At 38.8% G+C, this 72089-nt stretch overlaps 4 protein-coding genes across 4 annotated transcripts; all 4 read right to left on the reverse strand.

The window, feature by feature from the left end:
* Nucleotides 1-15089: 15089 nt before the first annotated feature.
* LOC144432041 (uncharacterized) lies at nt 15090-15785 on the reverse strand. The gene has a single exon (XM_078120053.1). It carries the CDS (start codon nt 15783-15785, stop codon nt 15090-15092), a length of 696 nt encoding a protein of 231 aa, XP_077976179.1.
* A 15752-nt stretch (nt 15786-31537) lies between these two features.
* On the reverse strand, nt 31538-32233 carry LOC144432042 (uncharacterized). Its single transcript, XM_078120054.1, has one exon. The coding sequence runs from the start codon at nt 32231-32233 to the stop codon at nt 31538-31540; it is 696 nt and encodes a 231-aa protein (XP_077976180.1).
* A 15771-nt stretch (nt 32234-48004) lies between these two features.
* Nucleotides 48005-48700, reverse strand: LOC144432043 (uncharacterized). The gene has a single exon (XM_078120055.1). The coding sequence runs from the start codon at nt 48698-48700 to the stop codon at nt 48005-48007; it is 696 nt and encodes a 231-aa protein (XP_077976181.1).
* A 15655-nt stretch (nt 48701-64355) lies between these two features.
* On the reverse strand, nt 64356-65051 carry LOC144432044 (uncharacterized). Its single transcript, XM_078120056.1, has one exon. The coding sequence runs from the start codon at nt 65049-65051 to the stop codon at nt 64356-64358; it is 696 nt and encodes a 231-aa protein (XP_077976182.1).
* Between the last annotated feature and the right edge of the window lie 7038 nt (nt 65052-72089).

The raw sequence follows: 72089 nt of genomic DNA on the forward strand, positions 1-72089 counted from the left end.
CTCTAATAGAGGGGTATTTTTGGATATGGTGGAATACACCGCACCCCTAGATACAGTATTGAGAGATCATCTTGATGCCTCAACTGTTTCGAAAGGGACATCTAAGGATATCCAAAATGATCTGCTCGACTCAATGTATAAAATTTATATACAACATTTGGCTCTGGAAATTGAGAATTGCCAGTTCCTTTCGATTCAGTCTGACGAGACAACTGACATCACGCGCGTTTCCCAACTGGCTGTGATTTTTCGGTTTGTGAAAGATGGTAAACCTACCGAGAGATTTCACAGCTTTGTACCAATCGTTGATCGCACGGCTTGCGGGATATCGGCTGTACTGAAAGAAGTGTTACAGCCTTACAACGCGAAGTCAAAATTGATAGCTCAAACTTATGACGGCGCGGCAGTCATGAGTGGGTCGAAACATGGTGTTCAAGTTTATATAAAAGAAGATTTTCCTCATGCGCATTTTTTACATTGTCATGCACACCAATTTAACCTCGTTATTAAAAATATGTGTCTTGATACCCCTCTCGTCCGTATATTTTTTGCAAATGTTTCGGGGTTTTCTTCATTTTTTTCCGTTTCGCCGAAGCGCTCTGACTTCCTTCGCCAGATATGTAGCCGCCGTCTCCCAGCTTGTGCACCAACACGTTGGAACTTCCAATCACGCGTAGTGCAGGGCGTGTCCAAAATTAGGTCTGAGCTCATTGAGTGTTTCAATGACATTCAGAGCTCTCCGGTTTGGGACGTACGCTCTGTGAGGGAGGCGGCAGGTCTAAAGCGTCTGCTAGAAGATGGTGAGTTTTCATTTTTTCTCGCTTTTTTTCTCCACAATATTCTATCACGTGAATGTATTATACGGCGCATTGCAGTCAAGGCTAATGGATGGAGCGTCTGTGCAGTCGTGTATTTCAGACTTCCGCGATGCTGTATCTCGTATCCGGGAAACTATAAAATACGACGACACATGGAGTGCTTCTTTACGCCGCGGGCAAACAACGCAGCGTTTGATTTTGTCTGCAAAGAAATGCTGTGACATTCTGGTGAATCAAATAGGCGATCGTCTGCGCACTGAACACCTTGCCGCGTTCTCTTTGATGAACCCCAGTAATTTTTCAAAATTTGCACGTCAATTTCCCATCCATTTGTTGGCTACTGTCTCCAAATTTTACCCCATGATAAACGTGGGTAAATTGGAAAATGAATTGCGATGTATATACACCAATCAAACTTTTTTGAACATCACATCAACTTGCGCGCTCTATGGGTTCCTCATAGATAACACTCTAGTAACTACCTTTGCGGCGTCTGCCAAATTTCTGGACATCATTTTGACGACGCCTATTTCTTCCGCCGACGCAGAGCGAATATTCAGCACGCTGAAGCGTATTAAAACGTATCTCAGAAACACAATGAAGCAAGATAGATTAAATTCCTTGGCTGTTTTATCCATTCACAGAGACGTTATTTCTGGGATGCATGACTTTAATCAGCGCACTATTGAGCATTTTGCTTCCAAGAAACCGCGGCGTGTTGCATATATGTTCAAGCAGTAGAAGTCTAGCAGCATATATATCTATGAGTGAGCGACGCATGTCCTTATCTTTGCAATATCTTTCCTTTCTTCATAGTAACGTTTTAAACCTTATTTTAGGTTTTGTCTGTTTTCCCGAAGTTATTGTTAATATGTCATTATATTTATCTGGGTAAATATTGCCTTTCCTTTTGAAAGAGGTTTCAAAATAAACTATGTCTATATTTATTATTCCCTTGAATTGGACCGGTTTTAAAGACACTTTCTTATCGTTAAAAATTGTCGCTTTTGTCGATTGGTTGTTACCGATGGAATGGTTTTTATACACAATTGGTACCGCTCGAGAAATCTCTTGTTGCAGGAGGTGGATTTGTCTATTGATTCTTTTGTATCACGACGCACTCTGATTGTTGCCAACTTAGGTATGTCTAATGGTATTTTGGGCATGGACTATCTCCTAGAACATGATTGCATTCTTTACTTATCATCTGGACATATGATAATAGGGGGTCATGAAATCAAACTGTTTACTGAAAAGTCTGTACCATGTTGTCGTGTAACTGTTCGAGAAGATATTACGATACCGCAATGTTCTAAGGTTGTTATCCCTGCACAACTTAGTCACCCATGGCCAAAAAGCATTGTGTCTGACGTTGCAGCTCTTGTTGAACCGCTGAAATCTTCTATCCTTGCTGATGGCATTCAACTGATTTCTTCTGTAGTGAATCCTGGAAAGTCCACTGTTCCGGTGCTTGGTATTGCACACCCTCACCTTGTAGCACAGATTCAAGTTAATGAATCCGATAATCGGTTTAGAGCTTCTGAATTACCAGAATATCTACATGACATGGTCAATTCCATTGAGAATCTAACCCCGAGTCAACGTGAACAGTTGGTCAATTTGATTTGTGAATTCCATGATGTATTTGTAGGACCAGATGGTGAACTTGGCCGTACTACAGCAGCAAAGAATAGGATCATTACAACAACACCACAGCCGATTCGACAGGCTCCTCGTCGAATGGGGTGGGCGCATAGTGTGACGACCCTTTTTTTTATCTTTTAAATGATGTCATGTGATAATATTGCTATATTTTGTATTTTTACCACTGAAGACCCTGGGGGCGCTGTGACACTGTCGATCTGTCTTTTGGTATCCTGTTAGCCTTTGCTGTGGTTTGCAGCAGTGCAGTTGTGGTTGTTTTAGTTGGATGTTTAGTGTTTTAGGTTTTTCTTGCGTCTGTTAAGTTAATGTTAGTTCTTGAGAAGGGTACCCAGGGTGTTTATTTTTGATTTTATGGTTTATGACGGGTTTGGATATTCTAATATTGCTCAATAGAATGATTTTATTGTTTGAGTGTAGTGCAATTGCAGTTGTTTTGCTATAGGTTGTACCGGTATGTTAGTCGTTGGTTGTACTACGGATTTGGTTATTGTCTTGTCAGTGCTGTTCAAGTGTTGTGTATTTTTGTTATTTTCTTGTACCCTTTCTGTTTTCTTGATTTCATTAGAGTATTTGGTTGCATTAAGGATTGTAATTAATAAATGGAACAAAATAGTATAAATTGAAGTGAATATTGGGAGGAAACTTGACGTCATATCATATTGGAAGATATTCTGTGCTTGGATAATTATTACATATACTGCCGGTACGCTACAGTAGAAAGATAGCCGAAGAAGCTGTTGATAATATGCTGGCTCAGGGTGTCATAGAACCCAGTGATCCCCCATATTCTTCTCCCATTGTCCTAGTTCCTAAAAAGGATGGTTCTACCTTGCCGCGTATTGAGGATATCATTGAGTCCTTAAACGGTGCGCAATGGTTCTCAACTACTAATCTCGCAAGCGGATATTGGCAGGTCGAGGTTGACCCTGTAGACCGCGAAAAGACAGCATTCAGCATCCCTGGGCGAAGTCATTTTCACTTTGTAGTGATGCCTTTCGGATTAGCGAATGCTCCTGCAACATTCAAACGGATGATGGACAATATTCTTGGTGATCTCCTGTGGAATGGACGTTTCAATTTTCTGGATGATGTTATGGCTCATGGCAGTGATTTCTCGATGGCACTTTCAAATCTTCGGGAAGTTTTTATAAGACTTCGCCGTGCCGGTTAACGCTTGAAACCCTCGAAATGTAAACTTTTCCGTCGAAGCACCTCTTATCTTAGTTATCTTATTTCATCTGAAGGTGTCTGTTGCGATCCTGGAAATGTTGCGGCTATCAAAAAATGAAAAACGCCCAATTCTGTTAGCGATATTTGTAGTTTTCTTGGTACAGCGAACTACTAGCGAAAGTTTGTTCATGCTGCTAGACTTCTACTGCTTGAACATATATGCAACACGCCGCGGTTTCTTGGAAGCAAAATGCTCAATAGGGCGCTGATTAAAGTCATGCATCCCAGAAATAACGTCTCTGTGAATGGATAAAACAGCCAAGGAATTTAATCTATCTTCATTGTGTTTCTGAGATACGTTTTAATACGCTTCAGCGTGCTGAATGTTCGCTCTGCGTCGGCGGAAGAAATAGGCGTCGTCAAAATGATGTCCAGAAATTTGGCAGACGCCGCAAAGGTAGTTACTAGAGTGTTATTTATGAGGAACCCATAGAGCGCGCAAGTTGATGTGATGTTCAAAAAAGTTTGATTGGTGTATATACATCGCAATTCATTTTCCAATTTACCCACGTTTATCATAGGGTAAAATTTGGAGACAGTAGCCAACAAATGGATGGGAAATTGACGTGCAAATTTTGAAAAATTACTGGGGTTAATCTAAGAGAACGCGGCAAGGTGTTCAGTGCGCAGACGATCGCCTATTTGATTCACCAGAATGTCACAGCATTTCTTTGCAGACAAAATCAAACGCTGCGTTGTTTGCCCGCGGCGTAAAGAAGCACTCCATGTGTCGTCGTATTTTATAGTTTCCCGGATACGAGATACAGCATCGCGGAAGTCTGAAATACACGACTGCACAGACGCTCCATCCATTAGCCTTGACTGCAATGCGCCGTATAATACATTCACGTGATAGAATATTGTGGAGAAAAAAAGCGAGAAAAAATGAAAACTCACCATCTTCTAGCAGACGCTTTAGACCTGCCGCCTCCCTCACAGAGCGTTCGTCCCAAACCGGAGAGCTCTGAATGCCATTGAAACACTCAATGAGCTCAGACCTAATTTCGGACACGCCCTGCACTAGGCGTGATTGGAAGTTCCAACGTGTTGGTGCACAAGCTGGGAGACGGCGGCTACATATCTGGCGAAGGAGGTCAGAGCGCTTCGGCGAAACGGAAAAAAATGAAGATAACCCCGAAACATTTGCAAAAAATATACGGACGAGAGGGGTATCAAGACACATATTTTTAATAACGAGGTTAAATTGGTGTGCATAACAATGTAAAAAATGCGCATGAGGAAAATCTTCTTTTATATAAACTTGAACACCATGTTTCGACCCACTTATGACTGCCGCGCCGTCATAAGTTTGAGCTATCAATTTTGACTTCGCGCTGTAAGGCTGTAACACTTCTTTCAGTACAGCCGATATCCCGCAAGCCGTGCGATCAACGATTGGTACAAAGCTGTGAAATCTCTCGGTAGGTTTACCATCTTTCACAAACCGAAAAATCACAGCCAGTTGGGAAACGCACGTGATGTCAGTTGTCTCGTCTATTGTGTAACATATCGCGAACTGCTTGCTGTCGTGTGGGCACTGAAATTTTTCAAACATTATGTGTGGGGTGCACATTTTAAAATAAAAACTGACCACTCAAGCTTGAAATGGGTTCTGAATTTCAAAGAGCCAGAGCGTCTAGTTGCTCGGTGGATTTCCATCCTTGGGTCATATAATTTTGAATTGAACATAGATCTGGTAGTCGTCATGGTAATGCTGATGATTTAAGCCACCGTGTCAGGCGAAAATGCCATCGCCCCCGTTGTGAAACTTGTGGTATTATAAAGTTTAATTGTGTTTCTGAGCCTATTGTGAATATTACTACCGCTGCCTCACAATGCCAGCAAACTGTAGATTTTTGCACTTGGTTAGGAATCTTTACCCCTGAACAGATGCGAGGTTTACAGGAGGCCGATTCACATGTCATTAAGTGGTTGGAGCAATGTAACAATAAACCCTCTCGTGCTGAGTTACTCCCTTTTTCAAATTTTGTCCGTAAACTTTGTGGCCAATGGTCATCCCTTTTCATTGAGGATGGGGTTCTTTACAGGTGCCACAAAAAGGATTCTTTTCAAATGGTTCTACCCTTGAAATTACATAGAGAGGTTTTTAGGCTACTGCATGAACTTCGTTCAGCAGGTCATCTGGGAAAAATAGAACATATTGTAAAATTCGGGGATATGTTTTATTGGCCGGGTATGAAACGTGACATTCCGCAATGGGTAAAATCTTGCAAATCCTGTGCTAGGACTAAAACACACCATGGTAGGCACCGTGCCACATGAAAACTATGCTATGTGGCCAATCAATGAATAGGGTTTCCCTTGATTTTACGGGTCTCTTGAAAGTGACCAGCAATGCCAATGAATATATTTTAACGGTTACTGATTACTTTACTAAATTTACAAAATATTAGAGCTGATACGACTGCTCACATCCTAGTCACAAGATTTGATTTTCCCAGAATCATACTGACAGACAAGGGAAGTCATTTTGAAAGCGAACTGTTCTCTCATATGTGTGTTTTGTTTGAAATAGAGCGTACCCATACTTCAGTGTATCATCCCCAGACTGATGGTCAATGTGAACGTGCTAATGGCTCAGTACAAATTATGCTCAAGTCAGTTGTGAATTCTGATCGTGACGACTGGGATGATTTTTTAGCATACAATTTCAATGTTTGGGAGACCACCTAGCAATTTTATGCCCAAATGTTATCATGATTTCGTGCAATGGTTCTCTGATGTAACTGAAGAGTCATTTGAGTTGGCTCGTCGACAGTTGCAGAAAACCGCCGTTAGATATGAAAAGAATTATGATGCTCATATATGTGTTACAATTTTTCATTCGGGTGATTTGGTGTGGTACCTTTGGCCTGTCAGGGCAAGAAAACTTGACTCTGGCTGGGTTGGCCCTTATCAAGTTGTGGAAACTTTGCCCAATAATGTATATCGTATTAAAAATGTTGAAAATGATAGAGAGAAAATTATCCATGTAGACAATTTGAGACCTTTTCTTGATGACCCTAATTTATTTGGTCAACCCGAGGAAACCAGCAATGATGTTGCTGGAAATAACACCGAGGCGTTGGAGTGCATAGACCCGATGCCCCCCAAATTAAAGAAAGGGTCACTAGTCCAAATATTGATTCTGGTGGTCGTGTTCGCAGGCGGCCCAAATACTTGAAGGATTACGACTATAGATAAATGTTTGATTTTATACAATTTCGTTCATGACTATTTTCTTTGATCATCTTGAACCCTTTGAACCTTGTGGTCCCTCAGGGATTTTTACACTTTTTATATAAACAGTTGTTCCTCCCCGTTCAAACGTGCTAGAATTACCAATCAAGTATCTCTAAATGGATTACTAGACCTCTTTCCGCGTGACGCTGCCAAAGAGCGATATCGCTATTCTTCCTACCGTGGTGGGTTGTTGAATCAGAATTTTCGAAAATTTTTGTTTGAGAATTTTCAATCAAAGTCAGCCATAGTAAACAGAATAGCAATAACAACTACTTTTCTATTTCCGTGAATAGTACTTTACCTCCCCTTTCCAAAGAAACAAGACTGACAATCTGAATATAAACCAGACACGAGATATCGCCTTGAAAGTCAAAACACGGCTGGATTTTCACTACGATATGACGTCATATGTTTTCTGTTATTTATGCCATATAAGCTTTTTATGTATCTTCAGAAACGTTATTTCGATCTCTTCATGTTAGTTCATTCAAGAGAGTGATAACTGGCTTTGTTTCTATTGCAGTGGGGCGGAAATAATAATTTGGTGAAAAATATTTAGAGCAAAATTTTTTTATTCTGCATCACATCACTATAATATATAAAGATGTGATAGAAACGATTTGTTTACTTTACTAAAATGCGTTTAATGTGCCCTTTCAAACAAGTCTTTTTTGAATCGAAATAAGATGGGACATGTTGTTTTCAAAAGATGCAGAGACTGTCGGCTCCCAGTTTTTTTTAAACTGTGACGTCATAAACATATTTTTTTCAGCTTTCAATGTATCTTGAATGACGGAATAAACCCAGGTGGTCGTTACAATATCTCCTTCATTGAGATTCTATACTTGAAAGCAATAATTCCTATGTGTAAAGGTCAATATAGGGTTCTATACATCACGTCTCGCCTATCACCACAATTTGGAAGATCTGATTACGTAGTTATAAATTCTAACTTTATATAAATACTCAAATTCCAAAACCCACGACACCCTTTCTCTATTTCTGTGACGTATTCTCTCTTTCAGATAAGGCAACAACCTATTATTACTAGATCATACATTCGGAAGGCTTAAAGTAATCATTACCAATGAGTTGCGATCAGGCATGCCCAACCAAAACAATTTTTGGCGATGACGCGTCAAGCGTCGAGACGGACCATTTTGACTTGTATTGTGGGCCTTAGGAATGGGGTAGTAATTAATGTAATTAATATTCTAGAGTCAATTCATGACACAGGGTACCCAATAAGGGATTGTCAGATCTTATGTGAGAGATATTTTGAAGAGGGGAATGGGTACACAATCTTTATAAAATTAGGTTGTTTTCTGTTTTTTTTTTATTCGATTTTGAGAATGAAACTTGTGGAGTTTCTTGAGCTTTCTCGGTGTTATTGAAACTTTGGTTAATAGACAAAGCGGCTAGGTCCGTTTGAATGAACCAGTGTTACAAACTTAATAAGACACCTGGAGAGGCAAGCAAAATGACACCACAGGTGGTGTGATAATGGATAACCAGTGTGAAAATCAGTGCAGATTGAGCCGAGAGAGACACTGCTCGACATCAACTATGGGAATAGACCAAAGCCGGAAATCAAGATTCCACCTACCATGCCCATGTACCCAGTGAGTTGTTCTACTCCTTTGACAAAGGGTTCCGCTAGTGCACGTGGGGTTATGTTCAGGCCGGAACGACAACCGGAAAATTTGATGGATCGAAAAACTGGGGTTCATTACTGTACCATTTTAAGGTTACAGCCAAGTCTACTATTTGGGATATGGACACGATGGGGAGCAAATTAGGCATTTGCATGGTAGGCAATGCTCTAGGAGTGTAGGTGATTTAATGAAATTGTCTGTGGACGAACTTGAATGCTTTGAGTTTATCGTATGCCATTTTGAAAAATATTTCGAAGTGGAAGGTGGTATTGAAGCGATTCGAGACGTTTTCAGTCAGCGTGTGTAGTTGGCACGAGAAGCCTATAATTACAGGGGTGGGCAAATTACGGCCCGCGGGACGGATCAGGCCCACCGGAGTGTTTCATCCGGCCCACTTGTGCGTGCTGAAATTATGACCATAATTTTTAGAAATATAAATATCCGTTGAAAATATCGATGATATAAATTGAAACTGATCGTCGGCTAAAGTAAATACAGTAATTCATCGCGTATTATAAGCAACTGAATATGATGTGCAAAAATCATCCATCCGAATCAATTAAGTCTGGGCCTGCAAATGTTTTCATGCGTTTGTGAATGCCCCAACATATGTTCTTTTCTTTTGTCTAGTACAACGATTCCCAAAGTGGGGGCAAAAGAGATAAGAAACGGGGCGACAGGGGGCAAGTGCGCATTCTCGGTGAGTAAAATTAAGTTAAAAACACCGATTGTTTTCCTGACGCGGGTATTTAAGCCGAGAACATCGAAATTATGTCGGTAAACTAAATTATCTCGAAATTTTCAATCGGAAACTTTTGCTTAGTCCAGCGGTTCTCAAACATTTTGTTTGTGCGGCGCCAGTTTACTGCATTAGAGTTATAATGCTTTTACTTTATCGTATTAAATTGTACTCAGAAATTGGGATTTTGCAAACGGCGATATTCTAAAATTATCTTAAACCAAAATTCAGATTGTATTATTTCAGAATAGTGAAATTTTCATTCATTGTAACTCGGCGCAACGGCGATTTACGTTGAAAATAATTGAATTGATATCGCGAGACAATTTTAATGCTTGTATCGGCCATGAACTGAATATTTTACGCAACAGAAAATCATCATCGGTGACAAAGTCGGCAATTTTGATGAATGTCGTAAGCGCGACGACTCGTTTCCCCTGAAAATGTACTGAAAATATAGTAGCGGCAAGTCATCTGGCATTTTTGACGAAGTACTTTCATTTCTAACATCATATTTGATGGTAGAAAAGAGTCAAATCAAATAATGAGATTGTACCTGACTAAAATTCCTCCATCTTATTAACAACATCAGGTACCATGCTATTCCTTAATAATTGATTCGCAATAAATTTGTTTGTAACTTGATGTTTTGTTGTAGTTTTGGGGGGCGATGATAACGTTAAAAGTACAGTATGGGGCGAAAACAGTTTTGAGAATCACTGGTCTAGTACATGATTTACAGTACTTAAATTATTCTGTCTGTACTCATGACATTTTCAATGTTCTTTCAACGCTAATATTTCAATGTTATTTACTATATCCCCTGCTGCAAATACCTGATGCTTTACATCACTTAAACGCGATTAGTGAAACGGGAAGGCGATTGACTAATGACTGATAGACTTGCGAATTGCGAATTTGCAAATAAACCGTTTTTAATAATATTGAGTTTTGATCATCCGGCCCAGTAATCCAGTCTATTATCCGCATCCGGCCCACTCAGGAAAGTAATTGCCCACCCCTGCTATATTAGATTTGGTGCTGCATTGAGACAGCTGGCTAGGCGAACCTATTCATTTTTGGAACCTTTGGATAGGGATGATTTGGAAGAATCGCAATTTTTTTTTATTAGATTAGACGACAAGGTTAGTTTGCACATTGGTCTTTTGCAACCCGCCACGTTGGAAGATGCAATGACGTTTGCTACCAGATATCAATATTATGAAAGGCCATGGGAACCCACAAAAGAGGTAACCAAACCAAGGTCTACCTTAGCAAAGATTTCTAGCAATAAGGCTAAGGTGATATTTGGAGTGCAATTATCAAGGAGATTTTGGACCACCTAGCGCAACTGGGAGCCTTAGTTGCGGATACGTCGAGTTCCCGCGTACCCCTTAAGTTCTAATATCTCTTGTTTCAGATGCGGACAAGTGCGGCATACAATCCGTGATTGTCGCAATTCACAAGCTCTTGCACCACCGTCTACGCCATGCCCCCTCTGTAAGCATCGGGTCATTGGTCATTGGTGATGGGGACACCGAGGTGTGGCCCTGTCAGTCATTCTTTTGTTAATCTGTTGGGTTCTGTTGGGCTGTGGATTGCAGTAATATGGTGGCCCATCGTTGTCACGCGTAAAATTGAAAAAAAAATGAAAAAAAAAATGAAAAACACTGAAAATAAAAGCAAAATAAAAAATAGGGGTGAAAAAACATGAAAAAAAAATTAAAAAAAAAAATGAAAAAAAAAAAAAATAAAAATAAAAACGAAAATAAAATAAAAACGAAAAAAAAAAATGTAAAAAAAAAAAAAATTGAAAAAAAAAAACACGAATAAAAAGAAAATAAAAAGGTTGACAACGATGGTCCGCCTCGTGGCTCATCGTTTCACGCGTTTTTAATTTGAGAAAATTTGCTGCTGCTTGGGACCAACGTTGTCAGGAATAATCCTACGCGCACAAACGGTGTTCCCTGGGTTTCTAACTCACTACTGATTATCTTGAGCAATATCCAATAAATTAAATATGAAAATGTTTTATAAATTTTCCATGCTACAAGTTCAACCAGAAGTAATATATTTATAATAATGTTAAAATAATATAGAATTGAATACGAAAATTCGGAAAATTTGTTTTTACGTGTAGAAGGTAATTGAATTAGAGAATGCTGCTTAACTGCTCAGTTGTCCGGACACTCATGCGATGCCGCTACCGTCTGACCAAAGGGGTTATAGTCGCTTACCGTCTGACCAAATTTATTTTTACATTTTTTTTTTTTTTTTCATTCTTGTTTTATTTTTTTATGTTTTTTCACCACTATTTTTTTATTTTACTTTTATTTTCAGTTTTTTATTTTATTTTTAAATTTTTGTTTCAATTTTACGCGTGACAACGATGGGCCACCATACAGTAATGAGGCTGTGATTGTGTTAATTGGATTTTTTGGTCTGTTCGATTGTTTCTGGTTTTGTGGCTATTGGATTGGGATAGATTTGGATATTGTAATGTTAGTCAATGGGATGATATTACTCTTTGAGTATAGTGTGATAACGGTTGTTTTGTTGTTGTGTTATAGGTTTTACTACGGAATTAGGTATTGTCAGTACTTTTCAATTGTTGTGTATCTAGAGAATCGTGTATTGTCTTAAAATGCCTATATTTCAAAAAAGTCGATTTAAATCTGCTCTCAAGTAAATGATAAGTTTTAGAACTTGATTTCAGGTTGGTCTTCAGCTTTCGGATATTTCGTTGTGTATATTGTTTTTCTTGCTTTGTGTTGCCTGATGTTTGTTGTTTTTTCTGTCCTATTGGAGTATTTGGTTATATTAAGTTTTCAGATTTATAATTAATAAATAGCATTGGTAAATAGCATTAATTAAAGAGAATAGTGAAAAAAATATTGTTATTCAGTGTTGCTGCTAAATTTTGTGTTTTGGTGATGGGGACACCGGGGGCGATGTGGCTCTGTAAGTTTTTTGTTTGTTAATCTGTTGGGCTGTGAATTCCAGTGATGTGGCTGTTGTTGTGTTAGTTAGATTTTTGGTGTTCTGGGATCTTTTGGGTCTGAGCGATTGTTTCTGGTTGTTAAGTGGGTTGCCAAGTTTGTTTATTTTTGGTTTTGTGGCAATTGGATTGGGATGGATTTGGATAGTGTAATAATTGGCAATGGGATGATATTACTGTTTGAGTATAGTGTAATTACGGTTGTTTTGTTATTGTGTTATAGGTTTTACTACGGAATTGGTTATTGTCAGTGCGTTTCAATTGTTGTGTATCCAGAGAATCGTGTATTGCTTTTTAAAACTGTGTTAGGTTGATCAGTTGTGTACCGAATTTTAGTTTTTTCCACGATTTTCGAATTTATTCAGGGTGGGTCTTCAGCTTTCGGATGTTTTATTGTAAATATTGCTTTTCTAGCATTGTGCTGCCTGGGTTTGTTGTTTTCATTGTTTTCCTACTGTTCTGTTAATTTTAATGGAATATTTCGTTGTATTTTGGTTTCAGATTGATGATTATTTTGAGAATATTGACATCAGAGCACATTAGCATATATATTCTGGACTTGGACGATTCATTTAATCGGAAGTTACGCTATAAATTTTTGATAAAAGCATGCCAGGATATTTTTCAGAAATTAAAGGACACGCAAAAATAGAAAGAACACTACAATGGAGAGAGAAAAAGACTTCAGTGTTTGAATGAATACACTGGAGGCTATATTGACTACAATGGAGTCACGAGTAGAAGGGATTTATGAAGCCGTAGATGAACTTGGCATAGATGTCAAACAGTGCAATGATACTCCATCAAGATGTGAGAAATTGGCAAGATGAACTACCCCATGGATTTCAGGAGAATGTGATTGAAACTTTGGTTAAAATGCAAAGCGCCCAGATTAGTTTGAATGAACCCGATAATACAATTAAAAAAGCAAGCGAATTGACACAATAGTGTAGTGATAATGGATGACCAGTGTGTCAAATCAGTGCAGATTAGTCGAAAGAGACACCGCAAGACAACAACTATGGGAATAGACCGAAGCCGGAAATGATGTCTTCACCTACCATGCCTATGTACCCGGTGACTTTTTCTACTTCTTTGACAAAGGGTTCTGCTAGTGCATGTGGGGTTATGTTCAGGCTGGAATAACATCCAAAAAAATTTGATGGATCGAAAAACTGGGGCTCATTTCTGTACCATTTTAAGGCTATAGCCAAGTCTATTATTTTGGATATGGACACGATGGGGAGTGAATTTGGCATTTGCATGGTAGGCAATGCTCAAGGTCATATAAAATTGCCCGTGGACAAACATGAATGTTTCCGAGTCTATCGTACGACGTTTTAGAGAATATTTCGAAGTGGAAGGTGGTATTGAAGCTCTTCGAGCCGTTTTCAGTCAGCGTGTGATGTTGGCAAGAAAAATCAATAATGAATTTGGCGCCGCATTGAGACAGCTGGCTAGGCGAGCTTATTCATGCCACCTTTGGATAGGGATGGCTTGGCATAACCACAATTTTTTCAAGGATTAGACGGCAAGGTTAGTTAGCACACTGATTTTTTGCAACTCGCCTCGTTGGTAGATGCAATGTCGTTGGCTATCAGATATCAACATTATGAAATACCATGGGAATCCACAAAAGAGGTAACCAAACCCAGATCTACCTTAGCAAAGATTTATAGAAATAAGACTGAGGTGATATTTGGAGTGATATTATCAAGGAGATTTTGGACAGCATAGCACAACTGGAGGCCTTAGTTGCGGATACGTCGAGATCCCGCGTATCCCCAAGTTCCAATACCTCTTTATTCAGATGCGTACAGGTGGGGCATAGATGCCGTGGATGTCACAGTTGACAAGTTCTTGCACCATCGTCTACGCCATGTCCTGGCTGTGAGCAAACGGGTCATTGGGCACGAGTTTGTCTAAATAATACGGGTGGATCATATTGTTTTCGTTGCGGACAACAGGAGAATATTAGCCGAAACTGTTCCAGGATCATTCAACAAAAACCAGCAGTTACAACTTTCATTTCGAGCACGGTGCCATTCTCTAAATCTTGCAACTGTTACGACCCTTATTTTTGTCTTTTGTGTTGTGTTCTTAAGTCCCCTTTATTTGTCAGAAATACACGAGTATAGACGTTGTAGCAACACCCTTTATTGACCAACTCAAACCATCGACTGGGCCGGGAACTCCGGCCAAGAACATAACGTGTTAAGTAAATCGCATGAGCAGTCATGCGATTTATGACGTAATAAATACACCACACCACCTCCCTCCTAAAACTAAGAATTGTTAGTAACATGATTTAAAGCTGACAATGATATAAAATGACGTAGTAACCAGAGTTTTACATTAAAACAATTCAAAATTGAAATCTATCTGGTCTCCTTCTCTGCCGAAGCGGATAACGTCGTTCCATGTCTGTTGTCGACTTTGGCATTCAAACGAATATGAGACAAATGTGAATCGTAAACATTTTTAGAAATGATAGACACAGCCGATCCGGTATCTAGTTCCATTCTTAGTGTTTTCTCACTGATAATCGGAAAAAGCCAAATTGCACCATTTTTGTTTCTAAGTACGCTATTTATACGTAAATTACCAACCTCTATAGACGACGAATCCGACGAATTCTCCAAGTTTGGACTATCACTGCTGTCGTTCTCCATAACATTTGCACTTCGTGCTTTATCATTATCGCGTCTGTCATTCCCCGTCCTTTCTCTGGACATCACTGGCTAACGTCGTGTGCAAACCTGTTGAATATGACCTCGGCGGCCGCAGTTAAAACACTGGAAGTTTTTATAACGACAATTTTTGAAATCGTGTGCAGTTTCACCACAGTGCTTACATTTTAAGGTATTAAACCGTTGCTTTCCAGAAAAATAATGCTCCTTCACCATTGGCATAACACTGCCACTTGATATTTCGGCCACATCCCTGTTGGCCAATTCCATTGACGTTGCAATTTGAAATGCCCTTTGAAGATCTAATTTTTCCCCATCTTTTGCCATTAACCTTTTTCTAGTAGCCTCATCAAGTATACCAAAGATTAATCGATCGCGTATGAAATCATCCTTCAATGGACCGAATTTACACCCCTCAGACAATTTTCTTAGCTCTGCTGCATATTCACGAACCCCTTCAGAAAACTTCTGATCTCTTCTGTGAAATGCGAACCTTTCCACAAAAACGGAACGTTTCGGTTTTAAATGATCTTGCAAGGTTTTCTTCATAACATCGTATGTTTTGGAACTAGGCAAGTCGAGTGCCAAAAGATTGTGTAGTATTTGGTAGGTTTTAGTAGGCAAGTTTGCAATTAACGTTGGTACCTTTTTCTCATCGGCAATATCATTTGCAATAAAATACTGTTCTAATTGCTCACAATAAAGTGGCCAATCACTCCCATCATATTGAATCATATTCTTAGCCATTTCTTTGATTTACAGGGAATTTGTTGCGCGGTCCCGCATATAAACAATAACAGTGTCTCACCAACGTCTTTGCACATATAAACAATAACAGGGTCTCACCAACGTCTTTGCAATCGCTCTAAATTTACGATTCATCAACCTGTGTGTATCCTATTCTCGTCGCCAGTTTGTTGTGTTCTTAAGTCCCCTTTATTTGTCAGAAATAGACGAGTATAGACGTTGTAGCAACACCCTTTATTGACCAACTCAAACCATCGACTGGGCCGGGAACTCCGGCCAAGGACATAACGTGTTAAGTAAATCGCATGAGCAGTCATGCGATTTATGACGTAATAAATACACCACATTTTGAATGCTGCTATTTGGTGTTGCTGCTATATTTCGTGTTTTGGTGTTGGGGACACCGGGGGCGCTGTGGCTCTGGCAGTCTTTCTTTTGGAGGGAAGTGGTTTGCAGTGATGCGGCTGTGGTGGAGTTAGTTGGCTTTTTGGTGTTTGTTTATTTTTGGTTTTGCGGCTATTGGATTGCGATAGATTTGGATATTCTAATGCTAGTTAATGGGATGTTATTGTCAGTGCATTTCAATTGTTGTGTATCTGGACAATTGAGATTTTAGTTTTTTTTTTCACGATTTTAGAATTTCTTCTTGATGTCAGGACGTGACTTCAGATTTCGGATGTTTTATTTTAAATATTGTTTTTGTTTGCATTGTGCCGCCTGGGTTTGTTGTTTTAATTGTTTTCCTTCTGTTCTGTTGATTTCAATGGAGTATTTGGTTGTATTTAGATTTCAGATTGATGATTATTTTGAGAATATTGGCATTAAATCATATTAGAATATAAATTCTGGACCTGAACGATTCATTTAATTGGAAGTTACGCTATAAAATCTTGATAAAAGCATGCCAGGATATCTTTCAGAGACTGAATGACACGCAAAAATAGAAAGAACACTAGAATGAAGAGAGAAGAAAACTTCAGTGGTCAAATGAATACACTGGAGGCTAAGAGGTCTACAATGGAGTCATGAGTAGAAGGGATCGAAGAAGCCGTAGATGAACTTGACATTTCATCAAGATGTGAGAAATTAGCAAAAAGAGCTGCAAGTGACACTACATGGATTTCAGGAGAATGTGATTGAAACTTTGGTTAAAATGCAAAGCGCCCAGATCAGTTTGAATAAACCTGATTATACAACTAAAAAAAAGAGCGAAATGACACAACAGCGTAGTGATAATGGATGACCAGAATGACAAATCAGTGCAGATTGAGTTGAAAGAGACAACGCAAGACAACAACTATGGGAATAGACCGAAGCCGGAAATGGAGTCTCCACCTACCATGCCTATGTACCCGGTGAGTTTTCTACTTCTTTGATCTCTATTGTGGGGTTATGTTCAAGCCGGAATGACATCCGGAAAATTTTGATGGATCGGAAAATTGGGTCTTATTTCTGTACCATTTCAAGGCTATAGCCAAGTCTACTATTTGGAATATGAACACGATGGGGAGTTAATTAGGCATTTGAATGGTAGGCAATGCTCGAGGCCATATGAAATTGCCCGTTGACGAACGTGAATGCTTTTGAGTCTATCGTACGTCGTTTTAAAGAATATTTCGAAATGGAAGGTTGTATTGAAGCTCTTCGAGCCGTTTTCAGTGAGCGTGTGATGTTGGCAAAAGAAATATATAATAAATTTGGCGTCGCATTGAGACAGCTGGCTAGGCGAGCATATCCATACTTGAAAGCTTTGAATAAGCATAACTTGGTAAAATCGCAATTTTTGCAAGGATTGGACGGCAAGGTTAGTTTGCACACTGGTATTTTGCACTCGTCACGTTGGATGATACAATGCCGTTGCCCACCGTATATCGATATCATGAAAGGCAATGGGAACCCACAAACGAGGTAACCAAACCAAGAGCTACCATAGCAAATATTTCTAGCGATAAGTCTGAGGTAAAATTTGGAGCTGATATTATCAAAGAGATTTTGGACCGCCTAGCACAGCCTTAGTTGCAGATACGTCGAGATTCCACTTATCCCCTCAGCTCCAATATCTTTTGTTTCATATGCGGACAAGTGGGGAATAGAACCCGTGATTGCCACAGTTGACAAGCTCTTGCACCATCGTTTACGCCAGTGATTCCCAAAGTGGGCGATATCGCCCCACGGTGGACGAAAACGAATCACAGAGGATGGAAAAAGTCAAAGGGGGAGATAGGGGGGCGATTTCGAGAAATCTGTTTTTGTTCGGCGCATCGTGCAAATTAATTACTGTACTCTGCGTGCTTTCGTAGATTTGAATCAAGTGGGCGATTATCACACGCGAAAGGATTGCTGGACTCGTCTTTGCAGTAAGGTGCGGTAGTTTGCGTATCCTAGTGGTTGGGAAAATACGAAGGGGTAAAATTATCTGGCCTGAGACGATCCACTGAAAGAAACTTTCCCCGACCTTTGACCCCGGGAAATTCTTCCAATACTTCACCATTTCAAAATTTTCGGTGCTTATTTTAAGAGTGGTTGCGCGAGTTGTTGCCTGTTAATTGGGGTATTTGTTTCAAACCAGCATTCTAAATCCTACCATTCAACAATCTGTCTTTTTAAAAGTACCGGTAAAAATTTTTAGCCTAGTCCATCGCAGCTATTTCTACACAAATTTTTAATTACTGTAATTGAACCGAAACTACTAGGAATACAAATTGATCATTGACTTATATTTAAATTTACGAAAAACAACTAAACACTAACGAATATAATTCAAACACGCAAAAATGAGGTAATTTTACGACCACACCTGAAAATCTGTCTTAGTGAGAAATGTGTCTGAGCGGATGCTAAAGAGGGTATGGTTACGTTATTTTGAATCTTGCTGATTGGCCAATGTCACGAAGTAAACAAGGAAGTCTATGCCCGGAGAAACATCTAAACGGCGGTTTTGACAATGAATTAATTTTATTCATAACGCTCGAGGAGTAAATTACATTTTTTTACGTAACAGAATTTATCGCGAGACACGTTTAGACTAAATTTTATTATATCCTAAAAATATTATTGAACAACCAGCTAACTACTAGTTCAACGAGCCTACAATTTAATTATAATTAGACAAATGGAAACACGCAGAAAAGTTGATGCTAAGTGCAGGGGTTCAATAGCGAAGTAAATATTCGAATATATTGCAATGCGATAAGGAGATAAAATGCATATGTTTATTCGAGAGATTCATCACTGCTTAATTTTTGTAAGAATGTATCTTCTTAAAGAACATCTTCATCAAAATTTCCCAAACCATGCGAAACTATTCACTTCGATGTTTGGAAGTACATATTTATGCGAACAATTATTGGACACGTAGTGGACATAGCGATCGTTTTGTTGTTATGTTGTTCTTATTCTTGTTTTTGTCGTTCTTTGACACGTTTTAAAGAAATCGCTTTTCTCTTCGATTACTGGACCAATGGCTTTGATATTTTCAGTGGTTAAGGATAAAAAATTTCTCCAGACGGCTGTTCCTTTTTTTAGCTATGACGTCATCAAAGTTATGTGATTCTACGTGTCCATATATTTGAGCATATCTCTCTTGTTTCCGAAAAAGAACATTACAAAGAACGAGAGAACTATGCTCAAATATATGGACACGTGGCTCCACATAATTTTGATGACGTCATAGCAAAAAGTAATAGCCCTCTAGCAAAATATATAATAGGATAGGATTTACATATTAATCCCGGGGTAGAAGAAAGCCGATAAGACGGCTTAATCATATGGCGAACCAAGGCCTCTCGTCCGGTTACCAGTCCAGGTCGGGTATGGGATTAGTTAGCCAGTTATTTGTTTTCGGAAGCATGGACTTGATGGTGGAGGAAGCCGTAACCGACCAGCGGTTACTTGAACCACCCTACGTCGGCGAGGAGTCCAGCAATCCTCTCGCACATGATCATCCCCGCACGGGATTCGAACCTGCGAACCGATGAAGGGTAATCAGAGATGCGGTGGAAAGCGTATTCCCAACGCTTAGCACGATGCGCCGCACCGCCGAGCCGATTTCTTTACTCACTGAAAATTTCAAAGCAATTGATCCAGTAATCAAAGAGAAAAGCGAGTTTTTAGAAACGTGTCGAGGAACAAGAACAACAAGATCAAGAACAACAACAACATAATACTAAAACAATCGTTCTGTCCACTGACGTGTCCAACAAGCAAAGAACTAGGATTGGTGATGCCCATTTAAAAAATGTTCCAATCTTGGCGTCAAAAGGCTATCAAGCGTGATGCAGCGACAAGACAGTGTCACATTAAATGTCATTGTAATATTTCTTTAATAAGACGACTGAGTTGAGTTCACGAATTGTCGCAGTTTTCGCGCGCTGTTCCGTTTTTCCTTAAAAAAAATATATGCGACCCGCCAAAGACTAGCAACCCTAAATTTTGTTCCGCGAGCGACATAAAATTTGCCGAACCCTGGGCCGTAGCCGATAGTCGGTCACGGCTTCTTCCACATCCGAGTCCACAAATCCAAAACAAATGGTTGATTAATTCTATGGACTGGTGAACGGACTGGAGGCCGTAGTAGGATGAGGAATCGGGGATGAATTTTACCGAAAACCGGTATATATCATGTATTTTGGTGCAGGTCATCAGGTTGTACGGATGAATGAGATGTACAAAAATTATTATTATAAGTTTTGGGAAATTAACTATGTTTTCATTATTTTAATGTAAAATGGAGTGAATTTAGGGGGTTAAATGCTATAGGGCAAGAGTACATGACGGATTTTGAGGAGATAGAACACTGGATTCTTTCATTTCCGACCTCTTATATGGTGAAAAAGGGGTTTTCAGCCGTGCTATTATTGATTTATATCGAAACAACAAAATCGCCTTTTCATCAGTAAACGGGTAATTTTAAATATATTAAAAAACTGAGTGAAGAACACCAAGCTCATCCATCTCATTAAAACACTATAAACTATGGTTTGTCTTCTTATTCGGTCTGTGATATACTCGTTTCTGACTTTACATTCTTTTGCAGTGCCGGGGGGCGATGGTAAATTAAAATTTGGGTACCACTGGTCTACGTCATGTTCTCGCTGTAAGCAAACGGATCATTGGGCACGAGATTGTCCTAATATTACGGGTGGATCATATTGTTTCTGTGCAGACATCAGGGACATATTAGCCGAAACTGTTCCATGACCACTGAACAAAAACCAGCAATTACTATTTCCTATCCGAGCATGGTGCCATTCTATATTTCTTGCAACTGTTACGACCCATATTTTTTGAATGCTGTTATTTGATGTTGCTGCTATATTTTGTGTTTTGGTGGTGGGGACCCCGGGAGAGCTGTGACTCTGTCAGTCTTTCTTTTGTTAACCTGCTGGGGAGGGCTGCGGATTGCAGTGATGCGGCTGTTGTTGTGTTAGTTGGATTTTTTGTGTTCTGGGGTGTTTTGGGTCTTTGCGATTGTTTCTGGTTCTCAAATGGGTTGCCAAGTTTTGTTTATTCCTGGTTTTGTGACTATTGAATTGAAATAGATTTGGGTATCGTAATGTTTGTCAATGGGATGATATTACTGTTTGAGTATAGTGTAATTACGGTTGTTTTGTTGTGGTGTTATAGGTATTGTCAGTGCGTTTCAATTGTTGTGTATCTATCTAGATTGGTGTATTGTCTTTTAAAATGGCTGTGTTATGCAAATGATCAGTTGTGAACCGGATTTTAGATTTTTTTTCACGATTTTAGAATTTGTTCTTGATTTCAGGGTGTGTCTTCAGATTTCGGGTGTTTTATTACGTATATTCTTTTTCTTGCATTGTGATTCGTGGGTTTGTTGTTTCCATAGTTTTTCTTCTGTTCTGATGAATTCAATGGAGTATTTGGTTGTATTTAGGTTTCAGATTGATGATTATTTTAAGAATATTGACATCAGAATATATTAGAATATGTATTCTGGACTTGGACGATTCATTTAATAGGAAGTTACGCTATAAATTTTTGACAAGAACACGCCAGGATATTTTCCAGAGATTAAATGGCACGCAAAAATAGAAAGATCTCTAAAATGAAGAAAAAAGAAAACTTCAGTCGTCGAATGAATACACTGAAGGCTAAGAGGACTATAATGGAGTCACGAGTAGAAAATATCAGAGGAGTCGTAGATGAACTCAACATGGATGTCAACAAGTGCCATGACAGTGCATTGGCACTCTATCACAATGTGAGAAATTGGCGAAAAGAGCGGCAAGTGACACTACATGGATTTTAGGAGAATGTGATTGAAACTTTGGTTAACAGCCAAAGCGCCCAGCTCAGTTTAAATGAACCTGATAAGACACCTAAAAAGGCAAGCAAAATGACGTCACAACATAGTGTGATAATGGATGATCAGTGTGACAAATTCAGTGCAGATTGAGTCGAAAGAGATACCGCTCGACAATAACTATGGGAATAGATGGAAGAAAAAAATGGAATATCCGCCTACCATGCCCATGTAACCTGTGAGTGTTTCTACTCCTTTGACATATAGTTCCGCTAGTGCATGTGGGGTAATGTTTAGGACGAAATCAAACCAAAAAATATTTGGAATTGGAAGGTTGTATTGAAGCGATTTGTTCCGTTTTCATTTAGAGGGTGAAATTGGCACGAGAAACCTATAATGAATTTGGCGCTGCATCTGACTAGTCGAGCTTATCCATACTTGAAACATTTAGATAGGATGGCTTGGCAAAATGGCAATTTTTGCAAGGATTAGACGACAAGGTTAGTTTGCACATTGGTCTTTTGCAACCCGCCACTCTGAAAGAAGCAATGTCGTTGGCTACCTTGCAAGAACTATAGAATGGGGCCGTGCTCGAAATGGAATTAGTAACTGTTGGTTTTTGTTCAGTGGTCATGGAACAGTCCCTGTTGTCCGCAACGAAAACAAAATGGTCTAGCCGTATTATTTAGACAATCTCGTGCCCAATGACCTGTTTGGTTACAGTCTAGACATGTCGTAGACGGTGGAAAACTGCTTATGTCCAAGCACAAATGTATTGAATAATAAACTGTAGGCCGCCTGCTATATTTGAAATTAGTTCAGTGCGATTTATTGAATACTTGCTTTAATTTTTCGTATCGGGGACTTTCGTAGGTAGACTTTCTAGGTGCGGCCCGCGGCTTCACCCAGTTACTTGTATTTGGCCCGCCTGTAAAAAAGGTTGTAAAAGGACAACAGGGACATATTAGCCGAAACTGTTCCATGACCACTGAACAAAAACCAGCAATTACTACCATTTTGTGTTCTGGGGTGTGTGTTTTGGGTCTGTGCGATTGTTTCTGGTTTTTAAGTGGGTTGCCAAGTTTGTTTGTTCCTCGTTTTGTGGCTATTGGATTGAAATAGATTTGGGTATTGTATTGTTTGTCAATTGGATGATATTACTGTTTGAGTATAGTGTAATTACGATTGTTTTGTTGTGGTGTTATAGGTTTTACTACGGAATTAGTTATTGTCAGTGCGTTTCAATTGATGTGTATCTAGAGAATCGTGTATTGTCTTTTAAAATGGCTGTGTTATGCAAATAATCAGTTGTGTACCGAATTTTAGATTTTTTTTTCACGATTTTAGAATTTGTTATTGATTTCAGGGTGTGTCTTCAGATTTCGGATGTTTTATTACGTATATTGTTTTTCTTGCATCGTGATGCTTGGGTTTGTTGTTTTCCTTTTGTTCTGTTGATTTCAATGGACTATTTGGTTGTATTTAGTTTTCAGATTGATGATTATTTTGAGAATATTGACATCAGATCATATTAGAATATATATTCTGGACTTGGACGATTCGTTTGATAGGAAGTTACGCTATAAATTTTTGACAAAAGCACGCCAGGATATTTTCCAGAGATTAAATGGCACGCAAAAATCGAAAGATTACTAAAATTGAGAAAAAAGAAGACTTCAGTGGTCGAATGAATACAATGGAGGCTAAGAGGACTACAATGGAATCACGAGTAGAAAAGATCGAAGGAGTCGTAGATGAACTTAACATGGATTTCAACAAGTACCATGACAGTGCAATGGCACTCCATCAGGATGTGAGAAATTGGCAAAAAGAGCTGCAAGTGACACTACATGGATTTTAGAAGAATGTGATTGAAACTTTGGTTAACAGCCAAAACGCCCAGGTCAGTTTAAATGAACCAGATAAGACACTTAAAAAGGCAAGCGAAATGACATCACAACATAGTGTGATAGTGAATGATCAGTGTAACAAATTCAGTGCAGATTGAGTCGAAACAGACACCGCTCGACAACAACTATGGGAATAGACCGAAAAAAGAAATGGAGTCCCCGCCCATCATGCCCATGTAACCGGTGAGTGTTTCTACTCCTTTGACAAATAGTTCCGCTAGTGCATGTGGGGTAATGTTTAGGACGAAACGAAACCAAAAAATATTTGGGATTGGAAGGCTGTATTGAAGCCATTTGAGCAGTTTTCATTCAGAGGGTGAAGTTGGCACGAGAATTCTATAATGAATTTTGGCGCTGCATCTGACTAAGCGAGCTCATCCATACTTGAAACATTCAGATAGGAGGACTTGGCAAAATGGCAATTTTTGCAAGGATTAGACGAAAAGGTAAGTTTGGGTCGTTTAATGTGACTGCCTTGGTTCATTTGAAACGTTTTTCCGCTTCGTTTAAAACGTTTGCCACATTTTGCCGCCCTCCAGCAACGTGCCGCCCCTGGATTTATCCACAAGATCCAATGGGTAGTTACGCCACTGCAATGACGACATGATTAATGCAAATACAAACAATACCCGCACATCAAGCTTCCACAATTATTATACCAAGGAAACTGGTATTTCCCAATCATTGATGGGGCGCCATCAGTAGTTATTTCCAAAAGTTTCGCCAAAGCCAAGCCAAGACACTTGATCTCTCTCATCACAGCTCCCAACAGACCAACGCCTCTAGTCGTGCCCTTAATAGGGACAATGGCTGCGAGCTATGCGGTAGTTCAAAATCATTATTATCTCCCCACAAGAAGATTGCCAACTGAACAGTAACCTTGATGTCAGTGCGTTAGTCAAGCACCAAGGAATATGATGAAAATTTTGCCACCTTTGCAATTAAAGTTTCCGCTATAAAGTTCTCAAGCTCTTCAAAATGACGAGTTATGGTCTTCTGTCTTGACAGGCTTTTTCTGCAAACACCTCTTTTATTTCCGGACTTAAAACATTGGCAACCCAAACAATACATAATATAAATTCCTTAACGAATTATCAATCTGAAAATGGCTCCGATTGTTTTGGATGTCAACAAGTGCCATGACAGTGCAATGGCACTCTATCACAATGTGAGAAATTGGCGAAAAGAGCGGCAAGTGACACTACATGGATTTTAGGAGAATGTGATTGAAACTTTGGTTAACAGCAAAAGCGCCCAGCTCAGTTTAAATGAACCTGATAAGACACCTAAAAAGGCAAGCAAAATGACGTCACAACATAGTGTGATAATGGATGATCAGTGTGACAAATTCAGTGCAGATTGAGTCAAAAGAGATACCGCTCGGCAATAACTATGGGAATAGATCGAAGAAAAAAATGGAGTATCCGCCTACCATGCCCATGTAACATGTGAGTGTTTCTACTCCTTTGACATATAGTTCCGCTAGTGCATGTGGGGTAATGTTTAGGACGTAACGGAACCAAAAAATATTTGGGATTGGAAGGTTGTATTGAAGCGATTCGAGCCGTTTTCATTCAGAGGGTGAAGTTAGCACGAGAATCCTATAATGAATTTGGCGCTGCATCTGACTAGGCGAGCATATCCATACTTGAGACATTTAGATAGGTTGACTTGGCAAAATGGCAAATTTTGCAAGGATTAGAGGACAAGGTTAGTTTGCACATTGGTCTTTTGCAACCCGCCACTCTGGAAGATGCAATGTCGTTGGCTACCTTGCAAGAATTATAGAATGGCACCGTGCTCAAAATGAAAGTATTAACCGTTGGTTTTCGTTCAGTGGTCATGGAACAGTTTCGGCTAATATTTCCTTGTTGTAGGTTTCTAGGTTTCTACTAAATTATCTCGAAATTTTCAATCGGAAACTTTTGCTTAGTCCAGCGGTTCTCAAACATTTTGTTTGTGCGGCGCCAGTTTACTGCATTAGAGTTATAATGCTTTTACTTTATCGTATTAAATTGTACTCAGAAATTGGGATTTTGCAAACGGCGATATTCTAAAATTATCTTAAACCAAAATTCAGATTGTATTATTTCAGAATAGTGAAATTTTCATTCATTGTAACTCGGCGCAACGGCGATTTACGTTGAAAATAATTGAATTGATATCGCGAGACAATTTTAATGCTTGTATCGGCCATGAACTGAATATTTTACGCAACAGAAAATCATCATCGGTGACAAAGTCGGCAATTTTGACGAATGTCGTAAGCGCGACGACTCGTTTCCCCTGTAAATGTACTGAAAATATAGTAGCGGCAAGTCATCTGGCATTTTTGACGAAGTACTTTCATTTCTAACATCATATTTGATGGTAGAAAAGAGTCAAATCAAATAATGAGATTGTACCTGACTAAAATTCCTCCATCTTATTAACAACATCAGGTACCATGCTATTCCTTAATAATTGATTCGCAATAAATTTGTTTGTAACTTGATGTTTTGTTGTAGTTTTTGGGGGCGATGATAACGTTAAAAGTACAGTATGGGGCAAAAACAGTTTTGAGAATCACTGGTCTAGTACATGATTTACAGTACTTAAATTATTCTGTCTGTACTCATGACATTTTCAATGTTCTTTCAACGCTAATATTTCAATGTTATTTACTATATCCCCTGCTGCAAATACCTGATGCTTTACATCACTTAAACGCGATTAGTGAAACGGGAAGGCGATTGACTAATGACTGATAGACTTGCGAATTGCGAATTTGCAAATAAACCGTTTTTAATAATATTGAGTTTTGATCATCCGGCCCAGTAATCCAGTCTATTATCCGCATCCGGCCCACTCAGGAAAGTAATTGCCCACCCCTGCTATATTAGATTTGGTGCTGCATTGAGACAGCTGGCTAGGCGAACTTATTCATTTTTGGAACCTTTGGATAGGGATGATTTGGAAGAATCGCAATTTTTTTTATTAGATTAGACGACAAGGTTAGTTTGCACATTGGTCTTTTGCAACCCGCCACGTTGGAAGATGCAATGACGTTTGCTACCAGATATCAATATTATGAAAGGCCATGGGAACCCACAAAAGAGGTAACCAAACCAAGGTCTACCTTAGCAAAGATTTCTAGCAATAAGGCTAAGGTGATATTTGGAGTGCAATTATCAAGGAGATTTTGGACCACCTAGCGCAACTGGGAGCCTTAGTTGCGGATACGTCGAGTTCCCGCGTACCCCTTAAGTTCTAATATCTCTTGTTTCAGATGCGGACAAGTGCGGCATACAATCCGTGATTGTCGCAATTCACAAGCTCTTGCACCACCGTCTACGCCATGCCCCCTCTGTAAGCATCGGGTCATTGGTCATTGGTGATGGGGACACCGAGGTGTGGCCCTGTCAGTCATTCTTTTGTTAATCTGTTGGGTTCTGTTGGGCTGTGGATTGCAGTAATATGGTGGCCCATCGTTGTCACGCGTAAAATTGAAAAAAAAAAGAAAAAAAAAAAGAAAAACACTGAAAATAAAAGCAAAATAAAAAATAGGGGTGAAAAAACATGAAAAAAAAATTAAAAAAAAAAATTAAAAATAAAAACGAAAATAAAATAAAAACGAAAAAAAAAAATGTAAAAAAAAAAAAAATTGAAAAAAAAAAACACGAATAAAAAGAAAATAAAAAGGTTGACAACGATGGTCCGCCTCGTGGCTCATCGTTTCACGCGTTTTTAATTTGAGAAAATTTGCTGCTGCTTGGGACCAACGTTGTCAGGAATAATCCTACGCGCACAAACGGTGTTCCCTGGGTTTCTAACTCACTACTGATTATCTTGAGCAATATCCAATAAATTAAATATGAAAATGTTTTATAAATTTTCCATGCTACAAGTTCAACCAGAAGTAATATATTTATAATAATGTTAAAATAATATAGAATTGAATACGAAAATTCGGAAAATTTGTTTTTACGTGTAGAAGGTAATTGAATTAGAGAATGCTGCTTAACTGCTCAGTTGTCCGGACACTCATGCGATGCCGCTACCGTCTGACCAAAGGGGTTATAGTCGCTTACCGTCTGACCAAATTTATTTTTACTTTTTTTTTCATTTTTGTTTTTATTTTTTTATTTTACTTTTATTTTCAGTTTTTTATTTTTTTTTTAAATTTTTGTTTCAATTTTACGCGTGACAACGATGGGCCACCATACAGTAATGAGGCTGTGATTGTGTTAATTGGATTTTTTGGTCTGTGCGATTGTTTCTGGTTTTGTGGCTATTGGATTGGGATATATTTGGATATTGTAATGTTAGTCAATGGGATGATATTACTCTTTGAGTATAGTGTGATAACGGTTGTTTTGTTGTTGTGTTATAGGTTTTACTACGGAATTAGGTATTGTCAGTACTTTTCAATTGTTGTGTATCTAGAGAATCGTGTATTGTCTTAAAATGCCTATATTTCAAAAAAGTCGATTTAAATCTGCTCTCAAGTAAATGATAATTTGTGTACCGAGTTTTAGGTTTTTCGCACGATTTTAGAACTTGATTTCAGGTTGGTCTTCAGCTTTCGGATATTTCGTTGTGTATATTGTTTTTCTTGCTTTGTGTTGCCTGATGTTTGTTGTTTTTTCTGTCCTATTGGAGTATTTGGTTATATTAAGTTTTCAGATTTATAATTAATAAATAGCATTGGTAAATAGCATTAATTAAAGAGAATAGTGAAAAAAATATTGTTATTCAGTGTTGCTGCTAAATTTTGTGTTTTGGTGATGGGGACACCGGGGGCGATGTGGCTCTGTAAGTTTTTTGTTTGTTAATCTGTTGGGCTGTGAATTCCAGTGATGTGGCTGTTGTTGTGTTAGTTAGATTTTTGGTGTTCTGGGATCTTTTGGGTCTGAGCGATTGTTTCTGGTTGTTAAGTGGGTTGCCAAGTTTGTTTATTTTTGGTTTTGTGGCAATTGGATTGGGATGGATTTGGATAGTGTAATAATTGGCAATGGGATGATATTACTGTTTGAGTATAGTGTAATTACGGTTGTTTTGTTATTGTGTTATAGGTTTTACTACGGAATTAGTTATTGTCAGTGCGTTTCAATTGTTGTGTATCCAGAGAATCGTGTATTGCTTTTTAAAACTGTGTTAGGTTGATCAGTTGTGTACCGAATTTTAGTTTTTTCCACGATTTTCGAATTTATTCAGGGTGGGTCTTCAGCTTTCGGATGTTTTATTGTAAATATTGCTTTTCTAGCATTGTGCTGCCTGGGTTTGTTGTTTTCATTGTTTTCCTACTGTTCTGTTAATTTTAATGGAATATTTCGTTGTATTTTGGTTTCAGATTGATGATTATTTTGAGAATATTGACATCAGAGCACATTAGCATATATATTCTGGACTTGGACGATTCATTTAATCGGAAGTTACGCTATAAATTTTTGATAAAAGCATGCCAGGATATTTTTCAGAAATTAAAGGACACGCAAAAATAGAAAGAACACTACAATGGAGAGAGAAAAAAAAAAGACTTCAGTGTTTGAAAGAATACACTGGAGGCTATATTGACTACAATGGAGTCACGAGTAGAAGGGATTTATGAAGCCGTAGATGAACTTGGCATAGATGTCAAACAGTGCAATGATACTCCATCAAGATGTGAGAAATTGGCAAGATGAACTACCCCATGGATTTCAGGAGAATGTGATTGAAACTTTGATCAAAATGCAAAGCGCCCAGATTAGTTTGAATGAACCCGATAATACAATTAAAAAAGCAAGCGAATTGACACAATAGTGTAGTGATAATGGATGACCAGTGTGTCAAATCAGTGCAGATTAGTCGAAAGAGACACCGCAAGACAACAACTATGGGAATAGACCGAAGCCGGAAATGATGTCTTCACCTACCATGCCTATGTACCCGGTGACTTTTTCTACTTCTTTGACAAAGGGTTCTGCTAGTGCATGTGGGGTTATGTTCAGGCTGGAATAACATCCAGAAAAATTTGATGGATCGGAAAACTGGGGCTCATTTCTGTACCATTTTAAGGCTATAGCCAAGTCTATTATTTTGGATATGGACACGATGGGGAGTGAATTTGGCATTTGCATGGTAGGCAATGCTCAAGGTCATATAAAATTGCCCGTGGACAAACATGAATGTTTCCGAGTCTATCGTACGACGTTTTAGAGAATATTTCGAAGTGGAAGGTGGTATTGAAGCTCTTCGAGCCGTTTTCAGTCAGCGTGTGATGTTGGCAAGAAAAATCAATAATGAATTTGGCGCCGCATTGAGACAGCTGGCTAGGCGAGCTTATTCATGCCACCTTTGGATAGGGATGGCTTGGCATAACCACAATTTTTTCAAGGATTAGACGGCAAGGTTAGTTAGCACACTGATTTTTTGCAACTCGCCTCGTTGGTAGATGCAATGTCGTTGGCTATCAGATATCAACATTATGAAATACCATGGGAATCCACAAAAGAGGTAACCAAACCCAGATCTACCTTAGCAAAGATTTATAGAAATAAGACTGAGGTGATATTTGGAGTGATATTATCAAGGAGATTTTGGACAGCATAGCACAACTGGAGGCCTTAGTTGCGGATACGTCGAGATCCCGCGTATCCCCAAGTTCCAATACCTCTTTATTCAGATGCGTACAGGTGGGGCATAGAAGCCGTGGATGTCACAGTTGACAAGTTCTTGCACCATCGTCTACGCCATGTCCTGGCTGTGAGCAAACGGGTCATTGGGCACGAGTTTGTCTAAATAATACGGGTGGATCATATTGTTTTCGTTGCGGACAACAGGAGAATATTAGCCGAAACTGTTCCAGGATCATTCAACAAAAACCAGCAGTTACAACTTTCATTTCGAGCACGGTGCCATTCTCTAAATCTTGCAACTGTTACGACCCTTATTTTTGTCTTTTGTGTTGTGTTCTTAAGTCCCCTTTATTTGTCAGAAATACACGAGTATAGACGTTGTAGCAACACCCTTTATTGACCAACTCAAACCATCGACTGGGCCGGGAACTCCGGCCAAGGACATAACGTGTTAAGTAAATCGCATGAGCAGTCATGCGATTTATGACGTAATAAATACACCACATCACCTCCCTCCTAAAACTAAGAATTGTTAGTAACATGATTTAAAGCTGACAATGATATAAAATGACGTAGTAACCAGAGTTTTACATTAAAACAATTCAAAATTGAAATCTATCTGGTCTCCTTCTCTGCCAAAGCGGATAACGTCGTTCCATGTCTGTTGTCGACTTTGGCATTCAAACGAATATGAGACAAATGTGAATCGTAAACATTTTTAGAAATGATAGACACAGCCGATCCGGTATCTAGTTCCATTCTTAGTGTTTTCTCACTGATAATCGGAAAAAGCCAAATTGCACCATTTTTGTTTCTAAGTACGCTATTTATACGTAAATTACCAACCTCTATAGACGACGAATCCGACGAATTCTCCAAGTTTGGACTATCACTGCTGTCGTTCTCCATAACATTTGCACTTCGTGCTTTATCATTATCGCGTCTGTCATTCCCCGTCCTTTCTCTGGACATCACTGGCTAACGTCGTGTGCAAACCTGTTGAATATGACCTCGGCGGCCGCAGTTAAAACACTGGAAGTTTTTATAACGACAATTTTTGAAATCGTGTGCAGTTTCACCACAGTGCTTACATTTTAAGGTATTAAACCGTTGCTTTCTAGAAAAATAATGCTCCTTCACCATTGGCATAACACTGCCACTTGATATTTCGGCCACATCCCTGTTGGCCAATTCCATTGACGTTGCAATTTGAAATGCCCTTTGAAGATCTAATTTTTCTCCATCTTTTGCCATTAACCTTTTTCTAGTAGCCTCATCAAGTATACCAAAGATTAATCGATCGCGTATGAAATCATCCTTCAATGGACCGAATTTACACCCCTCAGACAATTTTCTTAGCTCTGCTGCATATTCACGAACCCCTTCAGAAAACTTCTGATCTCTTCTGTGAAATGCGAACCTTTCCACAAAAACGGAACGTTTCGGTTTTAAATGATCTTGCAAGGTTTTCTTTATAACATCGTATGTTTTGGAACTAGGCAAGTCGAGTGCCAAAAGATTGTGTAGTATTTGGTAGGTTTTAGTAGGCAAGTTTGCAATTAACGTTGGTACCTTTTTCTCATCGGCAATATCATTTGCAATAAAATACTGTTCTAATTGCTCACAATAAAGTGGCCAATCACTCCCATCATATTGAATCATATTCTTAGCCATTTCTTTGATTTACAGGGAATTTGTTGCGCGGTCCCGCATATAAACAATAACAGTGTCTCACCAACGTCTTTGCACATATAAACAATAACAGGGTCTCACCAACGTCTTTGCAATCGCTCTAAATTTACGATTCATCAACCTGTGTGTATCCTATTCTCGTCGCCAGTTTGTTGTGTTCTTAAGTCCCCTTTATTTGTCAGAAATAGACGAGTATAGACGTTGTAGCAACACCCTTTATTGACTAACTCAAACCATCGACTGGGCCGGGAACTCCGGCCAAGGACATAACGTGTTAAGTAAATCGCATGAGCAGTCATGCGATTTATGACGTAATAAATACACCACATTTTGAATGCTGCTATTTGGTGTTGCTGCTATATTTCGTGTTTTGGTGTTGGGGACACCGGGGGCGCTGTGGCTCTGGCAGTCTTTCTTTTGGAGGGAAGTGGTTTGCAGTGATGCGGCTGTGGTGGAGTTAGTTGGATTTTTGGTGTTTGTTTATTTTTGGTTTTGCGGCTATTGGATTGCGATAGATTTGGATATTCTAATGCTAGTTAATGGGATGTTATTGTCAGTGCATTTCAATTGTTGTGTATCTGGACAATTGAGATTTTAGTTTTTTTTTCACGATTTTAGAATTTCTTCTTGATGTCAGGACGTGACTTCAGATTTCGGATGTTTTATTTTAAATATTGTTTTTGTTTGCATTGTGCCGCCTGGGTTTGTTGTTTTAATTGTTTTCCTTCTGTTCTGTTGATTTCAATGGAGTATTTGGTTGTATTTAGATTTCAGATTGATGATTATTTTGAGAATATTGGCATTAAATCATATTAGAATATATATTCTGGACCTGAACGATTCATTTAATTGGAAGTTACGCTATAAAATCTTGATAAAAGCATGCCAGGATATCTTTCAGAGACTGAATGACACGCAAAAATAGAAAGAACACTAAAATGAAGAGAGAAGAAAACTTCAGTGGTCAAATGAATACACTGGAGGCTAAGAGGTCTACAATGGAGTCATGAGTAGAAGGGATCGAAGAAGCCGTAGATGAACTTGACATTTCATCAAGATGTGAGAAATTAGCAAAAAGAGCTGCAAGTGACACTACATGGATTTCAGGAGAATGTGATTGAAACTTTGGTTAAAATGCAAAGCGCCCAGATCAGTTTGAATAAACCTGATTATACAACTAAAAAAAAGAGCGAAATGACACAACAGCGTAGTGATAATGGATGACCAGAATGACAAATCAGTGCAGATTGAGTTGAAAGAGACAACGCAAGACAACAACTATGGGAATAGACCGAAGCCGGAAATGGAGTCTCCACCTACCATGCCTATGTACCCGGTGAGTTTTCTACTTCTTTGATCTCTATTGTGGGGTTATGTTCAAGCCGGAATGACATCCGGAAAATTTTGATGGATCGGAAAATTGGGTCTTATTTCTGTACCATTTCAAGGCTATAGCCAAGTCTACTATTTGGAATATGAACACGATGGGGAGTTAATTAGGCATTTGAATGGTAGGCAATGCTCAAGGCCATATGAAATTGCCCGTTGACGAACGTGAATGCTTTTGAGTCTATCGTACGTCGTTTTAAAGAATATTTCGAAATGGAAGGTTGTATTGAAGCTCTTCGAGCCGTTTTCAGTGAGCGTGTGATGTTGGCAAAAGAAATATATAATAAATTTGGCGTCGCATTGAGACAGCTGGCTAGGCGAGCATATCCATACTTGAAAGCTTTGAATAAGCATAACTTGGTAAAATCGCAATTTTTGCAAGGATTGGACGGCAAGGTTAGTTTGCACACTAGTATTTTGCACTCGTCACGTTGGATGATACAATGCCGTTGCCCACCGTATATCGATATCATGAAAGGCAATGGGAACCCACAAACGAGGTAACCAAACCAAGAGCTACCATAGCAAATATTTCTAGCGATAAGTCTGAGGTAAAATTTGGAGCTGATATTATCAAAGAGATTTTGGACCGCCTAGCACAGCCTTAGTTGCAGATACGTCGAGATTCCACTTATCCCCTCAGCTCCAATATCTTTTGTTTCATATGCGGACAAGTGGGGAATAGAATCCGTGATTGCCACAGTTGACAAGCTCTTGCACCATCGTTTACGCCAGTGATTCCCAAAGTGGGCGATATCGCCCCACGGTGGACGAAAACGAATCACAGAGGATGGAAAAAGTCAAAGGGGGAGATAGGGGGGCGATTTCGAGAAATCTGTTTTTGTTCGGCGCATCGTGCAAATTAATTACTGTACTCTGCGTGCTTTCGTAGATTTGAATCAAGTGGGCGATTATCACACGCGAAAGGATTGCTGGACTCGTCTTTGCAGTAAGGTGCGGTAGTTTGCGTATCCTAGTGGTTGGGAAAATACGAAGGGGTAAAATTATCTGGCCTGAGACGATCCACTGAAAGAAACTTTCTTCGACCTTTGACCCCGGGAAATTCTTCCAATACTTCACCATTTCAAAATTTTCGGTGCTTATTTTAAGAGTGGTTGCGCGAGTTGTTGCCTGTTAATTGGGGTATTTGTTTCAAACCAGCATTCTAAATCCTACCATTCAACAATCTGTCTTTTTAAAAGTACCGGTAAAATTTTTTAGCCTAGTCCATCGCAGCTATTTCTACACAAATTTTTAATTACTGTAATTGAACCGAAACTACTAGGAATACAAATTGATCATTGACTTATATTTAAATTTACGAAAAACAACTAAACACTAACGAATATAATTCAAACACGCAAAAATGAGGTAATTTTACGACCACACCTGAAAATCTGTCTTAGTGAGAAATGTGTCTGAGCGGATGCTGAAGGGGGTATGGTTACGTTATTTTGAATCTTGCTGATTGGCCAATGTCACGAAGTAAACAAGGAAGTCTATGCCCGGAGAAACATCCAAACGGCGGTTTTGACAATGAATTAATTTTATTCATAACGCTCGAGGAGTAAATTACATTTTTTTACGTAACAGAATTTATCGCGAGACACGTTTAGACTAAATTTTATTATATCCTAAAAATATTATTGAACAACCAGCTAACTACTAGTTCAACGAGCCTACAATTTAATTATAATTAGACAAATGGAAACACGCAGAAAAGTTGATGCTAAGTGCAGGGGTTCAATAGCGAAGTAAATATTCGAATATATTGCAATGCGATAAGGAGATAAAATGCATATGTTTATTCGAGAGATTCATCACTGCTTAATTTTTGTAAGAATGTATCTTCTTAAAGAACATCTTCATCAAAATTTCCCAAACCATGCGAAACTATTCACTTCGATGTTTGGAAGTACATATTTATGCGAACAATTATTGGACACGTAGTGGACATAGCGATCGTTTTGTTGTTATGTTGTTCTTATTCTTATTTTTGTCGTTCTTTGACACGTTTTAAAGAAATCGCTTTTCTCTTCGATTACTGGACCAATGGCTTTGATATTTTCAGTGGTTAAGGATAAAAAATTTCTCCAGACGGCTGTTCCTTTTTTTAGCTATGACGTCATCAAAGTTATGTGATTCTACGTGTCCATATATTTGAGCATATCTCTCTTGTTTCCGAAAAAGAACATTACAAAGAACGAGAAAACTATGCTCAAATATATGGACACGTGGCTCCACATAATTTTGATGACGTCATAGCAAAAAGTAATAGCCCTCTAGCAAAATATATAATAGGATAGGATTTACATATTAATCCCGGGGTAGAAGAAAGCCGATAAGACGGCTTAATCATATGGCGAACCAAGGCCTCTCGTCCGGTTACCAGTCCAGGTCGGGTATGGGATTAGTTAGCCAGTTATTTGTTTTCGGAAGCATGGACTTGATGGTGGAGGAAGCCGTAACCGACCAGCGGTTACTTGAACCACCCTACGTCGGCGAGGAGTCCAGCAATCCTCTCGCACATGATCATCCCCGCACGGGATTCGAACCTGCGAACCGATGAAGGGTAATCAGAGATGCGGTGGAAAGCGTATTCCCAACGCTTAGCACGATGCGCCACACCGCCGAGCCGATTTCTTTACTCACTGAAAAAACTAAAGCAATTGATCCAGTAATCAAAGAGAAAAGCGAGTTTTTAGAAACGTGTCGAGGAACAAGAACAACAAGATCAAGAACAACAACAACATAATACTAAAACAATCGTTCTGTCCACTGACGTGTCCAACAAGCAAAGAACTAGGATTGGTGATGCCCATTTAAAAAATGTTCCAATCTTGGCGTCAAAAGGCTATCAAGCGTGATGCAGCGACAAGACAGTGTCACATTAAATGTCATTGTAATATTTCTTTAATAAGACGACTGAGTTGAGTTCACGAATTGTCGCAGTTTTCGCGCGCTGTTCCGTTTTTACTTTAAAAAAATATATGCGACCCGCCAAAGACTAGCAACCCTAAATTTTGTTCCGCGAGCGACATAAAATTTGCCGAACCCTGGGCCGTAGCCGATAGTCGGTCACGGCTTCTTCCACATCCGAGTCCACAAATCCAAAACAAATGGTTGATTAATTCTATGGACTGGTGAACGGACTGGAGGCCGTAGTAGGATGAGGAATCGGGTGTGAATTTTACCGAAAACCGGTATATATCATGTATTTTGGTGCAGGTCATCAGGTTGTACGGATGAATGAGATGTACAAAAATTATTATTATAAGTTTTGGGAAATTAACTATGTTTTCATTATTTTAATGTAAAATGGAGTGAATTTAGGGGGTTAAATGCTATAGGGCAAGAGTACATGACGGATTTTGAGGAGATAGAACACTGGATTCTTTCATTTCCGACCTCTTATATGGTGAAAAAGGGGTTTTCAGCCGTGCTATTATTGATTTATATCAAAACAACAAAATCGCCTTTTCATCAGTAAACGGGTAATTTTAAATATATTAAAAAACTGAGTGAAGAACACCAAGCTCATCCATCTCATTAAAACACTATAAACTATGGTTTGTCTTCTTATTCGGTCTGTGATATACTCGTTTCTGACTTTACATTCTTTTGCAGTGCCGGGGGGCGATGGTAAAATAAAATTTGGGTACCACTGGTCTACGTCATGTTCTCGCTGTAAGCAAACGGATCATTGGGCACGAGATTGTCCTAATATTACGGGTGGATAATATTGTTTCTGTGCAGACATCAGGGACATATTAGCCGAAACTGTTCCATGACCACTGAACAAAAACCAGCAATTACTACTTCCTATCCGAGCATGGTGCCATTCTATATTTCTTGCAACTGTTACGACCCATATTTTTTGAATGCTGTTATTTGATGTTGCTGCTATATTTTGTGTTTTGGTGGTGGGGACCCCGGGAGAGCTGTGACTCTGTCAGTCTTTCTTTTGTTAACCTGCTGGGGAGGGCTGCGGATTGCAGTGATGCGGCTGTTGTTGTGTTAGTTGGATTTTTTGTGTTCTGGGGTGTTTTGGGTCTTTGCGATTGTTTCTGGTTCTCAAATGGGTTGCCAAGTTTTGTTTATTCCTGGTTTTGTGACTATTGAATTGAAATAGATTTGGGTATCGTAATGTTTGTCAATGGGATGATATTACTGTTTGAGTATAGTGTAATTACGGTTGTTTTGTTGTGGTGTTATAGGTATTGTCAGTGCGTTTCAATTGTTGTGTATCTAGAGATTGGTGTATTGTCTTTTAAAATGGCTGTGTTATGCAAATGATCAGTTGTGAACCGGATTTTAGATTTTTTTTCACGATTTTAGAATTTGTTCTTGATTTCAGGGTGTGTCTTCAGATTTCGGGTGTTTTATTACGTATATTCTTTTTCTTGCATTGTGATTCGTGGGTTTGTTGTTTCCATAGTTTTTCTTCTGTTCTGATGAATTCAATGGAGTATTTGGTTGTATTTAGGTTTCAGATTGATGATTATTTTAAGAATATTGACATCAGAATATATTAGAATATGTATTCTGGACTTGGACGATTCATTTAATAGGAAGTTACGCTATAAATTTTTGACAAGAACACGCCAGGATATTTTCCAGAGATTAAATGGCACGCAAAAATAGAAAGATCTCTAAAATGAAGAAAAAAGAAAACTTCAGTCGTCGAATGAATACACTGAAGGCTAAGAGGACTATAATGGAGTCACGAGTAGAAAAGATCAGAGGAGTCGTAGATGAACTCAACATGGATGTCAACAAGTGCCATGACAGTGCATTGGCACTCTATCACAATGTGAGAAATTGGCGAAAAGAGCGGCAAGTGACACTACATGGATTTTAGGAGAATGTGATTGAAACTTTGGTTAACAGCCAAAGCGCCCAGCTCAGTTTAAATGAACCTGATAAGACACCTAAAAAGGCAAGCAAAATGACGTCACAACATAGTGTGATAATGGATGATCAGTGTGACAAATTCAGTGCAGATTAAGTCGAAAGAGATACCGCTCGACAATAACTATGGGAATAGATGGAAGAAAAAAATGGAATATCCGCCTACCATGCCCATGTAACCTGTGAGTGTTTCTACTCCTTTGACATATAGTTCCGCTAGTGCATGTGGGGTAATGTTTAGGACGAAATCAAACCAAAAAATATTTGGAATTGGAAGGTTGTATTGAAGCGATTTGTTCCGTTTTCATTTAGAGGGTGAAATTGGCACGAGAAACCTATAATGAATTTGGCGCTGCATCTGACTAGTCGAGCTTATCCATACTTGAAACATTTAGATAGGATGGCTTGGCAAAATGGCAATTTTTGCAAGGATTAGACGACAAGGTTAGTTTGCACATTGGTCTTTTGCAACCCGCCACTCTGAAAGAAGCAATGTCGTTGGCTACCTTGCAAGAACTATAGAATGGGGCCGTGCTCGAAATGGAATTAGTAACTGTTGGTTTTTGTTCAGTGGTCATGGAACAGTCCCTGTTGTCCGCAACGAAAACAAAATGGTCTAGCCGTATTATTTAGACAATCTCGTGCCCAATGACCTGTTTGGTTACAGTCTAGACATGTCGTAGACGGTGGAAAACTGCTTATGTCCAAGCACAAATGTATTGAATAATAAACTGTAGGCCGCCTGCTATATTTGAAATTAGTTCAGTGCGATTTATTGAATACTTGCTTTAATTTTTCGTATCGGGGACTTTCGTAGGTAGACTTTCTAGGTGCGGCCCGCGGCTTCACCCAGTTACTTGTATTTGGCCCGCCTGTAAAAAAGGTTGTAAAAGGACAACAGGGACATATTAGCCGAAACTGTTCCATGACCACTGAACAAAAACCAGCAATTACTACCATTTTGTGTTCTGGGGTGTGTGTTTTGGGTCTGTGCGATTGTTTCTGGTTTTCAAGTGGGTTGCCAAGTTTGTTTGTTCCTCGTTTTGTGGCTATTGGATTGAAATAGATTTGGGTATTGTATTGTTTGTCAATTGGATGATATTACTGTTTGAGTATAGTGTAATTACGATTGTTTTGTTGTGGTGTTATAGGTTTTACTACGGAATTAGTTATTGTCAGTGCGTTTCAATTGATGTGTATCTAGAGAATCGTGTATTGTCTTTTAAAATGGCTGTGTTATGCAAATAATCAGTTGTGTACCGAATTTTAGATTTTTTTTTCACGATTTTAGAATTTGTTATTGATTTCAGGGTGTGTCTTCAGATTTCGGATGTTTTATTACGTATATTGTTTTTCTTGCATCGTGATGCTTGGGTTTGTTGTTTTCCTTTTGTTCTGTTGATTTCAATGGACTATTTGGTTGTATTTAGTTTTCAGATTGATGATTATTTTGAGAATATTGACATCAGATCATATTAGAATATATATTCTGGACTTGGACGATTCGTTTGATAGGAAGTTACGCTATAAATTTTTGACAAAAGCACGCCAGGATACTTTCCAGAGATTAAATGGCACGCAAAAATCGAAAGATCACTAAAATTGAGAAAAAAGAAGACTTCAGTGGTCGAATGAATACAATGGAGGCTAAGAGGACTACAATGGAATCACGAGTAGAAAAGATCGAAGGAGTCGTAGATGAACTTAACATGGATTTCAACAAGTACCATGACAGTGCAATGGCACTCCATCAGGATGTGAGAAATTGGCAAAAAGAGCTGCAAGTGACACTACATGGATTTTAGAAGAATGTGATTGAAACTTTGGTTAACAGCCAAAACGCCCAGGTCAGTTTAAATGAACCAGATAAGACACTTAAAAAGGCAAGCGAAATGACATCACAACATAGTGTGATAGTGAATGATCAGTGTAACAAATTCAGTGCAGATTGAGTCGAAACAGACACCGCTCGACAACAACTATGGGAATAGACCGAAAAAAGAAATGGAGTCCCCGCCCATCATGCCCATGTAACCGGTGAGTGTTTCTACTCCTTTGACAAATAGTTCCGCTAGTGCATGTGGGGTAATGTTTAGGACGAAACGAAACCAAAAAATATTTGGGATTGGAAGGCTGTATTGAAGCCATTTGAGCAGTTTTCATTCAGAGGGTGAAGTTGGCACGAGAATTCTATAATGAATTTTGGCGCTGCATCTGACTAAGCGAGCTCATCCATACTTGAAACATTCAGATAGGAGGACTTGACGAAAAGGTAAGTTTGGGTCGTTTAATGTGACTGCCTTGGTTCATTTGAAACGTTTTTCCGCTTCGTTTAAAACGTTTGCCACATTTTGCCGCCCTCCAGCAACGTGCCGCCCCTGGATTTATCCACAAGATCCAATGGGTAGTTACGCCACTGCAATGACGACATGATTAATGCAAATACAAACAATACCCGCACACCAAGCTTCCACAATTATTATACCAAGGAAACTGGTATTTCCCAATCATTGATGGGGCGCCATCAGTAGTTATTTCCAAAAGTTTCGCCAAAGCCAAGCCAAGACACTTGATCTCTCTCATCACAGCTCCCAACAGACCAACGCCTCTAGTCGTGCCCTTAATAGGGACAATGGCTGCGAGCTATGCGGTAGTTCAAAATCATTATTATCTCCCCACAAGAAGATTGCCAACTGAACAGTAACCTTGATGTCAGTGCGTTAGTCAAGCACCAAGAAATATGATGAAAATTTTGCCACCTTTGCAATTAAAGTTTCCGCTATAAAGTTCTCAAGCTCTTCAAAATGACGAGTTATGGTCTTCTGTCTTGACAGGCTTTTTCTGCAAACACCTCTTTTATTTCCGGACTTAAAACATTGGCAACCCAAACAATACATAATATAAATTCCTTAACGAATTATCAATCTGAAAATGGCTCCGATTGTTTTGGATGTCAACAAGTGCCATGACAGTGCAATGGCACTCTATCACAATGTGAGAAATTGGCGAAAAGAGCGGCAAGTGACACTACATGGATTTTAGGAGAATGTGATTGAAACTTTGGTTAACAGCAAAAGCGCCCAGCTCAGTTTAAATGAACCTGATAAGACACCTAAAAAGGCAAGCAAAATGACGTCACAACATAGTGTGATAATGGATGATCAGTGTGACAAATTCAGTGCAGATTGAGTCAAAAGAGATGTATGCTCGGCAATAACTATGGGAATAGATCGAAGAAAAAAATGGAGTATCCGCCTACCATGCCCATGTAACATGTGAGTGTTTCTACTCCTTTGACATATAGTTCCGCTAGTGCATGTGGGGTAATGTTTAGGACGTAACGGAACCAAAAAATATTTGGGATTGGAAGGTTGTATTGAAGCGATTCGAGCCGTTTTCATTCAGAGGGTGAAGTTAGCACGAGAATCCTATAATGAATTTGGCGCTGCATCTGACTAGGCGAGCATATCCATACTTGAGACATTTAGATAGGTTGACTTGGCAAAATGGCAAATTTTGCAAGGATTAGAGGACAAGGTTAGTTTGCACATTGGTCTTTTGCAACCCGCCACTCTGGAAGATGCAATGTCGTTGGCTACCTTGCAAGAATTATAGAATGGCACCGTGCTCAAAATGAAAGTATTAACCGTTGGTTTTCGTTCAGTGGTCATGGAACAGTTTCGGCTAATATTTCCTTGTTGTAGGTTTCTAGGTTTCTAGGTTTCTACTAAATTATCTCGAAATTTTCAATCGGAAACTTTTGCTTAGTCCAGCGGTTCTCAAACATTTTGTTTGTGCGGCGCCAGTTTACTGCATTAGAGTTATAATGCTTTTACTTTATCGTATTAAATTGTACTCAGAAATTGGGATTTTGCAAACGGCGATATTCTAAAATTATCTTAAACCAAAATTCAGATTGTATTATTTCAGAATAGTGAAATTTTCATTCATTGTAACTCGGCGCAACGGCGATTTACGTTGAAAATGATTGAATTGATATCGCGAGACAATTTTAATGCTTGTATCGGCCATGAACTGAATATTTTACGCAACAGAAAATCATCATCGGTGACAAAGTCGGCAATTTTGATGAATGTCGTAAGCGCGACGACTCGTTTCCCCTGTAAATGTACTGAAAATATAGTAGCGGCAAGTCATCTGGCATTTTTGACGAAGTACTTTCATTTCTAACATCATATTTGATGGTAGAAAAGAGTCAAATCAAATAATGAGATTGTACCTGACTAAAATTCCTCCATCTTATTAACAACATCAGGTACCATGCTATTCCTTAATAATTAATTCGCAATAAATTTGTTTGTAACTTGATGTTTTGTTGTAGTTTTTGGGGGCGATGATAACGTTAAAAGTACAGTATGGGGCGAAAACAGTTTTGAGAATCACTGGTCTAGTACATGATTTACAGTACTTAAATTATTCTGTCTGTACTCATGACATTTTCAATGTTCTTTCAACGCTAATATTTCAATGTTATTTACTATATCCCCTGCTGCAAATACCTGATGCTTTACATCACTTAAACGCGATTAGTGAAACGGGAAGGCGATTGACTAATGACTGATAGACTTGCGAATTGCGAATTTGCAAATAAACCGTTTTTAATAATATTGAGTTTTGATCATCCGGCCCAGTAATCCAGTCTATTATCCGCATCCGGCCCACTCAGGAAAGTAATTGCCCACCCCTGCTATATTAGATTTGGTGCTGCATTGAGACAGCTGGCTAGGCGAACCTATTCATTTTTGGAACCTTTGGATAGGGATGATTTGGAAGAATCGCAATTTTTTTTATTAGATTAGACGACAAGGTTAGTTTGCACATTGGTCTTTTGCAACCCGCCACGTTGGAAGATGCAATGACGTTTGCTACCAGATATCAATATTATGAAAGGCCATGGGAACCCACAAAAGAGGTAACCAAACCAAGGTCTACCTTAGCAAAGATTTCTAGCAATAAGGCTAAGGTGATATTTGGAGTGCAATTATCAAGGAGATTTTGGACCACCTAGCGCAACTGGAAGCCTTAGTTGCGGATACGTCGAGTTCCCGCGTACCCCTTAAGTTCTAATATCTCTTGTTTCAGATGCGGACAAGTGCGGCATACAATCCGTGATTGTCGCAATTCACAAGCTCTTGCACCACCGTCTACGCCATGCCCCCTCTGTAAGCATCGGGTCATTGGTCATTGGTGATGGGGACACCGAGGTGTGGCCCTGTCAGTCATTCTTTTGTTAATCTGTTGGGTTCTGTTGGGCTGTGGATTGCAGTAATATGGTGGCCCATCGTTGTCACGCGTAAAATTGAAAAAAAAATGAAAAAAAAAATGAAAAACACTGAAAATAAAAGCAAAATAAAAAATAGGGGTGAAAAAACATGAAAAAAAAATTTAAAAAAAAAATGAAAAAAAAAAAAATTAAAAATAAAAACGAAAATAAAATAAAAACGAAAAAAAAAAGTGTAAAAAAAAAAAAAATTGAAAAAAAAAACACGAATAAAAAGAAAATAAAAAGGTTGACAACGATGGTCCGCCTCGTGGCTCATCGTTTCACGCGTTTTTAATTTGAGAAAATTTGCTGCTGCTTGGGACCAACGTTGTCAGGAATAATCCTACGCGCACAAACGGTGTTCCCTGGGTTTCTAACTCACTACTGATTATCTTGAGCAATATCCAATAAATTAAATATGAAAATGTTTTATAAATTTTCCATGCTACAAGTTCAACCAGAAGTAATATATTTATAATAATGTTAAAATAATAAAGAATTGAATACGAAAATTCGGAAAATTTGTTTTTACGTGTAGAAGGTAATTGAATTAGAGAATGCTGCTTAACTGCTCAGTTGTCCGGACACTCATGCGATGCCGCTACCGTCTGACCAAAGGGGTTATAGTCGCTTACCGTCTGACCAAATTTATTTTTACATTTTTTTTTTTTTTTTCATTCTTGTTTTATTTTTTTTATGTTTTTTCACCACTATTTTTTTATTTTACTTTTATTTTCAGTTTTTTATTTTATTTTTAAATTTTTGTTTCAATTTTACGCGTGACAACGATGGGCCACCATACAGTAATGAGGCTGTGATTGTGTTAATTGGATTTTTTGGTCTGTGCGATTGTTTCTGGTTTTGTGGCTATTGGATTGGGATAGATTTGGATATTGTAATGTTAGTCAATGGGATGATATTACTCTTTGAGTATAGTGTGATAACGGTTGTTTTGTTGTTGTGTTATAGGTTTTACTACGGAATTAGGTATTGTCAGTACTTTTCAATTGTTGTGTATCTAGAGAATCGTGTATTGTCTTAAAATGCCTATATTTCAAAAAAGTCGATTTAAATCTGCTCTCAAGTAAATGATAAGTTGTGTACCGGGTTTTAGGTTTTTCGCACGATTTTAGAACTTGATTTCAGGTTGGTCTTCAGCTTTCGGATATTTCGTTGTGTATATTGTTTTTCTTGCTTTGTGTTGCCTGATGTTTGTTGTTTTTTCTGTCCTATTGGAGTATTTGGTTATATTAAGTTTTCAGATTTATAATTAATAAATAGCATTGGTAAATAGCATTAATTAAAGAGAATAGTGAAAAAAATATTGTTATTCAGTGTTGCTGCTAAATTTTGTGTTTTGGTGATGGGGACACCGGGGGCGATGTGGCTCTGTAAGTTTTTTGTTTGTTAATCTGTTGGGCTGTGAATTCCAGTGATGTGGCTGTTGTTGTGTTAGTTAGATTTTTGGTGTTCTGGGATCTTTTGGGTCTGAGCGATTGTTTCTGGTTGTTAAGTGGGTTGCCAAGTTTGTTTATTTTTGGTTTTGTGGCAATTGGATTGGGATGGATTTGGATAGTGTAATAATTGGCAATGGGATGATATTACTGTTTGAGTATAGTGTAATTACGGTTGTTTTGTTATTGTGTTATAGGTTTTACTACGGAATTGGTTATTGTCAGTGCGTTTCAATTGTTGTGTATCCAGAGAATCGTGTATTGCTTTTTAAAACTGTGTTAGGTTGATCAGTTGTGTACCGAATTTTAGTTTTTTCCACGATTTTCGAATTTATTCAGGGTGGGTCTTCAGCTTTCGGATGTTTTATTGTAAATATTGCTTTTCTAGCATTGTGCTGCCTGGGTTTGTTGTTTTCATTGTTTTCCTACTGTTCTGTTAATTTTAATGGAATATTTCGTTGTATTTTGGTTTCAGATTGATGATTATTTTGAGAATATTGACATCAGAGCACATTAGCATATATATTCTGGACTTGGACGATTCATTTAATCGGAAGTTACGCTATAAATTTTTGATAAAAGCATGCCAGGATATTTTTCAGAAATTAAAGGACACGCAAAAATAGAAAGAACACTACAATGGAGAGAGAAAAAGACTTCAGTGTTTGAATGAATACACTGGAGGCTATATTGACTACAATGGAGTCACGAGTAGAAGGGATTTATGAAGCCGTAGATGAACTTGGCATAGATGTCAAACAGTGCAATGATACTCCATCAAGATGTGAGAAATTGGCAAGATGAACTACCCCATGGATTTCAGGAGAATGTGATTGAAACTTTGGTTAAAATGCAAAGCGCCCAGATTAGTTTGAATGAACCCGATAATACAATTAAAAAAGCAAGCGAATTGACACAATAGTGTAGTGATAATGGATGACCAGTGTGTCAAATCAGTGCAGATTAGTCGAAAGAGACACCGCAAGACAACAACTATGGGAATAGACCGAAGCCGGAAATGATGTCTTCACCTACCATGCCTATGTACCCGGTGACTTTTTCTACTTCTTTGACAAAGGGTTCTGCTAGTGCATGTGGGGTTATGTTCAGGCTGGAATAACATCCAGAAAAATTTGATGGATCGGAAAACTGGGGCTCATTTCTGTACCATTTTAAGGCTATAGCCAAGTCTATTATTTTGGATATGGACACGATGGGGAGTGAATTTGGCATTTGCATGGTAGGCAATGCTCAAGGTCATATAAAATTGCCCGTGGACAAACATGAATGTTTCCGAGTCTATCGTACGACGTTTTAGAGAATATTTCGAAGTGGAAGGTGGTATTGAAGCTCTTCGAGCCGTTTTCAGTCAGCGTGTGATGTTGGCAAGAAAAATCAATAATGAATTTGGCGCCGCATTGAGACAGCTGGCTAGGCGAGCTTATTCATGCCACCTTTGGATAGGGATGGCTTGGCATAACCACAATTTTTTCAAGGATTAGACGGCAAGGTTAGTTAGCACACTGATTTTTTGCAACTCGCCTCGTTGGTAGATGCAATGTCGTTGGCTATCAGATATCAACATTATGAAATACCATGGGAATCCACAAAAGAGGTAACCAAACCCAGATCTACCTTAGCAAAGATTTATAGAAATAAGACTGAGGTGATATTTGGAGTGATATTATCAAGGAGATTTTGGACAGCATAGCACAACTGGAGGCCTTAGTTGCGGATACGTCGAGATCCCGCGTATCCCCAAGTTCCAATACCTCTTTATTCAGATGCGTACAGGTGGGGCATAGATGCCGTGGATGTCACAGTTGACAAGTTCTTGCACCATCGTCTACGACATGTCCTGGCTGTGAGCAAACGGGTCATTGGGCACGAGTTTGTCTAAATAATACGGGTGGATCATATTGTTTTCGTTGCGGACAACAGGAGAATATTAGCCGAAACTGTTCCAGGATCATTCAACAAAAACCAGCAGTTACAACTTTCATTTCGAGCACGGTGCCATTCTCTAAATCTTGCAACTGTTACGACCCTTATTTTTGTCTTTTGTGTTGTGTTCTTAAGTCCCCTTTATTTGTCAGAAATACACGAGTATAGACGTTGTAGCAACACCCTTTATTGACCAACTCAAACCATCGACTGGGCCGGGAACTCCGGCCAAGGACATAACGTGTTAAGTAAATCGCATGAGCAGTCATGCGATTTATGACGTAATAAATACACCACATCACCTCCCTCCTAAAACTAAGAATTGTTAGTAACATGATTTAAAGCTGACAATGATATAAAATGACGTAGTAACCAGAGTTTTACATTAAAACAATTCAAAATTGAAATCTATCTGGTCTCCTTCTCTGCCGAAGCGGATAACGTCGTTCCATGTCTGTTGTCGACTTTGGCATTCAAACGAATATGAGACAAATGTGAATCGTAAACATTTTTAGAAATGATAGACACAGCCGATCCGGTATCTAGTTCCATTCTTAGTGTTTTCTCACTGATAATCGGAAAAAGCCAAATTGCACCATTTTTGTTTCTAAGTACGCTATTTATACGTAAATTACCAACCTCTATAGACGACGAATCCGACGAATTCTCCAAGTTTGGACTATCACTGCTGTCGTTCTCCATAACATTTGCACTTCGTGCTTTATCATTATCGCGTCTGTCATTCCCCGTCCTTTCTCTGGACATCACTGGCTAACGTCGTGTGCAAACCTGTTGAATATGACCTCGGCGGCCGCAGTTAAAACACTGGAAGTTTTTATAACGACAATTTTTGAAATCGTGTGCAGTTTCACCACAGTGCTTACATTTTAAGGTATTAAACCGTTGCTTTCTAGAAAAATAATGCTCCTTCACCATTGGCATAACACTGCCACTTGATATTTCGGCCACATCCCTGTTGGCCAATTCCATTGACGTTGCAATTTGAAATGCCCTTTGAAGATCTAATTTTTCCCCATCTTTTGCCATTAACCTTTTTCTAGTAGCCTCATCAAGTATACCAAAGATTAATCGATCGCGTATGAAATCATCCTTCAATGGACCGAATTTACACCCCTCAGACAATTTTCTTAGCTCTGCTGCATATTCACGAACCCCTTCAGAAAACTTCTGATCTCTTCTGTGAAATGCGAACCTTTCCACAAAAACGGAACGTTTCGGTTTTAAATGATCTTGCAAGGTTTTCTTTATAACATCGTATGTTTTGGAACTAGGCAAGTCGAGTGCCAAAAGATTGTGTAGTATTTGGTAGGTTTTAGTAGGCAAGTTTGCAATTAACGTTGGTACCTTTTTCTCATCGGCAATATCATTTGCAATAAAATACTGTTCTAATTGCTCACAATAAAGTGGCCAATCACTCCCATCATATTGAATCATATTCTTAGCCATTTCTTTGATTTACAGGGAATTTGTTGCGCGGTCCCGCATATAAACAATAACAGTGTCTCACCAACGTCTTTGCACATATAAACAATAACAGGGTCTCACCAACGTCTTTGCAATCGCTCTAAATTTACGATTCATCAACCTGTGTGTATCCTATTCTCGTCGCCAGTTTGTTGTGTTCTTAAGTCCCCTTTATTTGTCAGAAATAGACGAGTATAGACGTTGTAGCAACACCCTTTATTGACCAACTCAAACCATCGACTGGGCCGGGAACTCCGGCCAAGGACATAACGTGTTAAGTAAATCGCATGAGCAGTCATGCGATTTATGACGTAATAAATACACCACATTTTGAATGCTGCTATTTGGTGTTGCTGCTATATTTCGTGTTTTGGTGTTGGGGACACCGGGGGCGCTGTGGCTCTGGCAGTCTTTCTTTTGGAGGGAAGTGGTTTGCAGTGATGCGGCTGTGGTGGAGTTAGTTGGATTTTTGGTGTTTGTTTATTTTTGGTTTTGCGGCTATTGGATTGCGATAGATTTGGATATTCTAATGCTAGTTAATGGGATGTTATTGTCAGTGCATTTCAATTGTTGTGTATCTGGACAATTGAGATTTCAGTTTTTTTTTTCACGATTTTAGAATTTCTTCTTGATGTCAGGACGTGACTTCAGATTTCGGATGTTTTATTTTAAATATTGTTTTTGTTTGCATTGTGCCGCCTGGGTTTGTTGTTTTAATTGTTTTCCTTCTGTTCTGTTGATTTCAATGGAGTATTTGGTTGTATTTAGATTTCAGATTGATGATTATTTTGAGAATATTGGCATTAAATCATATTAGAATATATATTCTGGACCTGAACGATTCATTTAATTGGAAGTTACGCTATAAAATCTTGATAAAAGCATGCCAGGATATCTTTCAGAGACTGAATGACACGCAAAAATAGAAAGAACACTAGAATGAAGAGAGAAGAAAACTTCAGTGGTCAAATGAATACACTGGAGGCTAAGAGGTCTACAATGGAGTCATGAGTAGAAGGGATCGAAGAAGCCGTAGATGAACTTGACATTTCATCAAGATGTGAGAAATTAGCAAAAAGAGCTGCAAGTGACACTACATGGATTTCAGGAGAATGTGATTGAAACTTTGGTTAAAATGCAAAGCGCCCAGATCAGTTTGAATAAACCTGATTATACAACTAAAAAAAAGAGCGAAATGACACAACAGCGTAGTGATAATGGATGACCAGAATGACAAATCAGTGCAGATTGAGTTGAAAGAGACAACGCAAGACAACAACTATGGGAATAGACCGAAGCCGGAAATGGAGTCTCCACCTACCATGCCTATGTACCCGGTGAGTTTTCTACTTCTTTGATCTCTATTGTGGGGTTATGTTCAAGCCGGAATGACATCCGGAAAATTTTGATGGATCGGAAAATTGGGTCTTATTTCTGTACCATTTCAAGGCTATAGCCAAGTCTACTATTTGGAATATGAACACGATGGGGAGTTAATTAGGCATTTGAATGGTAGGCAATGCTCGAGGCCATATGAAATTGCCCGTTGACGAACGTGAATGCTTTTGAGTCTATCGTACGTCGTTTTAAAGAATATTTCGAAATGGAAGGTTGTATTGAAGCTCTTCGAGCCGTTTTCAGTGAGCGTGTGATGTTGGCAAAAGAAATATATAATAAATTTGGCGTCGCATTGAGACAGCTGGCTAGGCGAGCATATCCATACTTGAAAGCTTTGAATAAGCATAACTTGGTAAAATCGCAATTTTTGCAAGGATTGGACGGCAAGGTTAGTTTGCACACTGGTATTTTGCACTCGTCACGTTGGATGATACAATGCCGTTGCCCACCGTATATCGATATCATGAAAGGCAATGGGAACCCACAAACGAGGTAACCAAACCAAGAGCTACCATAGCAAATATTTCTAGCGATAAGTCTGAGGTAAAATTTGGAGCTGATATTATCAAAGAGATTTTGGACCGCCTAGCACAGCCTTAGTTGCAGATACGTCGAGATTCCACTTATCCCCTCAGCTCCAATATCTTTTGTTTCATATGCGGACAAGTGGGGAATAGAATCCGTGATTGCCACAGTTGACAAGCTCTTGCACCATCGTTTACGCCAGTGATTCCCAAAGTGGGCGATATCGCCCCACGGTGGACGAAAACGAATCACAGAGGATGGAAAAAGTCAAAGGGGGAGATAGGGGGGCGATTTCGAGAAATCTGTTTTTGTTCGGCGCATCGTGCAAATTAATTACTGTACTCTGCGTGCTTTCGTAGATTTGAATCAAGTGGGCGATTATCACACGCGAAAGGATTGCTGGACTCGTCTTTGCAGTAAGGTGCGGTAGTTTGCGTATCCTAGTGGTTGGGAAAATACGAAGGGGTAACATTATCTGGCCTGAGACGATCCACTGAAAGAAACTTTCCCCGACCTTTGACCCCGGGAAATTCTTCCAATACTTCACCATTTCAAAATTTTCGGTGCTTATTTTAAGAGTGGTTGCGCGAGTTGTTGCCTGTTAATTGGGGTATTTGTTTCAAACCAGCATTCTAAATCCTACCATTCAACAATCTGTCTTTTTAAAAGTACCGGTAAAAATTTTTAGCCTAGTCCATCGCAGCTATTTCTACACAAATTTTTAATTACTGTAATTGAACCGAAACTACTAGGAATACAAATTGATCATTGACTTATATTTAAATTTACGAAAAACAACTAAACACTAACGAATATAATTCAAACACGCAAAAATGAGGTAATTTTACGACCACACCTGAAAATCTGTCTTAGTGAGAAATGTGTCTGAGCGGATGCTAAAGGGGGTATGGTTACGTTATTTTGAATCTTGCTGATTGGCCAATGTCACGAAGTAAACAAGGAAGTCTATGCCCGGAGAAACATCCAAACGGCGGTTTTGACAATGAATTAATTTTATTCATAACGCTCGAGGAGTAAATTACATTTTTTTACGTAACAGAATTTATCGCGAGACACGTTTAGACTAAATTTTATTATATCCTAAAAATATTATTGAACAACCAGCTAACTACTAGTTCAACGAGCCTACAATTTAATTATAATTAGACAAATGGAAACACGCAGAAAAGTTGATGCTAAGTGCAGGGGTTCAATAGCGAAGTAAATATTCGAATATATTGCAATGCGATAAGGAGATAAAATGCATATGTTTATTCGAGAGATTCATCACTGCTTAATTTTTGTAAGAATGTATCTTCTTAAAGAACATCTTCATCAAAATTTCCCAAACCATGCGAAACTATTCACTTCGATGTTTGGAAGTACATATTTATGCGAACAATTATTGGACACGTAGTGGACATAGCGATCGTTTTGTTGTTATGTTGTTCTTATTCTTGTTTTTGTCGTTCTTTGACACGTTTTAAAGAAATCGCTTTTCTCTTCGATTACTGGACCAATGGCTTTGATATTTTCAGTGGTTAAGGATAAAAAATTTCTCCAGACGGCTGTTCCTTTTTTTAGCTATGACGTCATCAAAGTTATGTGATTCTACGTGTCCATATATTTGAGCATATCTCTCTTGTTTCCGAAAAAGAACATTACAAAGAACGAGAGAACTATGCTCAAATATATGGACACGTGGCTCCACATAATTTTGATGACGTCATAGCAAAAAGTAATAGCCCTCTAGCAAAATATATAATAGGATAGGATTTACATATTAATCCCGGGGTAGAAGAAAGCCGATAAGACGGCTTAATCATATGGCGAACCAAGGCCTCTCGTCCGGTTACCAGTCCAGGTCGGGTATGGGATTAGTTAGCCAGTTATTTGTTTTCGGAAGCATGGACTTGATGGTGGAGGAAGCCGTAACCGACCAGCGGTTACTTGAACCACCCTACGTCGGCGAGGAGTCCAGCAATCCTCTCGCACATGATCATCCCCGCACGGGATTCGAACCTGCGAACCGATGAAGGGTAATCAGAGATGCGGTGGAAAGCGTATTCCCAACGCTTAGCACGATGCGCCGCACCGCCGAGCCGATTTCTTTACTCACTGAAAATTTCAAAGCAATTGATCCAGTAATCAAAGAGAAAAGCGAGTTTTTAGAAACGTGTCGAGGAACAAGAACAACAAGATCAAGAACAACAACAACATAATACTAAAACAATCGTTCTGTCCACTGACGTGTCCAACAAGCAAAGAACTAGGATTGGTGATGCCCATTTAAAAAATGTTCCAATCTTGGCGTCAAAAGGCTATCAAGCGTGATGCAGCGACAAGACAGTGTCACATTAAATGTCATTGTAATATTTCTTTAATAAGACGACTGAGTTGAGTTCACGAATTGTCGCAGTTTTCGCGCGCTGTTCCGTTTTTACTTTAAAAAAATATATGCGACCCGCCAAAGACTAGCAACCCTAAATTTTGTTCCGCGAGCGACATAAAATTTGCCGAACCCTGGGCCGTAGCCGATAGTCGGTCACGGCTTCTTCCACATCCGAGTCCACAAATCCAAAACAAATGGTTGATTAATTCTATGGACTGGTGAACGGACTGGAGGCCGTAGTAGGATGAGGAATCGGGGATGAATTTTACCGAAAACCGGTATATATCATGTATTTTGGTGCAGGTCATCAGGTTGTACGGATGAATGAGATGTACAAAAATTATTATTATAAGTTTTGGGAAATTAACTATGTTTTCATTATTTTAATGTAAAATGGAGTGAATTTAGGGGGTTAAATGCTATAGGGCAAGAGTACATGACGGATTTTGAGGAGATAGAACACTGGATTCTTTCATTTCCGACCTCTTATATGGTGAAAAAGGGGTTTTCAGCCGTGCTATTATTGATTTATATCAAAACAACAAAATCGCCTTTTCATCAGTAAACGGGTAATTTTAAATATATTAAAAAACTGAGTGAAGAACACCAAGCTCATCCATCTCATTAAAACACTATAAACTATGGTTTGTCTTCTTATTCGGTCTGTGATATACTCGTTTCTGACTTTACATTCTTTTGCAGTGCCGGGGGGCGATGGTAAAATAAAATTTGGGTACCACTGGTCTACGTCATGTTCTCGCTGTAAGCAAACGGATCATTGGGCACGAGATTGTCCTAATATTACGGGTGGATCATATTGTTTCTGTGCAGACATCAGGGACATATTAGCCGAAACTGTTCCATGACCACTGAACAAAAACCAGCAATTACTACTTCCTATCCGAGCATGGTGCCATTCTATATTTCTTGCAACTGTTACGACCTATATTTTTTGAATGCTGTTATTTGATGTTGCTGCTATATTTTGTGTTTTGGTGGTGGGGACCCCGGGAGAGCTGTGACTCTGTCAGTCTTTCTTTTGTTAACCTGCTGGGGAGGGCTGCGGATTGCAGTGATGCGGCTGTTGTTGTGTTAGTTGGATTTTTTGTGTTCTGGGGTGTTTTGGGTCTTTGCGATTGTTTCTGGTTCTCAAATGGGTTGCCAAGTTTTGTTTATTCCTGGTTTTGTGACTATTGAATTGAAATAGATTTGGGTATCGTAATGTTTGTCAATGGGATGATATTACTGTTTGAGTATAGTGTAATTACGGTTGTTTTGTTGTGGTGTTATAGGTATTGTCAGTGCGTTTCAATTGTTGTGTATCTAGAGATTGGTGTATTGTCTTTTAAAATGGCTGTGTTATGCAAATGATCAGTTGTGAACCGGATTTTAGATTTTTTTTCACGATTTTAGAATTTGTTCTTGATTTCAGGGTGTGTCTTCAGATTTCGGGTGTTTTATTACGTATATTCTTTTTCTTGCATTGTGATTCGTGGGTTTGTTGTTTCCATAGTTTTTCTTCTGTTCTGATGAATTCAATGGAGTATTTGGTTGTATTTAGGTTTCAGATTGATGATTATTTTAAGAATATTGACATCAGAATATATTAGAATATGTATTCTGGACTTGGACGATTCATTTAATAGGAAGTTACGCTATAAATTTTTGACAAGAACACGCCAGGATATTTTCCAGAGATTAAATGGCACGCAAAAATAGAAAGATCTCTAAAATGAAGAAAAAAGAAAACTTCAGTCGTCGAATGAATACACTGAAGGCTAAGAGGACTATAATGGAGTCACGAGTAGAAAAGATCAGAGGAGTCGTAGATGAACTCAACATGGATGTCAACAAGTGCCATGACAGTGCATTGGCACTCTATCACAATGTGAGAAATTGGCGAAAAGAGAGGCAAGTGACACTACATGGATTTTAGGAGAATGTGATTGAAACTTTGGTTAACAGCCAAAGCGCCCAGCTCAGTTTAAATGAACCTGATGAGACACCTAAAAAGGCAAGCAAAATGACGTCACAACATAGTGTGATAATGGATGATCAGTGTGACAAATTCAGTGCAGATTAAGTCGAAAGAGATACCGCTCGACAATAACTATGGGAATAGATGGAAGAAAAAAATGGAATATCCGCCTACCATGCCCATGTAACCTGTGAGTGTTTCTACTCCTTTGACATATAGTTCCGCTAGTGCATGTGGGGTAATGTTTAGGACGAAATCAAACCAAAAAATATTTGGAATTGGAAGGTTGTATTGAAGCGATTTGTTCCGTTTTCATTTAGAGGGTGAAATTGGCACGAGAAACCTATAATGAATTTGGCGCTGCATCTGACTAGTCGAGCTTATCCATACTTGAAACATTTAGATAGGATGGCTTGGCAAAATGGCAATTTTTGCAAGGATTAGACGACAAGGTTAGTTTGCACATTGGTCTTTTGCAACCCGCCACTCTGAAAGAAGCAATGTCGTTGGCTACCTTGCAAGAACTATAGAATGGGGCCGTGCTCGAAATGGAATTAGTAACTGTTGGTTTTTGTTCAGTGGTCATGGAACAGTCCCTGTTGTCCGCAACGAAAACAAAATGGTCTAGCCGTATTATTTAGACAATCTCGTGCCCAATGACCTGTTTGGTTACAGTCTAGACATGTCGTAGACGGTGGAAAACTGCTTATGTCCAAGCACAAATGTATTGAATAATAAACTGTAGGCCGCCTGCTATATTTGAAATTAGTTCAGTGCGATTTATTGAATACTTGCTTTAATTTTTCGTATCGGGGACTTTCGTAGGTAGACTTTCTAGGTGCGGCCCGCGGCTTCACCCAGTTACTTGTATTTGGCCCGCCTGTAAAAAAGGTTGTAAAAGGACAACAGGGACATATTAGCCGAAACTGTTCCATGACCACTGAACAAAAACCAGCAATTACTACCATTTTGTGTTCTGGGGTGTGTGTTTTGGGTCTGTGCGATTGTTTCTGGTTTTCAAGTGGGTTGCCAAGTTTGTTTGTTCCTCGTTTTGTGGCTATTGGATTGAAATAGATTTGGGTATTGTATTGTTTGTCAATTGGATGATATTACTGTTTGAGTATAGTGTAATTACGATTGTTTTGTTGTGGTGTTATAGGTTTTACTACGGAATTAGTTATTGTCAGTGCGTTTCAATTGATGTGTATCTAGAGAATCGTGTATTGTCTTTTAAAATGGCTGTGTTATGCAAATAATCAGTTGTGTACCGAATTTTAGATTTTTTTTTCACGATTTTAGAATTTGTTATTGATTTCAGGGTGTGTCTTCAGATTTCGGATGTTTTATTACGTATATTGTTTTTCTTGCATCGTGATGCTTGGGTTTGTTGTTTTCCTTTTTGTTCTGTTGATTTCAATGGACTATTTGGTTGTATTTAGTTTTCAGATTGATGATTATTTTGAGAATATTGACATCAGATCATATTAGAATATATATTCTGGACTTGGACGATTCGTTTGATAGGAAGTTACGCTATAAATTTTTGACAAAAGCACGCCAGGATATTTTCCAGAGATTAAATGGCACGCAAAAATCGAAAGATTACTAAAATTGAGAAAAAAGAAGACTTCAGTGGTCGAATGAATACAATGGAGGCTAAGAGGACTACAATGGAATCACGAGTAGAAAAGATCGAAGGAGTCGTAGATGAACTTAACATGGATTTCAACAAGTACCATGACAGTGCAATGGCACTCCATCAGGATGTGAGAAATTGGCAAAAAGAGCTGCAAGTGACACTACATGGATTTTAGAAGAATGTGATTGAAACTTTGGTTAACAGCCAAAACGCCCAGGTCAGTTTAAATGAACCAGATAAGACACTTAAAAAGGCAAGCGAAATGACATCACAACATAGTGTGATAGTGAATGATCAGTGTAACAAATTCAGTGCAGATTGAGTCGAAACAGACACCGCTCGACAACAACTATGGGAATAGACCGAAAAAAGAAATGGAGTCCCCGCCCATCATGCCCATGTAACCGGTGAGTGTTTCTACTCCTTTGACAAATAGTTCCGCTAGTGCATGTGGGGTAATGTTTAGGACGAAACGAAACCAAAAAATATTTGGGATTGGAAGGCTGTATTGAAGCCATTTGAGCAGTTTTCATTCAGAGGGTGAAGTTGGCACGAGAATTCTATAATGAATTTTGGCGCTGCATCTGACTAAGCGAGCTCATCCATACTTGAAACATTCAGATAGGAGGACTTGGCAAAATGGCAATTTTTGCAAGGATTAGACGAAAAGGTAAGTTTGGGTCGTTTAATGTGACTGCCTTGGTTCATTTGAAACGTTTTTCCGCTTCGTTTAAAACGTTTGCCACATTTTGCCGCCCTCCAGCAACGTGCCGCCCCTGGATTTATCCACAAGATCCAATGGGTAGTTACGCCACTGCAATGACGACATGATTAATGCAAATACAAACAATACCCGCACACCAAGCTTCCACAATTATTATACCAAGGAAACTGGTATTTCCCAATCATTGATGGGGCGCCATCAGTAGTTATTTCCAAAAGTTTCGCCAAAGCCAAGCCAAGACACTTGATCTCTCTCATCACAGCTCCCAACAGACCAACGCCTCTAGTCGTGCCCTTAATAGGGACAATGGCTGCGAGCTATGCGGTAGTTCAAAATCATTATTATCTCCCCACAAGAAGATTGCCAACTGAACAGTAACCTTGATGTCAGTGCGTTAGTCAAGCACCAAGGAATATGATGAAAATTTTGCCACCTTTGCAATTAAAGTTTCCGCTATAAAGTTCTCAAGCTCTTCAAAATGACGAGTTATGGTCTTCTGTCTTGACAGGCTTTTTCTGCAAACACCTCTTTTATTTCCGGACTTAAAACATTGGCAACCCAAACAATACATAATATAAATTCCTTAACGAATTATCAATCTGAAAATGGCTCCGATTGTTTTGGATGTCAACAAGTGCTATGACAGTGCAATGGCACTCTATCACAATGTGAGAAATTGGCGAAAAGAGCGGCAAGTGACACTACATGGATTTTAGGAGAATGTGATTGAAACTTTGGTTAACAGCAAAAGCGCCCAGCTCAGTTTAAATGAACCTGATAAGACACCTAAAAAGGCAAGCAAAATGACGTCACAACATAGTGTGATAATGGATGATCAGTGTGACAAATTCAGTGCAGATTGAGTCAAAAGAGATACCGCTCGGCAATAACTATGGGAATAGATCGAAGAAAAAAATGGAGTATCCGCCTACCATGCCCATGTAACATGTGAGTGTTTCTACTCCTTTGACATATAGTTCCGCTAGTGCATGTGGGGTAATGTTTAGGACGTAACGGAACCAAAAAATATTTGGGATTGGAAGGTTGTATTGAAGCGATTCGAGCCGTTTTCATTCAGAGGGTGAAGTTAGCACGAGAATCCTATAATGAATTTGGCGCTGCATCTGACTAGGCGAGCATATCCATACTTGAGACATTTAGATAGGTTGACTTGGCAAAATGGCAAATTTTGCAAGGATTAGAGGACAAGGTTAGTTTGCACATTGGTCTTTTGCAACCCGCCACTCTGGAAGATGCAATTTCGTTGGCTACCTTGCAAGAATTATAGAATGGCACCGTGCTCAAAATGAAAGTATTAACCGTTGGTTTTCGTTCAGTGGTCATGGAACAGTTTCGGCTAATATTTCCTTGTTGTAGGTTTCTAGGTTTCTACTAAATTATCTCGAAATTTTCAATCGGAAACTTTTGCTTAGTCCAGCGGTTCTCAAACATTTTGTTTGTGCGGCGCCAGTTTACTGCATTAGAGTTATAATGCTTTTACTTTATCGTATTAAATTGTACTCAGAAATTGGGATTTTGCAAACGGCGATATTCTAAAATTATCTTAAACCAAAATTCAGATTGTATTATTTCAGAATAGTGAAATTTTCATTCATTGTAACTCGGCGCAACGGCGATTTACGTTGAAAATATTTGAATTGATATCGCGAGACAATTTTAATGCTTGTATCGGCCATGAACTGAATATTTTACGCAACAGAAAATCATCATCGGTGACAAAGTCGGCAATTTTGATGAATGTCGTAAGCGCGACGACTCGTTTCCCCTGTAAATGTACTGAAAATATAGTAGCGGCAAGTCATCTGGCATTTTTGACGAAGTACTTTCATTTCTAACATCATATTTGATGGTAGAAAAGAGTCAAATCAAATAATGAGATTGTACCTGACTAAAATTCCTCCATCTTATTAACAACATCAGGTACCATGCTATTCCTTAATAATTGATTCGCAATAAATTTGTTTGTAACTTGATGTTTTGTTGTAGTTTTTGGGGGCGATGATAACGTTAAAAGTACAGTATGGGGCAAAAACAGTTTTGAGAATCACTGGTCTAGTACATGATTTACAGTACTTAAATTATTCTGTCTGTACTCATGACATTTTCAATGTTCTTTCAACGCTAATATTTCAATGTTATTTACTATATCCCCTGCTGCAAATACCTGATGCTTTACATCACTCAAACGCGATTAGTGAAACGGGAAGGCGATTGACTAATGACTGATAGACTTGCGAATTGCGAATTTGCAAATAAACCGTTTTTAATAATATTGAGTTTTGATCATCCGGCCCAGTAATCCAGTCTATTATCCGCATCCGGCCCACTCAGGAAAGTAATTGCCCACCCCTGCTATATTAGATTTGGTGCTGCATTGAGACAGCTGGCTAGGCGAACTTATTCATATTTGGAACCTTTGGATAGGGATGATTTGGAAGAATCGCAATTTTTTTTATTAGATTAGACGACAAGGTTAGTTTGCACATTGGTCTTTTGCAACCCGCCACGTTGGAAGATGCAATGACGTTTGCTACCAGATATCAATATTATGAAAGGCCATGGGAACCCACAAAAGAGGTAACCAAACCAAGGTCTACCTTAGCAAAGATTTCTAGCAATAAGGCTAAGGTGATATTTGGAGTGCAATTATCAAGGAGATTTTGGACCACCTAGCGCAACTGGGAGCCTTAGTTGCGGATACGTCGAGTTCCCGCGTACCCCTTAAGTTCTAATATCTCTTGTTTCAGATGCGGACAAGTGCGGCATACAATCCGTGATTGTCGCAATTCACAAGCTCTTGCACCACCGTCTACGCCATGCCCCCTCTGTAAGCATCGGGTCATTGGTCATTGGTGATGGGGACACCGAGGTGTGGCCCTGTCAGTCATTCTTTTGTTAATCTGTTGGGTTCTGTTGGGCTGTGGATTGCAGTAATATGGTGGCCCATCGTTGTCACGCGTAAAATTGAAAGAAAAATGAAAAAAAAAAAGAAAAACACTGAAAATAAAAGCAAAATAAAAAATAGGGGTGAAAAAACATGAAAAAAAAATTTAAAAAAAAAATTAAAAATAAAAACGAAAATAAAATAAAAACGAAAAAAAAAATGTAAAAAAAAAAAAAATTGAAAAAAAAAAACACGAATAAAAAGAAAATAAAAAGGTTGACAACGATGGTCCGCCTCGTGGCTCATCGTTTCACGCGTTTTTAATTTGAGAAAATTTGCTGCTGCTTAAATATGAAAATGTTTTATAAATTTTCCAAGCTACAAGTTCAACCAGAAGTAATATATTTATAATAATGTTAAAATAATATAGAATTGAATACGAAAATTCGGAAAATTTGTTTTTACGTGTAGAAGGTAATTGAATTAGAGAATGCTGCTTAACTGCTCAGTTGTCCGGACACTCATGCGATGCCGCTACCGTCTGACCAAAGGGGTTATAGTCGCTTACCGTCTGACCAAATTTATTTTTACATTTTTTTTTTTTTTTCATTTTTGTTTTATTTTTTTATTTTACTTTTATTTTCAGTTTTTTATTTTTATTTAAAATTTTTGTTTCAATTTTACGCGTGACAACGATGGGCCACCATACAGTAATGAGGCTGTGATTGTGTTAATTGGATTTTTTGGTCTGTGCGATTGTTTCTGGTTTTGTGGCTATTGGATTGGGATAGATTTGGATATTGTAATGTTAGTCAATGGGATGATATTACTCTTTGAGTATAGTGTGATAACGGTTGTTTTGTTGTTGTGTTATAGGTTTTACTACGGAATTAGGTATTGTCAGTACTTTTCAATTGTTGTGTATCTAGAGAATCGTGTATTGTCTTAAAATGCCTATATTTCAAAAAAGTCGATTTAAATCTGCTCTCAAGTAAATGATAATTTGTGTACCGAGTTTTAGGTTTTTCGCACGATTTTAGAACTTGATTTCAGGTTGGTCTTCAGCTTTCGGATATTTCGTTGTGTATATTGTTTTTCTTGCTTTGTGTTGCCTGATGTTTGTTGTTTTTTCTGTCCTATTGGAGTATTTGGTTATATTAAGTTTTCAGATTTATAATTAATAAATAGCATTGGTAAATAGCATTAATTAAAGAGAATAGTGAAAAAAATATTGTTATTCAGTGTTGCTGCTAAATTTTGTGTTTTGGTGATGGGGACACCGGGGGCGATGTGGCTCTGTAAGTTTTTTGTTTGTTAATCTGTTGGGCTGTGAATTCCAGTGATGTGGCTGTTGTTGTGTTAGTTAGATTTTTGGTGTTCTGGGATCTTTTGGGTCTGAGCGATTGTTTCTGGTTGTTAAGTGGGTTGCCAAGTTTGTTTATTTTTGGTTTTGTGGCAATTGGATTGGGATGGATTTGGATAGTGTAATAATTGGCAATGGGATGATATTACTGTTTGAGTATAGTGTAATTACGGTTGTTTTGTTATTGTGTTATAGGTTTTACTACGGAATTAGTTATTGTCAGTGCGTTTCAATTGTTGTGTATCCAGAGAATCGTGTATTGCTTTTTAAAACTGTGTTAGGTTGATCAGTTGTGTACCGAATTTTAGTTTTTTCCACGATTTTCGAATTTATTCAGGGTGGGTCTTCAGCTTTCGGATGTTTTATTGTAAATATTGCTTTTCTAGCATTGTGCTGCCTGGGTTTGTTGTTTTCATTGTTTTCCTACTGTTCTGTTAATTTTAATGGAATATTTCGTTGTATTTTGGTTTCAGATTGATGATTATTTTGAGAATATTGACATCAAAGCACATTAGCATATATATTCTGGACTTGGACGATTCATTTAATCGGAAGTTACGCTATAAATTTTTGATAAAAGCATGCCAGGATATTTTTCAGAAATTAAAGGACACGCAAAAATAGAAAGAACACTACAATGGAGAGAGAAAAAGACTTCAGTGTTTGAAAGAATACACTGGAGGCTATATTGACTACAATGGAGTCACGAGTAGAAGGGATTTATGAAGCCGTAGATGAACTTGGCATAGATGTCAAACAGTGCAATGATACTCCATCAAGATGTGAGAAATTGGCAAGATGAACTACCCCATGGATTTCAGGAGAATGTGATTGAAACTTTGGTCAAAATGCAAAGCGCCCAGATTAGTTTGAATGAACCCGATAATACAATTAAAAAAGCAAGCGAATTGACACAATAGTGTAGTGATAATGGATGACCAGTGTGTCAAATCAGTGCAGATTAGTCGAAAGAGACACCGCAAGACAACAACTATGGGAATAGACCGAAGCCGGAAATGATGTCTTCACCTACCATGCCTATGTACCCGGTGACTTTTTCTACTTCTTTGACAAAGGGTTCTGCTAGTGCATGTGGGGTTATGTTCAGGCTGGAATAACATCCAGAAAAATTTGATGGATCGGAAAACTGGGGCTCATTTCTGTACCATTTTAAGGCTATAGCCAAGTCTAATATTTTGGATATGGACACGATGGGGAGTGAATTTGGCATTTGCATGGTAGGCAATGCTCAAGGTCATATAAAATTGCCCGTGGACAAACATGAATGTTTCCGAGTCTATCGTACGACGTTTTAGAGAATATTTCGAAGTGGAAGGTGGTATTGAAGCTCTTCGAGCCGTTTTCAGTCAGCGTGTGATGTTGGCAAGAAAAATCAATAATGAATTTGGCGCCGCATTGAGACAGCTGGCTAGGCGAGCTTATTCATGCCACCTTTGGATAGGGATGGCTTGGCATAACCACAATTTTTTCAAGGATTAGACGGCAAGGTTAGTTAGCACACTGATTTTTTGCAACTCGCCTCGTTGGTAGATGCAATGTCGTTGGCTATCAGATATCAACATTATGAAATACCATGGGAATCCACAAAAGAGGTAACCAAACCCAGATCTACCTTAGCAAAGATTTATAGAAATAAGACTGAGGTGATATTTGGAGTGATATTATCAAGGAGATTTTGGACAGCATAGCACAACTGGAGGCCTTAGTTGCGGATACGTCGAGATCCCGCGTATCCCCAAGTTCCAATACCTCTTTATTCAGATGCGTACAGGTGGGGCATAGAAGCCGTGGATGTCACAGTTGACAAGTTCTTGAACCATCGTCTACGCCATGTCCTGGCTGTGAGCAAACGGGTCATTGGGCACGAGTTTGTCTAAATAATACGGGTGGATCATATTGTTTTCGTTGCGGACAACAGGAGAATATTAGCCGAAACTGTTCCAGGATCATTCAACAAAAACCAGCAGTTACAACTTTCATTTCGAGCACGGTGCCATTCTCTAAATCTTGCAACTGTTACGACCCTTATTTTTGTCTTTTGTGTTGTGTTCTTAAGTCCCCTTTATTTGTCAGAAATACACGAGTATAGACGTTGTAGCAACACCCTTTATTGACCAACTCAAACCATCGACTGGGCCGGGAACTCCGGCCAAGGACATAACGTGTTAAGTAAATCGCATGAGCAGTCATGCGATTTATGACGTAATAAATACACCACATCACCTCCCTCCTAAAACTAAGAATTGTTAGTAACATGATTTAAAGCTGACAATGATATAAAATGACGTAGTAACCAGAGTTTTACATTAAAACAATTCAAAATTGAAATCTATCTGGTCTCCTTCTCTGCCGAAGCGGATAACGTCGTTCCATGTCTGTTGTCGACTTTGGCATTCAAACGAATATGAGACAAATGTGAATCGTAAACATTTTTAGAAATGATAGACACAGCCGATCCGGTATCTAGTTCCATTCTTAGTGTTTTCTCACTGATAATCGGAAAAAGCCAAATTGCACCATTTTTGTTTCTAAGTACGCTATTTATACGTAAATTACCAACCTCTATAGACGACGAATCCGACGAATTCTCCAAGTTTGGACTATCACTGCCGTCGTTCTCCATAACATTTGCACTTCGTGCTTTATCATTATCGCGTCTGTCATTCCCCGTCCTTTCTCTGGACATCACTGGCTAACGTCGTGTGCAAACCTGTTGAATATGACCTCGGCGGCCGCAGTTAAAACACTGGAAGTTTTTATAACGACAATTTTTGAAATCGTGTGCAGTTTCACCACAGTGCTTACATTTTAAGGTATTAAACCGTTGCTTTCTAGAAAAATAATGCTCCTTCACCATTGGCATAACACTGCCACTTGATATTTCGGCCACATCCCTGTTGGCCAATTCCATTGACGTTGCAATTTGAAATGCCCTTTGAAGATCTAATTTTTCTCCATCTTTTGCCATTAACCTTTTTCTAGTAGCCTCATCAAGTATACCAAAGATTAATCGATCGCGTATGAAATCATCCTTCAATGGACCGAATTTACACCCCTCAGACAATTTTCTTAGCTCTGCTGCATATTCACGAACCCCTTCAGAAAACTTCTGATCTCTTCTGTGAAATGCGAACCTTTCCACAAAAACGGAACGTTTCGGTTTTAAATGATCTTGCAAGGTTTTCTTTATAACATCGTATGTTTTGGAACTAGGCAAGTCGAGTGCCAAAAGATTGTGTAGTATTTGGTAGGTTTTAGTAGGCAAGTTTGCAATTAACGTTGGTACCTTTTTCTCATCGGCAATATCATTTGCAATAAAATACTGTTCTAATTGCTCACAATAAAGTGGCCAATCACTCCCATCATATTGAATCATATTCTTAGCCATTTCTTTGATTTACAGGGAATTTGTTGCGCGGTCCCGCATATAAACAATAACAGTGTCTCACCAACGTCTTTGCACATATAAACAATAACAGGGTCTCACCAACGTCTTTGCAATCGCTCTAAATTTACGATTCATCAACCTGTGTGTATCCTATTCTCGTCGCCAGTTTGTTGTGTTCTTAAGTCCCCTTTATTTGTCAGAAATAGACGAGTATAGACGTTGTAGCAACACCCTTTATTGACCAACTCAAACCATCGACTGGGCCGGGAACTCCGGCCAAGGACATAACGTGTTAAGTAAATCGCATGAGCAGTCATGCGATTTATGACGTAATAAATACACCACATTTTGAATGCTGCTATTTGGTGTTGCTGCTATATTTCGTGTTTTGGTGTTGGGGACACCGGGGGCGCTGTGGCTCTGGCAGTCTTTCTTTTGGAGGGAAGTGGTTTGCAGTGATGCGGCTGTGGTGGAGTTAGTTGGATTTTTGGTGTTTGTTTATTTTTGGTTTTGCGGCTATTGGATTGCGATAGATTTGGATATTCTAATGCTAGTTAATGGGATGTTATTGTCAGTGCATTTCAATTGTTGTGTATCTGGACAATTGAGATTTTAGTTTTTTTTTCACGATTTTAGAATTTCTTCTTGATGTCAGGACGTGACTTCAGATTTCGAATGTTTTATTTTAAATATTGTTTTTGTTTGCATTGTGCCGCCTGGGTTTGTTGTTTTAATTGTTTTCCTTCTGTTCTGTTGATTTCAATGGAGTATTTGGTTGTATTTAGATTTCAGATTGATGATTATTTTGAGAATATTGGCATTAAATCATATTAGAATATATATTCTGGACCTGAACGATTCATTTAATTGGAAGTTACGCTATAAAATCTTGATAAAAGCATGCCAGGATATCTTTCAGAGACTGAATGACACGCAAAAATAGAAAGAACACTAAAATGAAGAGAGAAGAAAACTTCAGTGGTCAAATGAATACACTGGAGGCTAAGAGGTCTACAATGGAGTCATGAGTAGAAGGGATCGAAGAAGCCGTAGATGAACTTGACATTTCATCAAGATGTGAGAAATTAGCAAAAAGAGCTGCAAGTGACACTACATGGATTTCAGGAGAATGTGATTGAAACTTTGGTTAAAATGCAAAGCGCCCAGATCAGTTTGAATAAACCTGATTATACAACTAAAAAAAAGAGCGAAATGACACAACAGCGTAGTGATAATGGATGACCAGAATGACAAATCAGTGCAGATTGAGTTGAAAGAGACAACGCAAGACAACAACTATGGGAATAGACCGAAGCCGGAAATGGAGTCTCCACCTACCATGCCTATGTACCCGGTGAGTTTTCTACTTCTTTGATCTCTATTGTGGGGTTATGTTCAAGCCGGAATGACATCCGGAAAATTTTGATGGATCGGAAAATTGGGTCTTATTTCTGTACCATTTCAAGGCTATAGCCAAGTCTACTATTTGGAATATGAACACGATGGGGAGTTAATTAGGCATTTGAATGGTAGGCAATGCTCAAGGCCATATGAAATTGCCCGTTGACGAACGTGAATGCTTTTGAGTCTATCGTACGTCGTTTTAAAGAATATTTCGAAATGGAAGGTTGTATTGAAGCTCTTCGAGCCGTTTTCAGTGAGCGTGTGATGTTGGCAAAAGAAATATATAATAAATTTGGCGTCGCATTGAGACAGCTGGCTAGGCGAGCATATCCATACTTGAAAGCTTTGAATAAGCATAACTTGGTAAAATCGCAATTTTTGCAAGGATTGGACGGCAAGGTTAGTTTGCACACTGGTATTTTGCACTCGTCACGTTGGATGATACAATGCCGTTGCCCACCGTATATCGATATCATGAAAGGCAATGGGAACCCACAAACGAGGTAACCAAACCAAGAGCTACCATAGCAAATATTTCTAGCGATAAGTCTGAGGTAAAATTTGGAGCTGATATTATCAAAGAGATTTTGGACCGCCTAGCACAGCCTTAGTTGCAGATACGTCGAGATTCCACTTATCCCCTCAGCTCCAATATCTTTTGTTTCATATGCGGACAAGTGGGGAATAGAATCCGTGATTGCCACAGTTGACAAGCTCTTGCACCATCGTTTACGCCAGTGATTCCCAAAGTGGGCGATATCGCCCCACGGTGGACGAAAACGAATCACAGAGGATGGAAAAAGTCAAAGGGGGAGATAGGGGGGCGATTTCGAGAAATCTGTTTTTGTTCGGCGCATCGTGCAAATTAATTACTGTACTCTGCGTGCTTTCGTAGATTTGAATCAAGTGGGCGATTATCACACGCGAAAGGATTGCTGGACTCGTCTTTGCAGTAAGGTGCGGTAGTTTGCATATCCTAGTGGTTGGGAAAATACGAAGGGGTAAAATTATCTGGCCTGAGACGATCCACTGAAAGAAACTTTCCCCGACCTTTGACCCCGGGAAATTCTTCCAATACTTCACCATTTCAAAATTTTCGGTGCTTATTTTAAGAGTGGTTGCGCGAGTTGTTGCCTGTTAATTGGGGTATTTGTTTCAAACCAGCATTCTAAATCCTACCATTCAACAATCTGTCTTTTTAAAAGTACCGGTAAAAATTTTTAGCCTAGTCCATCGCAGCTATTTCTACACAAATTTTTAATTACTGTAATTGAACCGAAACTACTAGGAATACAAATTGATCATTGACTTATATTTAAATTTACGAAAAACAACTAAACACTAACGAATATAATTCAAACACGCAAAAATGAGGTAATTTTACGACCACACCTGAAAATCTGTCTTAGTGAGAAATGTGTCTGAGCGGATGCTGAAGGGGGTATGGTTACGTTATTTTGAATCTTGCTGATTGGCCAATGTCACGAAGTAAACAAGGAAGTCTATGCCCGGAGAAACATCCAAACGGCGGTTTTGACAATGAATTAATTTTATTCATAACGCTCGAGGAGTAAATTACATTTTTTTACGTAACAGAATTTATCGCGAGACACGTTTAGACTAAATTTTATTATATCCTAAAAATATTATTGAACAACCAGCTAACTACTAGTTCAACGAGCCTACAATTTAATTATAATTAGACAAATGGAAACACGCAGAAAAGTTGATGCTAAGTGCAGGGGTTCAATAGCGAAGTAAATATTCGAATATATTGCAATGCGATAAGGAGATAAAATGCATATGTTTATTCGAGAGATTCATCACTGCTTAATTTTTGTAAGAATGTATCTTCTTAAAGAACATCTTCATCAAAATTTCCCAAACCATGCGAAACTATTCACTTCGATGTTTGGAAGTACATATTTATGCGAACAATTATTGGACACGTAGTGGACATAGCGATCGTTTTGTTGTTATGTTGTTCTTATTCTTGTTTTTTGTCGTTCTTTGACACGTTTTAAAGAAATCGCTTTTCTCTTCGATTACTGGACCAATGGCTTTGATATTTTCAGTGGTTAAGGATAAAAAATTTCTCCAGACGGCTGTTCCTTTTTTTAGCTATGACGTCATCAAAGTTATGTGATTCTACGTGTCCATATATTTGAGCATATCTCTCTTGTTTCCGATAAAGAACATTACAAAGAACGAGAGAACTATGCTCAAATATATGGACACGTGGCTCCACATAATTTTGATGACGTCATAGCAAAAAGTAATAGCCCTCTAGCAAAATATATAATAGGATAGGATTTACATATTAATCCCGGGGTAGAAGAAAGCCGATAAGACGGCTTAATCATATGGCGAACCAAGGCCTCTCGTCCGGTTACCAGTCCAGGTCGGGTATGGGATTAGTTAGCCAGTTATTTGTTTTCGGAAGCATGGACTTGATGGTGGAGGAAGCCGTAACCGACCAGCGGTTACTTGAACCACCCTACGTCGGCGAGGAGTCCAGCAATCCTCTCGCACATGATCATCCCCGCACGGGATTCGAACCTGCGAACCGATGAAGGGTAATCAGAGATGCGGTGGAAAGCGTATTCCCAACGCTTAGCACGATGCGCCACACCGCCGAGCCGATTTCTTTACTCACTGAAAATTTCAAAGCAATTGATCCAGTAATCAAAGAGAAAAGCGAGTTTTTAGAAACGTGTCGAGGAACAAGAACAACAAGATCAAGAACAACAACAACATAATACTAAAACAATCGTTCTGTCCACTGACGTGTCCAACAAGCAAAGAACTAGGATTGGTGATGCCCATTTAAAAAATGTTCCAATCTTGGCGTCAAAAGGCTATCAAGCGTGATGCAGCGACAAGACAGTGTCACATTAAATGTCATTGTAATATTTCTTTAATAAGACGACTGAGTTGAGTTCACGAATTGTCGCAGTTTTCGCGCGCTGTTCCGTTTTTACTTTAAAAAAATACGAGGTGTGGCTAAAAAGAAACGAGACTGACGTCACAGATTGCGCAACACGATTAACCATTGGTAATCAACACTTTTACAGTGTGGTGTAATATGTGTTCTTTGTTCAACAGCTTTTTTGACACAATATCGCAATTATTTTTGCTCTTTAGGAGCCATAGGTGAATGTGATTAATTGCTTGTTGAAAAAAAAATTGCCGTGCGAGATCTGATTGAGTTTTTTGGCGATAGGGAGTTCAATTGCAGAATGACGATTGAGCAATGAATTAACATTAAATTTTGTGTCAAACTTGGAAAAATGCATGTCAACTGGGCAACATTTAATCGTTGAGCTTTCTGCTCCTCAGTCAACAGCCTTGGCACCATTTTGGCACTCACCTTTCACAAGCCAAAAGTGTCAACCAAACTGGTGCAAACCGTTTTTTTTTGTCTTTTGCAATGACGCGAATTGTTGAGCGACGGTCGCTGCGAATCAACTGCCTTTCACAACTGAACTCACAACTGATACCTTTTCGATGTTGGTATCAGTTGTGGAAGTGCAAGGCCTTCCTGACTTCGAATCATCCTCCACATCCTCCCTGCATCCCACAAATCGCTTGTGCCATTCAAAAACTCTTGTTCTGGACATGGAAGAATCTCCATAAACATCACACAATTTCTTCAAAGTCGCAGTCGCCGTTTTTCCAAGTTTGACACAAAATTTAATGTTAATTCATTGCTCAATCGTCATTCTGCAATTGAACCCCCTATCGCCAAAAAACTCAATCAGATCTCGCACGGCAATTTTTTTTTCAACAAGAAATTAATCACATTCACCTATGGCTCCTAAAGAGCAAAAATAATTGCGATATTGTGTCAAAAAAGCTGTTGAACAAAGAACACATATTACACCACACTGTAAAAGTGTTGATTACCAATGGTTAATCGTGTTGCGCAATCTGTGACGTCAGTCTCGTTTCTTTTTAGCCACACCTCGTATATGCGACCCGCCAAAGACTAGCAACCCTAAATTTTGTTCCGCGAGCGACATAAAATTTGCCGAACCCTGGGCCGTAGCCGATAGTCGGTCACGGCTTCTTCCACATCCGAGTCCACAAATCCAAAACAAATGGTTGATTAATTCTATGGACTGGTGAACGGACTGGAGGCCGTAGTAGGATGAGGAATCGGGGATGAATTTTACCGAAAACCGGTATATATCATGTATTTTGGTGCAGGTCATCAGGTTGTACGGATGAATGAGATGTACAAAAATTATTATTATAAGTTTTGGGAAATTAACTATGTTTTCATTATTTTAATGTAAAATGGAGTGAATTTAGGGGGTTAAATGCTATAGGGCAAGAGTACATGACGGATTTTGAGGAGATAGAACACTGGATTCTTTCATTTCCGACCTCTTATATGGTGAAAAAGGGGTTTTCAGCCGTGCTATTATTGATTTATATCAAAACAACAAAATCGCCTTTTCATCAGTAAACGGGTAATTTTAAATATATTAAAAAACTGAGTGAAGAACACCAAGCTCATCCATCTCATTAAAACACTATAAACTATGGTTTGTCTTCTTATTCGGTCTGTGATATACTCGTTTCTGACTTTACATTCTTTTGCAGTGCCGGGGGGCGATGGTAAAATAAAATTTGGGTACCACTGGTCTACGTCATGTTCTCGCTGTAAGCAAACGGATCATTGGGCACGAGATTGTCCTAATATTACGGGTGGATCATATTGTTTCTGTGCAGACATCAGGGACATATTAGCCGAAACTGTTCCATGACCACTGAACAAAAACCAGCAATTACTACTTCCTATCCGAGCATGGTGCCATTCTATATTTCTTGCAACTGTTACGACCCATATTTTTTGAATGCTGTTATTTGATGTTGCTGCTATATTTTGTGTTTTGGTGGTGGGGACCCCGGGAGAGCTGTGACTCTGTCAGTCTTTCTTTTGTTAACCTGCTGGGGAGGGCTGCGGATTGCAGTGATGCGGCTGTTGTTGTGTTAGTTGGATTTTTTGTGTTCTGGGGTGTTTTGGGTCTTTGCGATTGTTTCTGGTTCTCAAATGGGTTGCCAAGTTTTGTTTATTCCTGGTTTTGTGACTATTGAATTGAAATAGATTTGGGTATCGTAATGTTTGTCAATGGGATGATATTACTGTTTGAGTATAGTGTAATTACGGTTGTTTTGTTGTGGTGTTATAGGTATTGTCAGTGCGTTTCAATTGTTGTGTATCTAGAGATTGGTGTATTGTCTTTTAAAATGGCTGTGTTATGCAAATGATCAGTTGTGAACCGGATTTTAGATTTTTTTTCACGATTTTAGAATTTGTTCTTGATTTCAGGGTGTGTCTTCAGATTTCGGGTGTTTTATTACGTATATTCTTTTTCTTGCATTGTGATTCGTGGGTTTGTTGTTTCCATAGTTTTTCTTCTGTTCTGATGAATTCAATGGAGTATTTGGTTGTATTTAGGTTTCAGATTGATGATTATTTTAAGAATATTGACATCAGAATATATTAGAATATGTATTCTGGACTTGGACGATTCATTTAATAGGAAGTTACGCTATAAATTTTTGACAAGAACACGCCAGGATATTTTCCAGAGATTAAATGGCACGCAAAAATAGAAAGATCTC

This window comes from Styela clava, chromosome 14 (assembly GCF_964204865.1).
Source record: "Styela clava chromosome 14, kaStyClav1.hap1.2, whole genome shotgun sequence".
NCBI lineage: Eukaryota > Metazoa > Chordata > Ascidiacea > Stolidobranchia > Styelidae > Styela > Styela clava.

Excerpts from the sequence above, each read along its gene's own strand:
- LOC144432041 (XM_078120053.1), bottom strand. The coding sequence starts at position 15,785 with ATGGCTAAGAATATGATTCAATATGATGGGAGTGATTGGCCACTTTAT.
- LOC144432043 (XM_078120055.1), bottom strand. The coding sequence starts at position 48,700 with ATGGCTAAGAATATGATTCAATATGATGGGAGTGATTGGCCACTTTAT.
- LOC144432044 (XM_078120056.1), bottom strand. The coding sequence starts at position 65,051 with ATGGCTAAGAATATGATTCAATATGATGGGAGTGATTGGCCACTTTAT.
- LOC144432042 (XM_078120054.1), bottom strand. The coding sequence starts at position 32,233 with ATGGCTAAGAATATGATTCAATATGATGGGAGTGATTGGCCACTTTAT.